This window comes from Lissotriton vulgaris, chromosome 1_1 (assembly GCF_964263255.1).
Source record: "Lissotriton vulgaris chromosome 1_1, aLisVul1.2, whole genome shotgun sequence".
Taxonomy (NCBI): domain Eukaryota; kingdom Metazoa; phylum Chordata; class Amphibia; order Caudata; family Salamandridae; genus Lissotriton; species Lissotriton vulgaris.
This window is the reverse complement of record NC_141685.1, coordinates 65,784,930-65,857,018: the sequence shown is the minus strand read 5'-3', so window position 1 is coordinate 65,857,018 and position 72,089 is coordinate 65,784,930. Positions and strand designations below refer to the sequence as shown.

At 46.4% G+C, this 72,089-nt stretch overlaps 2 protein-coding genes across 2 annotated transcripts; both read left to right on the top strand.

The window, feature by feature from the left end:
- Nucleotides 1-12,254: 12,254 nt before the first annotated feature.
- Nucleotides 12,255-13,766, top strand: LOC147737312 (uncharacterized). The gene has a single exon (XM_086925038.1). It carries the CDS (start codon nt 12,415-12,417, stop codon nt 13,633-13,635), a length of 1,221 nt encoding a protein of 406 aa, XP_086781164.1. The 5' UTR covers nt 12,255-12,414; the 3' UTR covers nt 13,636-13,766.
- A 15,151-nt stretch (nt 13,767-28,917) lies between these two features.
- On the top strand, nt 28,918-30,705 carry LOC147737311 (uncharacterized). The gene has a single exon (XM_086925060.1). It carries the CDS (start codon nt 29,166-29,168, stop codon nt 30,072-30,074), a length of 909 nt encoding a protein of 302 aa, XP_086781186.1. The 5' UTR covers nt 28,918-29,165; the 3' UTR covers nt 30,075-30,705.
- Nucleotides 30,706-72,089: the final 41,384 nt, after the last annotated feature.

Genomic DNA, 72,089 nt, shown 5'->3' with positions numbered 1-72,089 from the left:
GAGGGGAGGCCTGTCAGGGGGTGCAGAGGAGGTGAGGCCTGTCCAGGGTGCGGAGGAGACGAGGCCTGTCCAGGGGTCAGAGGAGGTGAGGCTTGTCCATGGGTGCAGAAGAGGTGTGGCCTGTCCAGGGGGTGCAGAGGAGGTGCGGCCTGTCATGGGGTGCAGAGGAGGTGAGGCCTGTCCAGAGGGTGCAGAGGAGGTGCGGCCTGTCATGGGGTGCAGAGGAGGTGAGACCTGTCCAGGGGTGCAGAGGAGGTGAGACCTGTCCAGGGGTGCAGAGGAGGTGAGGCCTGTCCAGGGGTGCAGAGGAGGAGAGGCCTGTCAAGGGGTGCAGAGGAGGTAAGGCCTGTCCAGGCATGCAGAGAAGGAGAGGCCTGTCCAGAGGTGCAGAGGAGGTGAGGCCTGTCCAGGGGTGCAAGGAGGTGAGGCCTGTCCAGGGGCGCAGAAGAGGTGAGGACTGTCCAGAGGTACAGAAGAGGTGAGGCCTGTACAGAGGTAGGGAGGAGGTGAGGCCTGTCCAGGGGTGCAGAGGAGGAGAGGCCAGTCCAGGGGTGCAAGGAGGTGAGGCCTGTCCAGGGGTGCAGAAGAAGTGAGGCCTGTCCAGAGGTGCAAAAGAGGTGAGGCCTGTCCAGAGGTAGAGAGGAGGTGAGGCCTGTCCAGGGGTGCAGAGGAGGCAAGGCCTGTCCAGGGGTGCAGAGGAGGAGAGGCCTGTCCAGGGGTGAAGAGGACGTGAGCCTGTCCAGGAATGCAGAGGAGGAGTGGCCTGTCCAGGGGTGCAGAGGAGGAGAGGCCTGTCCAGGGGTGCAGAGGCAGAGAGGCCTGTCCAGGGGAGCAGAGGGGGTGAGGCCTGGGGTGCAGAGGAGGTGAGGCCTGTCAAGGGGTGCAGAGGAGGTGTGGCCTGTCCAGGGGTGTAGAGGAGGTGAGGTCTGCCCAGGGGTCAGAGGAGGTGAGGCCTGTCTAGGGGTGCACAGGAGATGAGGCCTGTTTCAAGGGGTACAGAGGGGTTGAGGCCTGTCCAGGAGTGCAATTGAGGTGAGGCCAAACCCCCTCCCCCAAGCGCCTTGAGACCCTCTGGGTGAGTAGTGCGCTATATAAATCCCTGAACTTGAATTTGAACTTGTCCAGGAGTGCAGAGGGCGTGAGGCCTGTCCATGGGTGCAGAGGAGGTGAGGCCTGTCCAGGTGGGCAGAGGAGGTGAGGCATGTCCAGGGGTGCAGAGGAGGTGTGGCCTGTCTAGGGGTGCAGAGCAGGAGAGGCCTGTCCAGGGATGCAGAGGCGGTGAGGCCTGTCCAGAGGTGCAGAGGAGGTGAGGCCTGTCCAGGTGGGCAGAGAAGGTGAGGCATGTCCAGGGGTGCAGAGGAGGTGTGGCCTGTCTAGCGGTGCAGAGGAGGTGAGGCCTTTCAAGGGGTGCAGAGGAGGTGAGGCCTGTCCAGGGGTGCAGAGGAGGTGAGGCCTGTCCAGGGGTGCAGAAGAGGTGAGGCCCGTCCAGGGGGTGCATAGGAGGTGAGGCCTGTCCAGGGGTACAGAGGAGGTGAGGCCTGTCCAGGGGTGCAGACGAGGAGAGGCCTGTCCAGGGGTGCAGAGGAGATGAGGCCTGTCCAGGGGTGCAGAGGAGGTGAGGCCTGTCCATGGGTGCAGAAGAGGTGTGGCCTGTCCAGGGGGTGCAGAGGAGGTGCGGCCTGTCATGGGGTGCAGAGGAGGTGAGGCCTGTCCAGAGGGTGCAGAGGAGCAGAGGCCTGTCCAGGGGTGCAGAGGAGGTGAGACCTGTCCAGGGGTGCAGAGGAGGTGAGGCCTGTCCAGGGGTGCAGAGGAGGAGAGGCCTGTCAAGGGGTGCAGAGGAGGTAAGGCCTGTCCAGGCATGCAGAGAAAGAGAGGCCTGTCCAGAGGTGCAGAGGAGGTGAGGCCTGTCCAGGGGTGCAAGGAGGTGAGGCCTGTCCAGGGGCGCAGAAGAGGTGAGGACTGTCCAGAGGTGCAGAAGAGGTGAGGCCTGTACAGAGGTAGGGAGGAGGTGAGGCCTGTCCAGGGGTGCAGAGGAGGAGAGGCCAGTCCAGGGGTGCAGGGAGGTGAGGCCTGTCCAGGGGTGCAGAAGAAGTGAGGCCTGTCCAGAGGTGCAGAAGAGGTGAGGCCTGTCCAGAGGTAGAGAGGAGGTGAGGCCTGTCCAGGGGTGCAGAGGAGGCAAGGCCTGTCCAGGGGTGCAGAGGAGGAGAGGCCTGTCCAGGGGTGAAGAGGACGTGAGCCTGTCCAGGAATGCAGAGGAGGAGTGGCCTGTCCAGGGGTGCAGAGGAGGAGAGGCCTGTCCAGGGGTGCAGAGGCAGAGAGGCCTGTCCAGGGGAGCAGAGGGGGTGAGGCCTGGGGTGCAGAGGAGGTGAGGCCTGTCAAGGGGTGCAGAGGAGGTGAGGCCTGTCCAGGGGTGCAGAGGAGGCAAGGCCTGTCCAGGGGTGCAGAGGAGGAGAGGCCTGTCCAGGGGTGAAGAGGACGTGAGCCTGTCCAGGAATGCAGAGGAGGAGTGGCCTGTCCAGGGGTGCAGAGGAGGAGAGGCCTGTCCAGGGGTGCAGAGGCAGAGAGGCCTGTCCAGGGGAGCAGAGGGGGTGAGGCCTGGGGTGCAGAGGAGGTGAGGCCTGTCAAGGGGTGCAGAGGAGGTGTGGCCTGTCCAGGGGTGTAGAGGAGGTGAGGTCTGCCCAGGGGTCAGAGGAGGTGAGGCCTGTCTAGGGGTGCACAGGAGATGAGGCCTGTTTCAAGGGGTACAGAGGGGTTGAGGCCTGTCCAGGAGTGCAATTGAGGTGAGGCCAAACCCCCTCCCCCAAGCGCCTTGAGACCCTCTGGGTGAGTAGTGCGCTATATAAATCCCTGAACTTGAATTTGAACTTGTCCAGGAGTGCAGAGGAGGTGAGGCCTGTCCATGGGTGCAGAGGAGGTGAGGCCTGTCCAGGTGGGCAGAGGAGGTGAGGCATGTCCAGGGGTGCAGAGGAGGTGTGGCCTGTCTAGGGGTGCAGAGCAGGAGAGGCCTGTCCAGGGATGCAGAGGCGGTGAGGCCTGTCCAGAGGTGCAGAGGAGGTGAGGCCTGTCCAGGTGGGCAGAGAAGGTGAGGCATGTCCAGGGGTGCAGAGGAGGTGTGGCCTGTCTAGCGGTGCAGAGGAGGTGAGGCCTTTCAAGGGGTGCAGAGGAGGTGAGGCCTGTCCAGGGGTGCAGAGGAGGTGAGGCCTGTCCAGGGGTGCAGAAGAGGTGAGGCCCGTCCAGGGGGTGCATAGGAGGTGAGGCCTGTCCAGGGGTACAGAGGAGGTGAGGCCTGTCCAGGGGTGCAGACGAGGAGAGGCCTGTCCAGGGGTGCAGAGGAGATGAGGCCTGTCCAGGGGTGCAGAGGAGGTGAGGCCTGTCCATGGGTGCAGAAGAGGTGTGGCCTGTCCAGGGGGTGCAGAGGAGGTGCGGCCTGTCATGGGGTGCAGAGGAGGTGAGGCCTGTCCAGAGGGTGCAGAGCAGCAGAGGCCTGTCCAGGGGTGCAGAGGAGGTGAGACCTGTCCAGGGGTGCAGAGGAGGTGAGGCCTGTCCAGGGGTGCAGAGGAGGAGAGGCCTGTCAAGGGGTGCAGAGGAGGTAAGGCCTGTCCAGGCATGCAGAGAAGGAGAGGCCTGTCCAGAGGTGCAGAGGAGGTGAGGCCTGTCCAGGGGTGCAAGGAGGTGAGGCCTGTCCAGGGGCGCAGAAGAGGTGAGGACTGTCCAGAGGTGCAGAAGAGGTGAGGCCTGTACAGAGGTAGGGAGGAGGTGAGGCCTGTCCAGGGGTGCAGAGGAGGAGAGGCCAGTCCAGGGGTGCAAGGAGGTGAGGCCTGTCCAGGGGTGCAGAAGAAGTGAGGCCTGTCCAGAGGTGCAGAAGAGGTGAGGCCTGTCCAGAGGTAGAGAGGAGGTGAGGCCTGTCCAGGGGTGCAGAGGAGGCAAGGCCTGTCCAGGGGTGCAGAAGAGGAGAGGCCTGTCCAGGGGTGAAGAGGACGTGAGCCTGTCCAGGAATGCAGAGGAGGAGTGGCCTGTCCAGGGGTGCAGAGGAGGAGAGGCCTGTCCAGGGGTGCAGAGGCAGAGAGGCCTGTCCAGGGGAGCAGAGGGGGTGAGGCCTGGGGTGCAGAGGAGGTGAGGCCTGTCAAGGGGTGCAGAGGAGGTGTGGCCTGTCCAGGGGTGTAGAGGAGGTGAGGTCTGCCCAGGGGTCAGAGGAGGTGAGGCCTGTCTAGGGGTGCACAGGAGATGAGGCCTGTTTCAAGGGGTACAGAGGGGTTGAGGCCTGTCCAGGAGTGCAATTGAGGTGAGGCCAAACCCCCTCCCCCAAGCGCCTTGAGACCCTCTGGGTGAGTAGTGCGCTATATAAATCCCTGAACTTGAATTTGAACTTGTCCAGGAGTGCAGAGGAGGTGAGGCCTGTCCATGGGTGCAGAGGAGGTGAGGCCTGTCCAGGTGGGCAGAGGAGGTGAGGCATGTCCAGGGGTGCAGAGGAGGTGTGGCCTGTCTAGGGGTGCAGAGCAGGAGAGGCCTGTCCAGGGATGCAGAGGCGGTGAGGCCTGTCCAGAGGTGCAGAGGAGGTGAGGCCTGTCCAGGTGGGCAGAGAAGGTGAGGCATGTCCAGGGGTGCAGAGGAGGTGTGGCCTGTCTAGCGGTGCAGAGGAGGTGAGGCCTTTCAAGGGGTGCAGAGGAAGTGAGGCCTGTCCAGGGGTGCAGAGGAGGTGAGGCCTGTCCAGGGGTGCAGAGGAGGTGAGGCCTGTCCAGGGGTGCAGAAGAGGTGAGGCCCGTCCAGGGGGTGCATAGGAGGTGAGGCCTGTCCAGGGGTACAGAGGAGGTGAGGCCTGTCCAGGGGTGCAGACGAGGAGAGGCCTGTCCAGGGGTGCAGAGGAGATGAGGCCTGTCCAGGGGTGCAGAGGAGGTGAGGCACGTCCAGGGGTGCAGAGGAGAGGAGGTGAGGCCTGTCCAGGGGTGCAGAGGAGGTGAGGCACGTCCAGGGGTGCAGAGGAGAGGAGGTGAGGCCTGTCCAGGGGTGCAGATGAGGAGAGGCCTGTCAAGGGGTGCAGAGGAGGTGAGGCCTGTCCAGGGGTGCAGAGGAGGAGAAGCCTGTCCAGAGATGCAGAGGAGGTAAGGCCTGTCCAGGGGTGCAAGGAGGTGAGGCCTGTCCAGGGGTGCAGAAGAGCTGAGGCCTGTCCAGAGGTGCAGAGGAGGTGAGGCCTGTCCAGGGGTACAGAGGAGGTGAGGCCAAACCCCCTCCCCCAAGCGCCTTGAGACCCTCTGGGTGAGTAGTGCGCTATATAAATCCCTGAACTTGAACTTGTCCAGGAGTGCAGAGGAGGTGAGGCCTGTCCATGGGTGCAGAGGAGGTGAGGCCTGTCCAGGTGGGCAGAGGAGGTGAGGCATGTCCAGGGGTGCAGAGGAGGTGTGGCCTGTCTAGGGGTGCAGAGCAGGAGAGGCCTGTCCAGGGATGCAGAGGCGGTGAGGCCTGTACAGAGGTGCAGAGGAGGTGAGGCCTGTCCAGGTGGACAGAGAAGGTGAGGCATGTCCAGGGGTGCAGAGGAGGTGTGGCCTGTCTAGCGGTGCAGAGGAGGTGAGGCCTTTCAAGGGGTGCAGAGGAGGTGAGGCCTGTCCAGGGGTGCAGAGGAGGTGAGGCCTGTCCAGGGGTGCAGAAGAGGTGAGGCCCGTCCAGGGGGTGCATAGGAGGTGAGGCCTGTCCAGGGGTACAGAGGAGGTGAGGCCTGTCCAGGGGTGCAGACGAGGAGAGGCCTGTCCAGGGGTGTAGAGGAGATGAGGCCTGTCCAGGGGTGCAGAGGAGGTGAGGCACGTCCAGGGGTGCAGAGGAGAGGAGGTGAGGCCTGTCCAGGGGTGCAGAGGAGGTGAGGCACGTCCAGGGGTGCAGAGGAGAGAAGGTGAGGCCTGTCCAGGGGTGCAGATGAGGAGAGGCCTGTCAAGGGGTGCAGAGGAGGTGAGGCCTGTCCAGGGGTGCAGAGGAGGATAAGCCTGTCCAGAGATGCAGAGGAGGTAAGGCCTGTCCAGGGGTGCAAGGAGGTGAGGCCTGTCCAGGGGTGCAGAAGAGCTGAGGCCTGTCCAGAGGTGTAGAAGAGGTAAGGCCTGTCCAGAGGTGGTGAGGCCTGTCCAGGGTTGCAGAGGAGGTGAGGCCTGTCCAGGGGTGCAGAGGAGGTGAGGCCTGTCCAGGAATGCAGAGTAAGAGTGGCCTGTCCAGGGTGCATAGGTGAGGCCCGTCCAGGGGTGCTGAGGAGGAGAGGTCTAACCAGGGGTGCAGAGGAGGTGAGGCCTGTCCAGGAGGGCAGAGGAGGAGAGGCCTGTCTAGGGGTGCAGAGGAGGAGAGGCCTGTCCAGGGGTGCAGATGAGTTGATGCCTTTCTAGCCATGCAGAGGAGGAGAGGCCTGTCCAGGGGTGCAGAGGCGGAAAGGCCTGTCCAGGGGAGCAGAGGAGGTGAGGCCTGGGGTGCAGGGGAGGTGAGGCCTGTCAAGGGGTGCAGAGGAGGTGAGGCCTGTCCAGGGGTGCAGAGGAGGTGAGGCCTACCCAGGTGTCAGAGGATGTGAGGCCTGTCCAGGGGTACACCGGAGGTGTGGCCTGTCTAGCAGTGCAGAGGAGGAGAGGCCTGGTCAGGGGTGCAGAGGAGGTGAGGCCTGTCAAGGGGTGCAGAGGAGGTGAGGCCTGTCCAGGAATGCTTAGGAGTTGAGGCCTGTCCATGGGTACAGAGGAGGTGAGGCCTGTCCAGGTGGGCAGAGGAGGTGAGGCATGTCTAGTAGTGCAGAGGAGGAGAGGCCTGTCCAGGGGTGCAGAGGAGGTGGGGCCTGTCAAGGCGTGCAGAGGAGGTGAGGCCTGTCCAGGGCTGCAGAGGATGTGAGGCCTGTCCAGGGCTGCAGAGGATGTGAGGCCTGTCTAGGGGTGCAGAGGGGGAGAGGCCTGTCCAGGGTTGCAGATGGGGTGAGGCCTGTCCTGTGTTTGGGTGGTTCATAGAAGGTGGGGCCTGTCCAGGAGGGATGCAGTGGAGATGAGACCTGTTCGTCCAGGCAGGGTGGTAGAGAGCTGAGTTTTAGTTTGTTCATTGTTGTCCCAAGAGATTTGTGGAATGAGTGTAAGTTGCTTGTAAACTGGCCAATTGAAGAGCCACAGAGTGAAGCGCCTCAAAATATTTTATTATGTATTACAAGAGAATAATGCAGATTTACAGACAATATTGCAAAGTCGAAGACCGGGTGAAAGAGTACGCATCATTTAGTGTTGCATCCAGAGGTTAGTGCACATGTCCAGCAAAATGTGAGGCGCTGCAGACCAACATTCTGGATGAGACTTTGTTGTAACCAAAGTACTGTAGTGGCAATTGTATTACTAAGCAGAAGAAGATCAAAATAATAATAATGAGCGCTCAGACAAAATTTTGCGAGACTGGTGACGAAAGTGGTTCTCACGGATTGTATTCTTGTTTTGATTCTGGGTTTGTTGCTGATGAATTTGGATATGCACGGCGTTGGTGTACAGAATAATGATGTTCAGTATGTGGAAGGAGGAAATGTTGTTCCTCTGGGTCAGGGCGGTACTGGGAACCCAAACCAGGCCTGACAATTTTGACGGACCAGCTCCCTGCCTCTTTTGTTGCTGGGGGGGGCGATATAGCAGCACCACAGCAAAACCAGCCCCTAGTGACCAATATGTTTCCCGGCACTGAACAATCGGTCCCCACTCTTATAGCTTCCTGGGGAAAAACCGGAAGCCCATTAAGGCCAGTCCAGCCCTGCTTAGGGTATAGGGTTTACTAACAGTGGCAATTTAAATACCTAAAACACTAATAATGTGCAGAATAAGACATGATCTGTGCGATGTTTGCAGGAACCTGGGAAACTGGAACATGAATCAGATGGCACCGAAAGGGATGTCTCAGTCAATTGTCCCAGCCCAAATGGCCTTTGTTACGAGCATGCAGAAACAAAGGCAGATATATTGGAACATACCTTCAGTCCAGATAGTCCCACAGCCCAATGCAGAATAGAACGCCAAATTCTCAACAAATTCAGGATTTCAACAAAATCCTTTAGTGATTAATAAGGATTTTCCACGACTTGCATCTACACAAGAGTTTCTACTGGACTGAATCAGACACAATGACGGTGCCTGAGACGGGAGAAGGATTGCATGCTTGGTGCAGTCCTTGAGGTCACCCAGAGGGCCCTTTTGTGGAAGAAGTAAATGGGAATCCAGCATCACTTTTAATCAATAAATGTGCCTCCCGTTCCAACCCACCCCTCTTAGGAAAGGAGTCCAGGTTGTAGGCATTTCTAATGAACAACTAATAAGCTGACAGCAAATGTTCCCGTACAAATTGGGTCATACATGAATGGCCAGAAACTTAAACTGTGATTAAGATACAGTTATTATGTTAGGGAATCACCTTGTAAAATGACTTGTGGCTTTTTGGGGAAGAGTCACAATTAATTATTCATTTTGTAGGTGTGGTTTATTAAATTACATTTTGTTGTGCCATGCTTTCATGAACATTCATTGATTGCTGTAATTTTTACCACATCATGAACCATGTCAATAATGTGTTCTCTCTGTCTAAAAACTTAAGAACTTTTCCTTGATTTCCAAATAAGCAGGTTATATGTCAGTTTGCTATTTGATATTATAAAAAAATGTTTTCTTATTTCGTAGCACACATTTGTTGTGGTGGTCTGTCTATTGACTTTACAGATAGAGTTAGTTCTGATTCTGGCTTTTGATATACTTTGGAGGTTACCAAAATGTGATCCTCCTGCAAATATTATGATAATTATTTCTCTGACTGAGTAACCATGTTCAGTAATTATTTGAAACCTTTAATATAGCTTTGATGCTTGTTGTAGCTCCAAAGGCAAGGGCCTTTACCAAGGGAGCGGTGCTTTAATGGACAGTATTTCCTGCTATTGCTGACTATAAGGTCATTACACTGTATTCCCCATGAGGGCAGAATATGTCAATTAATAATGCAACAGTGTCCCAGGGACCGAGGGGTTGAAACACCTCCGGTACTCCGGAACGTTTGTTTCACAGATTTTGCTGTCAATGTTCAACAGTCAACAGCCGCATGCGGGACCACAGTGGTTAATTGTTGAACATTCACAGCAATAGCTGTGAAAGGAGGCTGAAGTCAGTCCCTGGCTCTCCCTGGGCTCGTCTAAACTTATTTTCATCATTCAGATGAGCCAAAACAGATGCAGGAGATGAGCAGGCCCCCCCCCGCTTCCCTTTGAGACGCCATTGACACTGCGACCTACGGGAGGAGGAATGGGGGAGGCTCCTGTGTGCCCTGCTGCAGGCTCTTTACTTTGCTTTCTCCTGCCCACTCCATGTATTTCAGAGAGGCAGAGGCTGTGTATAAGGACATTGTAATGTTGAGAGCAGCGGGCCTAAATCAGGTTGTATAGGCTGCTGCTGCTCCATTGTCTCCAATGGAGGTCTCAACATTTCAGTGTTCCAAGCTTTGTCTGGTGAAGGATTTATTCCAATGTTCTAGTACTTTGGTCGCTGTCCTATAAGGCTCAAAAGACACTGACCCTCCACGTCATCCCTTCAGATAATTTATCAATAAAAAGCGCCAACACATTGATGTCTTGTTGCTTACATTGCTCAGCATTCGAACTCTGCATCAACTTGAACTTGAACTGAGAGAGCATGGTTTCTATAAATCTAAGAGTGTGGTAAATTTATGAAGTGTGGGCAGAATTATGTACAAGGACATTAACATACCTTTGCTAACCAGATTTTTTTGATTTGCAAGTTTCATGATCTGTAAATGTAAAGATGGGGGTTATGAAGACGTGGACTGGGTTGTTAGGGTTTGTTCTTTGAGACTGTGGGTGCACTCTATATTCCTAGAGACCTCTTCCAGCAAGGGATCATGGTTCTTGGTGAACCAAAAAAGTACTTATTCATTAACCATAGTTGCTTCACAATGGCCTCCAGAGAACAAGAAATTCTTTTGTTTTGTAAGTTCAGGACGGTTATTTGGAAGATGGGATGAAGTGTATTTGCTGTCTGACACAAAACTATTTCTTTCCTTCCTTTCAAGGTATTCTGGAATGACCAGGCAGTGCATTGTGCTGCCACCCTTGGAGGAACACAAAATAAAATAACTGCCAGATAAGGATTCCGATAACTCTAAGTTTCCTTTTCCCCTGTTTCTTCTTTCTCTATTCCCTTTCTTGATCTCTGTTTTGTTTTTGTCTCTTCACTTCAATATTTGACTCCCTGTGTGCACTATTCTTGTTGTTATCAAACTTATGGTAATTACCATGTTGGGTTGTAGTGCAAAGTCAGTTCCGTTTAAGTCAGTTTTGCCCAGCAGTTCCTTAACTATTGGCACATTTGTCTCCTCCTCAACACCACGTTATACTATCCTCTCTTTGTCCGTTCTTTCGGCATATTTTCTCTCTGGATCTGTCTTCCATCTCTTTACGCACTCCCATCCTGCCCTTTTCTGTCTTGTCTATTACAAGCAAAAGACACAGTACAAATGTGTGGACACATGCACACAGTGCTTGCTTTAGGGTGGTGCAACCGGTGGAGCCGCCCCTGGTGCGGACCTTGGGGGCACAGTGTTTAGATGTAACTTATGGGTTCACAAGCATCTGCTGCACAGTTTCCTGTGCTGGAACATGTGGTCAAAGTGGAATATAGCTTTTTTTCTCTTTCCTCTATTTTGTGTTTCTCTTTTCTTGACCCTTTTTAGTTTCCTTTACTGTTGTGCTGTTTTTTTCTCTTTTTCAGGTGTTGCATTGCCCGGGTCCTGTCGGAGGAGTGTAATGAGTTCTGAGCCACCAAGTAAGTCCATATCATCCGCACAATTTGAAATAGTGAATTCCACTGAGCTAAAGGGACACAGCGTCAGCCTACAGTGCCATTTAAAGAACTGAGTGCAACAAGGCCAATTTCTTTGGTCAATAAAATGCCCCTTCCTAGATCATTGGAAAAGGAATAGATAAATAATTTAAGTGAGTAGGGGAGTAAGTAACATCTAATAATTCATTAAAAGAATTACAAATATCTCACTATCATACCAGCCTGTTTCACAGAGAGTGTAAATTGAAAGTGTTGGCTGCTTCTGAGAATCTGTGGCGCAATATATGTGCAACTTGAGTTTCTTTCTTAAATATGCACTATGCTTGCTCCCCCATCCTTGATTTCCAGTGATCCCAAGCTCCCGATCTGCATTGTTACACCACTATCAGAAATGCCGCTCAAACTGATTTCCTATCTTGTTTTTGTCAATACTTTCTTTGTGCAAAGTATAAGATCATAAATATTTTTCTTTGTGTTCATTTACAATCTCTGACTCCGTTTCTACAGGTGACTGAAGCATGAACAGAAAAAAGTTTTTTAAATTTAGTGAAACACAACGAAAAGGATTATTTCAAGTAAAGTTAAAACATTCTGGAGCTCTAGAGAAGAAACACTTTCTATGTACCAGGAATGGTGAGGAACTTGGAGCGGAAGAAACTGGTGAATGTGAAAGTTGTCAAAATCCCTAAAGGAAACTGACCATAAATGTTTACTGAGTGTCAGTAACTGAGATTGAGGAGAACATTGGGCACAATTGATGCCCACGCAGTGCGCATGGGAATACTCAGTGGTGTAAATTCTGTTTGATGGTTTATGAGAAAAGCTTTATAGGCCCAAACCCTCCACAACAGATCAGTATCCGTAGATGTGATGTGACAGAACTGTCAAGAAGACTAATATCCTTGGTTTACAAGCGCAAGCTTTTGTTTCCATCTTCTGTGATTCAGAGGAGAGAAAACATTGTTTAAAAGAAAGTCATTGTAAATGCCCTTTCTCAGATGTTGTTACAGCAAAGACGCTGGATTATCATTTCCAATATAGGAAGATTTTTCCCCACCAAATCTGTCTCTTGGGTTGATCCGAGTGGTTTCCAAGTTTCCCAGACCTTCAAAGTCAATCATGTACATGCCTTAGCCTTAGCCGGTAGGTGTAAAAAGCATGTACTGGCACAGAAAGCTTAAAAGGGGCCAATTTTGCGTGATTGATAATACATAAAACCACCCTGGCATGCCCTAATCATCAGTCATTACTTGTGTGAACAAATACACTTAACAGGCAAACACTACACCTCAAAGACCTCGTCAGTGCTTTTAAAACTCCTAAATCAAATGTGATAAACTGGAGTCACAAAATCACCAGGCATAACTTGGAGAAAATGAATCCACGAGGAACATCTTAATAAACACAAGGGGCTCCTCAGTGAAAGTGTATAAGAGAAGTTAGATAGGTGTCTTTAAAGGTAGGAACATGATCTCCAGGTAAAAACTATAATTAGTTAAATACAAATGTTATGAAGATCATCTGCAGTGCATTTTATAAGTTAATGTTGAGTGTAACATAAACAAGTACAGACTCTGGAATCAGATTTAGTCTTAAGATGGCATGTATCCAGGAACAGACCCAAATTGGAGAAACAAACAACTTGAGTATGAGCAAAGAATGTGAAAGCAGCTTTAGTTTTCAATCCCCCCTCACTAAACACAAGAGAAATCACACTGGACAAAATCCCTACCAGTGCCCTGAATGCCAGAAAAGCTTCAGTCACAAATCTTCTCTCATGCAACATGTGAAAACCCACACTGGTCAAAAACCATTTCAGTGCTCCACGTGCCAAAAAAGCTTCAGTTATTGGCGTAGTCTGATTCGACATCAGGGAACTCATACTGGACAAAAAACTTATCAGTGCTCTGAATGCTGGAAAAGCTTCAGTCGGAAATCCAACCTTACTGTGCATGAAAGAACCCACACTGGGCATAAACCCTATCAGTGTTCTGAATGCCCAAAAAGGTTCCATCAGAAATTCAGTTTAACTGTACATGAGAGAGTCCATACTGGGCTCAAACTGTATCGGTGCTCTGAATGCCAGAAAAGCTTCAGTCGGAAAATAACTCTCACGAACCATGAGAGCACTCACTCTGGGCAAAAACCTTATCAATGCATAGAATGCCATAAACAATTCGGTCTGAAATCCAGTTTAATGTATCATGAGAAAACCCACACTAGGCAAAAACCTTATCAGTGCTCTGAATGCTGGAAAAGTTTTATTCAGAAATCTGAGCTCTCTCGACATGAGAATACTCACACTGGACTAAAACCTTATCAGTGCTCTGAATGCTGGAAAAGCTTTATTCAGAAATCTGAGCTCTCTCGACATGAGAGAACTCACACTGGGCAGAAACCGTATCAGTGCTCTGAATGCCAGAAAAGCTTCAGTCAGAAATCCAACCTCACTGTACATGAAAGAACCCACACTGGGCAAAAACCTTATCAATGCAAAGAATGCCATAAACAATTTAGTCTGAAATCCATTTTAATTCATCACGAGAGAACCCACACTGGGGAAAAACCTTATCAGTGCTCTGAATGCTGGAAAAGTTTTATTCATAAATCTGAGCTCTCTCGACATGAGAATACTCACACTGGACTAAAACCGTATCAGTGCTCTGAATGCTGGAAAAGCTTTATTCAGAAATCTGAGCTCACTCGACATGAGAAAACTCACACTGGGTATAAACTGTATCAGTGTTCAGAATGCCAGAAAAGCTTCAGTCAGAAAATAAATCTCACTAGACATGAGAGAACTCACACTGGGCACTAACCTTCTTAGCTCTCTGAATACTGGAAAAGTTTCAGCCAGAAATCTGGTCTCACTCAACCTGCAAGAACTTACCGAGAAAAACCTTGTAATTTTTCTAAATGCCAGGGAAGTGTCTGCTGGAGATTCAATTTGATTCAACATGAAAATCAACAGCATGAAAGAAAATTGTCAGTGCCCTCAATGTGACAAAAACTTTAGTTGTAAATGTAACCTTTCTACATAAGAGATACAATGTGGGAGAATAAAATTTGCTCACTGTAAACCCTGGGGGGAAGTTTCAGAACCGCAAAACCTTCAGATGAAGCAGCCACAAAGAAATCAATCCATTGATTATCCTACAAACTCTACTGAGAAAAGCACACAGCGAGGCATGGAAATGCTTGTAATAACTTAATTCCTTAATAACTATTTGTGGCCTCATTCCGTTCAGTGTGTTTTGCTCCCTGAGTGTTTATAAGCTGTGGCTCGGACCCACAAAGTCCATTCGATCCTGAACTTTGAGGCCACGCTCCTAGGATCAAGAATCTAAGTAACCTCAAACTGTTTCCAGCCTTAATGAGCTTCAGCAGGAAGCTGCAGCAGGAGTCCCTTTGTCGTAGGTCTCTATGGGACCAACATCTGCTCATGTCTGTGCCACTTAGGGCCAATCATTGAGAAAAACTAAAGGTGATGGATGGACTGGTAGTTGATCTCAGTAACATCCCACCACATCATTCTCTAGTCTTTGTACCACTACAGACAGGGCCAACTCCATACAAACCATTCTTGGCCCCACCATAAATAGTCCTAATGACTTCTGTTCTGAGGGGACACGGCCTCGTATTACAAAGATCCACTTTATTGACCTCTTTCCATGTCCTTTTTGCTAGAAATGGAACCTGCTTCCTATCTGCTGAGGACAGTTTCACCAGCTTTACAATCACATCAGATACACCCAAGAGCCTAATCATAAACTACGATATGACTAAAATACAACAAAATGCTATTCACAAACTACGTGCGGTCATTCTACCTCTCCTATCTTTTTCTTTGTAGAGTTGTCTGCCTCGACTGCTTAGTTTCTGCACATGTATACTTTTGTGGAGCAAATGTGAGAGGGACAGAGGGGAGTGGATGTAAAATGTGTAATATTTATGAATAAAGGGGAGGGCTAAGGAAGGAGTAAGGAGGGATTTAGGGAATCAAAAGCACTCACCCACAAATGAGTAAACCCATTGCTATTCATAAACCACAGCTCTAAAGTCACTATAGGCCTAATGTACCTTAAACAGTTCTAAATGTACTCCAGCTCAGAGCCGGAGTAAGGGCAACAACACATACGGCCATCCACTGGAATTGCAATACACTCCCATAAATAATAATGGAGCTACGGACATGAATTAAAACCCCGTAGGAAATCATGGTAAATTAAATATTTTAAATTAGTTAAAAATCTAAATAAATAAATTCAATGGCAAAAAATATCTAAAAAGAAAACAAAACTCATTATTTTATAATGTTTTAATAACATCTGTTTGATTGAAACACTAATATAACATTCATTTTTAGAAAAGTATAATTACATTTGTTATAATTAATGCTCCTCATCACATTTTTCACAAAATTATTAATACATAATATAAATGTTAATTTAGGTGGTACACCTTTAATTGAACTTTAAAAAGAATATAATCTTCTACATTTTCAACTTGGGTGGAGTTTTCCCTGTGTAAAAAATATAAAGAATGTTTCAATTGTTCATTACACTTGAAACAAATGTAATATTTTTAGGTTAAATACAAATGGAACTTGTATATACTTTAAATATAGAACAAAGTAAGAAATGCTACAGTAATATTTTGTATTTTAATTAGATATTTCATTCATTTTAAATGTAAAAAAAATTATTTAAAGATCTGTTTAAAAATCCAAACTAGGTAAGATCATCTTATTTTCCTATTATGTACTCAGAATTACTGAATTACCGTACTCCCCTCTGTTCAGAGGGGACACATCCTTAAAAATGTATGTTTAGAATTAATTCTTTTTTTATAGTTGCAATATTTTTAAAATTAAAAGATTAAAATATGTTATCACAAACTAATGAATTTTAAAGTATATGTCATTTTACAGCATTCTTTTGAAGGTATATGTAGTTTTATAAGGCAAAACACATTATTTTATCTTTATTTTCTAACGGGTTCGATTTTTAGGTCTCGCCCTCCATTATTTTTTAAGGGACGGTGTTGCATTACCAGTGGTTGGCCATGTGTGGTGCTGCACTTTCTATTGCTCCACTTTGTATGTAGTAAGTTTCATTTGTAAATTTTACTCCACCTCTATTTAAGTGTGTGCAGACGTAGAAGTCCACACTTTTCAGTAACTTTATACTTGTAATGGTGAATAGCTAAAAGTAGCAAAGTTACTCTAAGAGCATCCTTGCATGTATAGATTACACACTGGTGTAAGATACATTTGTGAATAGCCTCGAGGCGTCCAACTCAACCTGAGAGTTTCATTTTTGTGGTAATGCTAAAGTGGACGCAGCACTTGGGCAGTTATTAGAGTGAATAGGATGATCCTGCGAAAACAACAGAGCACTCGTCTGATGTGTTTGTTTGGCTGAGGAGCAGCAACGAATATCTTGAAGTAAATTTCCTGGACTTGCTACTTCCCTCGGCCTTCTGAGGGACTCTAGTAGCAGCTATTTGATACTGTAGTAGTAGGATAAGGTACTTTCTCCATTTTGTTAACCATGTTATCATGATTTGATTTGATATGTACCCTTCTCCTCCTCCTATTACCTGATGTTGTATTTACCGGCACATTGGTGCTGAAATCTCATCTGCTGTTAACTGGTTCTGAGGGGCTTGTATTCTTATACGAAGAACAGTTATTACTCTTGCTGTACGGCTACAATGTAAGCAGCGAGAGCCCAAAATCTGAGATCCCTGCACCTTGAGCTGCCTTCATTGGTATTCTACCTTTACACGTGGATAACTGAAATATGGGTTTGAAGCGTTGATTGACCTTTGAACCTGTTGTTATGTAACTTGACGGTTACAAGTTTCATGTTTGAACCATCAGCGTGAGCTCCAGTACGCTGCTTGTTCGCACACCACAATCCGTACTTTCACTGGGATCATCAACCTTGAACCATCTCCATAACACGGAGCTCTGAAGACTTTCCAGCTGTTGTAACTGCCTGAAGTTTCACGCATTTTGATGGCCGTAAATTGTGGTTCAACTTGATGAACCAACTCTACTTTGTGTTCATTTTTAACTTCAAGCCACTTCTGTGCATCTCGTCAGCTTCGGGGACCGATTGAGTCCAAAACCTTGAATCAAATTCCAGTGATAATCATCACCAGAAACTGGACTTACTGGTGCCACCTTGAGCATGGCTAATGAGGACAAATACTATTGTGTATGTGGCTTCATCATTGAGTCAGTGGATCTGCTTTTTGTTCTTAATTGTCTTTTTTTGTGGTTTCGAAGACAGAACTTACTGTGCCCTTTATTTTCTTTGGGACAGCTGTTTTGCTAATCAATAATCCTTAAAACACTGACCTGGTTTTGATTTTACTCCAGAGTAATTATTAAATATTACTGTTTATCAAAACTTGTTTTGAATGTTGAATTTCTTTGTCTCTTTAGTTTTTACTACATTGTATTGAAATTTGTGACTTCCACTGTTTTGCTTTACTTTCGAGCATGGCCTTATTGCTCAACCCACATTACCAAAAGCGAGCTAAGGACACTTTAGTGAAAGACACATTTACCTTTTATGACCAAAGTATGGGAACAGGAAAGCCGGCTGATTCCAGGAAGCAGACCATTGAGCTGGAAAGGTTACTGTCTTAGGTGAAATCTGCACCGACTAGATGAAAAATGTAAAAACCATAAGGGGAGCTGTTTGCAGCTGTGTCCCCAGAATGTGAGAATGTCACCCTCTCTCAAACAGCTGATAGAACTAAAGATGCACCCTGCAGACATTCAGGTCTCAACAACTGAGACTGCCCACTCATATCATACAACAGTCACACTGTTACCTGAGTCACTTTACAGTGTACTGTGTACAAGCATTTTACAGAAACAAGTTGTGTTGTGCGTTGTGAACAGGGTGTCATCCCCCTCTGTATGTAAATGAGCTTCTGTGACCAGACACCAGAGGCTCCCATCTCTTCTAGTGCAGATGATAATGTGAGCACTGTAACGTAATCACAAACGAGGACTGTATCAAGAAATAATAGGCTTCCAAGTCACACAGCGGTGGTTATCTAGTTCGTTTTTGGTTTTCAATTTACGTTAAATTGCATCAATTTTCCAGTTACTTTTTTCTCAGTCCATCATTTTATATCACTCTTTGCGCTCCATCAATTAAACATACTACTAACATCATTCTCACACTCCTAATACTACTAACAGCATGCTACTCTTCTGATACTACTATCAGCACTCTCACACTACTGTAATACTACTGAAAGCACACCACTGTAGTATTAAGAGTGTGAGAGTGGTGTTAGTAGTATTAGAAGAGTGCTGTCTGTAGTATCAGAAGAGTGCTTTGCTGTCAGTAGTATTAAGAGTGTGAGAGTGATGTTAGAAGTATTAGAATGAGGAGTTCTGTCAGTAGTATTAGAAGAGTGGTGTGCTTTCAGTAGTATTACAGTAGTGTGAGAGTGCTGATAGTAGTATCAGAAGAGTAGCATTTAGTTAGTAGTATTACGAGTGTGAGGGTGATGTTAGTAGTATTAGAAGAGTGCTGTCAGAAGTGTTAGAAGAGTGGTGTGATTTCAGTAGTATTAAGAGGTGTGAGAGTCTTGTTAGTAGTATTGGAAGAGTGCTGTCTGTAGTAGCAAAATTGTGGTTTGCTGTCAGTAGTATTAAGAGTGTGAGAATGATGTTAGTAGTATTAGAAGAGTGCTGTCTATAGTATCAGAAGAGTGGTGTGCTGTCAGTAGTATTAAGAGTGTGAGAATGATGTTAGTAGTATTAGAAGAGTGCTGTCAGTAGTGTTAGAAGAGTGGTGTGCTTTCAGTAGTATTACAGGAGTGTGAGCGTGCTAGTAGTAGTTTCAGAAGAGTGGCATGCTGTCGGTAGTATTAAGAGTGTAATAGTATGTTAGTAGTATTAGAAGAGTGCTGCCTGTAGTATCAGAAGAGTGGTTTGCTGTCAGTAGTATTAAGAGTGTGAGAGTGGTATTAGTAGTATTAGAAGAGTGCTGTCTGTAGTATCAGAAGAGTGCTTTGCTGTCAGTAGTATTAAGAGTGTGAGGGTGATGTTAGTGGTATTAGAAGAGTGCTGTCAGTAGTGTTAGAAGAGTGTTGTGCTTTCAGTAGTATTACAGGAGTGTGAGAGTGCTGGTAGTGGGTATCAGAAGAGTAGCATGCTGTTAGTATTAGGAGTGTGAGAGTGATGTTATTAGTATTAGAAGAGTGCTGCCTGTAGTATCAGAAGAGTGGTGTGCTGTCAGTAGTATTAAGAGTGTGAGAATGATGTTAGTAGTATTAGAAGAGTGCTGTCAGTAGTGTTAAAAGAGTGGTGTGCTTTCAGTAATATTACAGGAGTGTGAGAGTGCTGGTAGTAGTTTCAGAAGAGTGGCATGCTGTTAGTAGTATTAAGAGTGTGAGAGTGATGTTAGTAGTATTAGAATGAGGAGTTCTGTCAGTAGTATTAGAAGAGTGGTGTGCTTTCAGTAGTATTACAGTAGTGTGAGAGTGCTGATAGTAGTATCAGAAGAGTAGCATTTAGTTAGTATTAAGAGTGTGAGAATGATGTTAGTAGTATTAGAAGACTGCTGTCTGTAGTATCAGAAGAGTGGTTTGCTGTCAGTAGTATTAAGAAGAGTGTGAGAGTGATGTTAGTAGTATTAGAATGAGGAGTTCTGTCAGTAGTATTAAGAAGAGTGTGAGAGTGGTGTTAGTAGTATTAGAAGAGTTCCCTCTGTAGTATCAAAAGAGTGGGTTGCTGTCAGTAGTAATAAGAGTGTGAGAGTGGTGTTAGTAGTATTAGAATGAGGAGTTGTGTCAGTAGTATTAGAAGAGTGGTGTGCTTTCAGTAGTATTACAGTAGTGTGAGAGTGCTGGTAGTAGTATCAGAAGAGTGGCATGCTGTTAGTAGTATTAGGAGTGTGAGAATGATGTTAGTAGTATTAGAAGAGTGCTGTCTGTAGTATCAGAAGAGTGGCATGCTGTCAGTAGTATTAAGAGTGTGAGGGTGATGTTAGTGGTATTAGAAGAGTGCTGTCAGTAGTGTTAGAAGAGTGTTGTGCTTTCAGTAGTATTACAGGAGTGTGAGAGTGCTGGTAGTGGGTATCAGAAGAGTAGCATGCTGTTAGTATTAGGAGTGTGAGAGTGATGTTAGTAGTATTAGAAGAGTGCTGTCTGTAGTATCAGAAGAGTGCTTTGCTGTCACTAGTATTAAGAGTGTGAGGTGATGTTAGTAGTATAAGAAGAGTGCTGTCAGTAGTGTTAGAACAGTGCTGTGCTTTCAGTACTATTACAGGAGTGTGAGAGTGCCGGTAGTAGTTTCAGAAGAGTGGCATGCTGTCAGTAGTATTAAGAGTGTGAGAGTGATGTTAGTAGTATTAGAAGAGTGCTGCCTGTAGTATCAGAAGAGTGGTTTGCTTTCAGTAGTATTAAGAGTGTGAGAGTGATGTTAGTAGTATAAGAAGAGTGCTGTCAGTAGTGTTAGAACAGTGCTGTGCTTTCAGTACTATTACAGGAGTGTGAGAGTGCCGGTAGTAGTTTCAGAAGAGTGGCATGCTGTCAGTAGTATTAAGAGTGTGAGAGTGATGTTAGTAGTATTAGAAGAGTGCTGCCTGTAGTATCAGAAGAGTGGTTTGCTTTCAGTAGTATTAAGAGTGTGAGAGTGATGTTAGTAGTGTAGAAGAGTGTTCTCAGTAGTGTTAGAAGAATGGTGTGCTTTCAGTAGTATTACAGGATTGTGAGAATGCTGGTAGTAGTATTAGAAGAGTGGTGCGCTTTTAGTAGTATTGCAGTATTGTGAGAATGCTGGTAGTAGTATTAAGAGTGTGAGAGTGCTGTCTGTAGTATCAGAAGAGTGGTTTGCTGTCAGTAGTATTAAGAGTGTGAGAGGGATGTTAGTAGTGTTAGAAGAGTGTTGTCAGTAGTGTTAGAAGAATGGTGTGCTTTCAGTAGTATTAAGAGTGTGGGAGTGATGTTAGTAGTGTAGAAGAGTGTTGTCAGTAGTGTTAAAAGAATGGTGTGCTTTCAGTAGTATTACGGGATTGTGAGAATGCTGGGAGTAGTATTAGAAGAGTGCTGTTTGTAGTATCAGAAGAGTGGTTTGCTGTCAGTAGTATTAAAAGTGTGAGAGTGATGTTAGTAGTGTAGAAGAGTGTTGTCAGTAGTGTTAGAAGAATGGTGTGCTTTCAGTAGTATTAAGAGTGTGGGAGTGATGTTAGTAGTGTAGAAGAGTGTTGTCAGTAGTGTTAAAAGAATGGTGTGCTTTCAGTAGTATTACAGGATTGTGAGAATGCTGGTAGTAGTATTAGAAGAGTGCTGTTTGTAGTATCAGAAGAGTGGTTTGCTGTCAGCAATATTAAGAGTGTAAGAGTGATGTTATTAGTATTAGAATGAGGAGTGCTGTCAGTAGTATTAGAAGAGTGTGAGAGTGATGTTAGTAGTATTTGAAGAGTGCTGTCAGTAGTGTTAGAAGAGTGGTGTGCTTTCAGTAGTATTACAGGAGTGTGAGCGTGCTAGTAGTAGTTTCAGAAGAGTGGCATGCTGTCGGTAGTATTAAGAGTGTAATAGTATGTTAGTAGTATTAGAAGAGTGCTGCCTGTAGTATCAGAAGAGTGGTTTGCTGTCAGTAGTATTAAGAGTGTGAGAGTGGTGTTAGTAGTATTAGAAGAGTGCTGTCAGTAGTGTTAGAAGAGTGGTGTGCTTTCAGTAGTATTACAGGAGTGTGAGCGTGCTAGTAGTAGTTTCAGAAGAGTGGCATGCTGTCGGTAGTATTAAGAGTGTAATAGTATGTTAGTAGTATTAGAAGAGTGCTGCCTGTAGTATCAGAAGAGTGCTTTGCTGTCAGTAGTATTAAGAGTGTGAGGGTGATGTTAGTGGTATTAGAAGAGTGCTGTCAGTAGTGTTAGAAGAGTGTTGTGCTTTCAGTAGTATTACAGGAGTGTGAGAGTGCTGGTAGTGGGTATCAGAAGAGTGGCATGCTGTTAGTATTAGGAGTGTGAGAGTGATGTTAGTAGTATTAGAAGAGTGCTGTCTGTAGTATCAGAAGAGTGCTTTGCTGTCAGTAGTATTAAGAGTGTGAGGTGATGTTAGTAGTATAAGAAGAGTGCTGTCAGTAGTGTTAGAACAGTGCTGTGCTTTCAGTACTATTACAGGAGTGTGAGAGTGCCGGTAGTAGTTTCAGAAGAGTGGCATGCTGTCAGTAGTATTAAGAGTGTGAGAGTGATGTTAGTAGTATTAGAAGAGTGCTGCCTGTAGTATCAGAAGAGTGGTTTGCCTTCAGTAGTATTAAGAGTGTGAGAGTGATCTTAGTAGTGTAGAAGAGTGTTGTTAGTAGTGTTAGAAGAGTGGTGTGCTTTCAGTAGTATTACAGGATTGTGAGAATGCTGGTAGTAGTATTAGAAGAGTGCTGTTTGTAGTATCAGAATAGTGGTTTGCTGTCAGCAGTATTAAGAGTGCAAGAGTGATGTTATTAGTATTAGAATGAGGAGTGCTGTCAGTAGTATTAGAAGAGTGGTGTGCTTTCAGTAGAATTACACGAGTGTAAGAGTGCTGGTAGTAGTATCAGAAGAGTCGCATGCTGTTAGTAGTATTACAGGAGTAGAAGAAGTAAATGGGAATCCGGGATATTTTTTGATCAATAAATGTGCTACCCGTTCCACAGTCAGACTGATGGGAGCGCCCAACCAACCCCTCCTGGGAAAGGATTCCAAGTTGTAGGCATTTCTAATAAACAACTAATAAGCTGCCAGCAAATGTTCCCGTACAAATTAGGTCAATGATGAATGGCCAGAAACTTAAACTTAAGATCCAGTTATTATGTTAGGGAATAACCTTGCAAAATTACTTGTGGCTTTTAGAGGAAGAGTCACAATTCATTATTCATTTTGTAGGTGTGGTTTATGAAATTACATTTTGTTGCGCCATGTTTTCATGAATATTCATTGTTTGCTGTCATTTTTACCTCATCATGAAACATGTAAATAATGTGTTCTCTCTGTCTAAAAAAAAGTATAAAATTACTGTTTTGGGATACTTGCTGCAATTGTCTTATTTTACCCTTTTCCTAAAGGCAGACTACATGTCAGTCCTCTTACTGATTTTGTACTTAAGAACTTTTCCTTGATTTTTAACTAAGCAGATTCTATGTCAGTTTGCTATTTGATATTATAGAAAAACGTTTTCTTATTTCTAAGCACACATTTGTTGTGGTGCTCTGTCATTGACTTTACATCAAGAGTTATTTCTGATTCTGGCTTTTGATATACTTTAGAGGTTACCATTATGTGATTCTCCTGCAAATATTATGACAATTATTTCTGTGACTGAGTAACCATGTTTATACCTTCAGTAATTATTTGAAACCTTTAATATAGCTTTGAAGCTTGTTTTAGCTCCAAAGGCAAGGGCCTTTACCAAGGGAGCGATCCTTCAATGGGCAGTATTACCTGCTACGGCTGACTATAAGGTCTTGACACTGTTTGCCCCATGAGGGCAGAATGTGTTAATTAATAAAACAACGGTGTCCCAGAGACCGAGGGGGTTGAAACACCTCCGGTGCTCTGAAGCCTTTGTTTCAAAGCTGTTGCTGTGAATGTTAACAGTTAACAGCCGCATGCAGGACCATGGCGGTAAATTGTTGAACATTCACAGCAATAGCTGTTAAAGGAGGCTGAAGTCAGACTCTGGTTCTCCCTGTGCTCGGTTGTTTTGTAAATCCAGGACGGTTATTTGTAAAATGTGATGAAGTGTGATTGTCGTCTGATGCAAAATAATTTCTTTACTTCCTTTCAAGGTATTCTGGGATGACAGGAAGTGCAGCGTGGCTGCCACCCTTTCGGAAACAAAGAAAATAATTGTCAGGTAAGGATTCCTATAACTCTATTACTCTCTCCGTGCACTATTCTTGTTGTTATCAAACTTCTGATAATCACCTGATGGAGCCACATTCCTCCTGGAACATGTTGGGTGGTGCAGTGCAGGCCCAGTTCCCTTTAGGTCAGTTTTGCCTAGCAGTTCCTTAACTATTATCACATTTGTCTCCTCCTCTACACCACGTGATGATGGTTCACCCTGATTAGAGGTGCCACGCTGTTGCGCAGCTACTGAGTTTAGCAAGTGACTGTGATTTAAAAATGTTATTGAATCATTGTGTGCGTTCTAATGGGGCAATATTTTAAAACTATTTTAGGCACTCTTCTGCTTTTTTTCTTCATCTCAGGGGGGTGGGGGGCTTGTGAGGGTCTTTTGCTCCTTTGCCGGTCCACCACGGCTCGCTAATTGTGTGGAAGGAAGTGAGTGTTTCACTGTTGCTTCTCTACTCCACTTCCTGTCCCAGATCGATGGGCAGTGCTCTAGTTGTTTCTGACTGGCCCAGCTATTTAATCTGAATGCCAGGCCGGACGCGCTGCAAACGCACGCAGCAGGCGCGCCAAAGACACGCCTGTCTGTGCCCGTCCGTGCCAAGTTTACGCCTTGTGCCAGGGACGCTGGCCTTTTTATTGTAGATCCTGATAAACCCCTTGTTTACGCAAGAAGACAGCTCTTGGAGCTTCAATGACAGAAGGATGTGCACTGCAGGTCGATGAACTGTGAGCATTGGGCTATATGAGTGTAAGACAGTCATTCCATTTGCGGTAGCTAAAAAACCCAAGGTGACGTGTCAGCCCTACCCTTACCCATGAAACAGCCCTTTTCAGGGAATCACCTGAGCGCCTGATCTCTGATTAAACATAGGGCAGAATTTAATGATTTTGTCTCCTTCCGTAGGCCTGATTGGGTATTTATTACTGAAACCTGGGCTAGAGATTGCTCAGGGCCTGACCTGGTGGAGGCCATCCCCTCAGGGTATGCTCTGTCAGGAAGGATAGGGGGGTTTGGGAGTACTTTATAAAGACACCTTCTCGTGCTTCACAAAGGCCTTCACCACTCCCTCAGATCCCTATCAGGCCCTATATTTCTCCTTTAAGATCCTACCCACTGACAGTTTTGTGGGAGTGGTCACCTTCCGGCCTCCCGGGCCCAGAGGAATGTTTAATCAGGACTTCAGCAATCGGATTGTGCCTTATTTGGCTAGATGCAATGTCACTCTTTGGGTGATTTTAACTTCCATTTGGAGAAAACTCTGCTCTGAAATAGCGGTTTTCCTGGAAGCTATGGACTCCTGCGGCCTTCCTCAGCTGGGGAGGAGCCCCTCTCATACGGCGGGACACATTCTGGACGGGATCTTCTCTAACAATCCGAGGATAGAGGTGAATGATCCTATCCCACTCCCTTGGTCTCATCATTATGCCATTCCATGTTTTCGGCGAATTGCAGAATCCCACCCAGATCCTAATTTTAAAAACAGGGTGGAGATGAGGAGAAACCGTAGCCGCATAAATAAGGAGGTTCTTCTAATTAAGCTTAGCAATTATTGCTGTCTCACCCACCTGGATGTTAACTCAATCTTTGATGATTTTTCCAACTGGCTCTTGGCGGCTCTGGACTCTTTTGCCTCTCTTAAGGAGCTTTATGTGGCCAGAAAAACGCCCTTCGGCACCCTGGTTCACCGAAAGATTGAGAAACCTTAGGCAGGTATGCCGACAGCAGGAAAAAAATATGGGGCTGTGAGCTTCTCCCAGCCAAAAGGGACCTGCATAAACTCAAATTGAAGGAATACAGGCTAGCTATTAATGAGGAAAAAGTAGCTATTCCAAGATGCCGGAATCCATCAAATCCCAGGGGGAACTCTTCACTGTGATTAATTCCCTCCTAGCCCCCTCGGCTTCTGCCAACACCGAGGTCTCCCAGGAACTATGTGATAAAAAGGCATGCTTTTGTATGACAAAATCAAGGACATATATTCCTCCCTGGAGATATCGAATGTCGGAGGGTCAAAGGCCGATAGTCCTTCAGATTCTCTGGTAGCTCCTCCAAAGGATTGATGATTGAGCGCCTATCACCCCATACTTCAAGAAGACATGGAGCGGATGTTAAGGGGAATTAGATCTGGCACCCCCACAGAGGCCTGTCCCCTGAAGATCCTGAAACTACGAATGGAGGCTATTGTTCCTACTTTGACCGTAGTTCTTAATGCCGTTATTACTTCTGGTACAAAAGGGGGTGGTGCTGGACGGAGCATCTGAACCAATCAAACACTCACACTCAGTCAACAGATCTGGGTTTGATCCATCACCGTTCTTTAGCCCACTCTGCCACCCCAGTTCAGACATGGCCATATGCAAATCTGTCTGACCCTGTGCCTCATGGGAACAGTCCAGCCCGAAGTTATTACTTCTGGCCAGTATCCCACTGCCTGCAAAACAGCCATGGTTAAACCTCTCTTAATAAAGCCCTCTCTAGATCCGGCGGAACTAAAGAGCTACCGGCCTATTTCTCTGTTGCCTGTCCCCGCTAAAATCTTGGAGAAACACCTGAACCTCCATCTTAGCACCTGTCTGGAGGATCATCAGTTGCTCGATGGCTCGCAACATGGGTTCAGAAGTGAGCACAGTACAGAGACGGCGTTAACCGTTGTTTTTAATAACATTCGACAACAGGTCGACACAAGTCACACCACCTTACTGACCCTTCTGGACCTAACGGCAGCCTTCTATACTATCTCTCCCCTTAGATTGGCTGGGAGACTCCGGGAAATAGGGATTGAGTGTTCCGCCCTTATTTTGCTAACAACTTTCCTCACGGAACAGGCTCAAAGAGTTACAATGGGTGAATTCCTTTCTGCTCCGAAACGGCTGTTCTGCCGAGTTCCCCAGGGATCCTCATTGAGTCCAACCCTTTTAACCTTTATGTAGCCCCGCTTGCCAGGGTTGTAAGATCTTTTGGCCTAGAAGTGTTATCCTATGCTGATGACACTCAAATCATGATTAGCATCACTGAGAGTGTTGAAGCTTCAGCAGCAAATTTTAAAAGCTGCATGCAGGCGGTAGCTGCATGGATGGTAGAGAACTATCTAAGACTCAATGGGGATAAAACTGAGATTTTACTTTTCGGAGACAATCAGGAGATTTGGTCCAGGGCCTGGTGGCCAGATGCGCTTGGATCTTGCCCTGGCCCTGGCCTCAGTGCCAAAAATCAAGACATCAGAGTTGATACCTCCCTCTCCTTGGGCCCCCAAATAAATAGAACAGTCTCCTACACCGACTCCAACTTGTGCAGAATGCTGCTGGCAGGCTGGTGATGGGCCTTCCTAAATTCTACTCTGTTGCAGCTACCATCAAAAGCCTTCATTGGCTTCCTTTGTGTCGGAGAATTGAGTTTAAAGTCCTGTGTTTGGTGCACAAGGTCTTTTACAATATGTGATCAGAAGGCATTAAAAAACTGTTTTGGTGATATGTCCCTGGTAAGCAGTTAAGATCTTCCAGCAAGAATTTGGTGACTGTGCCTAGATTCAGGAAATCTAGATGGGGGGAGGTCCTTTTCGCTGGCTGTTGAACTCTCTTCCTCTTTCAATTTCGATTCTGCAAACTTATTCCTCATTCCGTAACGCCTTGAATACCTGGCTCTTTACCAATAAGAATCTGTAATCCCTGTATCTATGGACACCTCTGATCATGATCCCTATCCGGAGCGCCTTGATGCCCCTGGGCTAAGTTCGCTCCCTCTGTTTGTTCTTTCGGCATCTTTCATCTCTGGATCTGACTTTCATCTCTTTGCGTCCTCCCATCCTACCCTTTTCTGACTTGTCTACTACAAGCAAAAGACACAGTACTTGTGGGCTTGCTTTAGGGTGGTGCGACCAGTGGAGCTGCTCCTGGTGCTGACCCTGGGGGCACTTTGTTTAGAAGTAACTTATGTGTGTACAAGCATCTGCCGCAGAGTTTCCTGTGCCGGACCCTTGTGGTGAAAGTGGAAGATAGCCTTTTTTCTCTTTCCTCTTTCCTCTGTTTTGTGTTTTTCTTTTCTTGACCCTTTTTGGTTTCCTTTACTGTTGTGCTGTTCAATAAAATGTCCCTTCCTAGATCACTGGAAAAAGGATTTGATTAACAATCTAGGTTGGCAGGGGAGTAAATAACATCTAATAATTCATTAAAAGTATTACAAATATCTCACTATGACGCCAGCCGTTGCCACAGAAGTTGCAATTTGATAGTGTTGTCTGCTTCTGAGAATCTGTGTTTCTTTCTTAAATATTCACTTCTTTTGCTCTCACATCCTTGATTTCCAGTGATCCCAAGGTCTCTGTTTCACCACTATCAGAAATGCAACTCAAACTGATTTCCTATCTTGTTTTTGTTAATACTTTCTTTGTGCAAAGTATAAGGTCACAAATATTTTTTCTTTGTGTTCATTTACAATTTTTGACCCCATTTCTACAGGTGACAGAAGCATGAAGACAAAAAAGAAGGTTTAAATTTAGTGAAATACAACGAAAAGGAATACTTCAAGGAAAGTAAAGACATTCTCGAGCTCTAGAGAAGAAACACATTCTATGTGCCAGGAATGGTGAGAACGTTGGAGCAGAAGAAACTGGTGAATGTGAAAGTTGTGAAATCCCTAAAGTAAAATGATCATAAATGTTTACCAAGTGTCAGTAACTGAGATTGAGGAGAACATTGGCCACAATTGATCCCCACCCAGTGCACTTGAGAAAACTCAGTGCTGTGAATTCTGTTTGATGGCTTATGAGAAATGCTTTGGAGACCTAAACCCTCCCCAACAGATCAGTATCCGTAGATGTGATGTGATGTGACAGAACCGTCAAAAAGACTAATATCCTCGGTTTACAAGCGCAAGCTTTTGTCTCTGTCTCCTGGAGACGAGAGGAGAAAAAAGATTGTTTAAAAGGAAGTCAATGTAAATACGCTTTCTCAGATGTTGTTACAGCAAAGATGCTGGATTATCATTTCCAATATACAAAGCTTTCCCCCACCAACTCTTGGGTTGATCCGAGTGGTTTCAGAGTGTCCTGTACCTCCAAAGTGGATCATTACCTGTCTTAGCCACTTAGCAAAAAAGCATATACTGACAGAAAGTATAAAAGGGGCCAGTGTTACGCTGTTGATAATTCATAAACCACCCTGGCATGCCCTAATCATTACTTGTATGAACAAACATACCTAACTGGCAAACACTAAACCCCAAGGACCTTATTAGTGCTTTTAAAACTCCTAAATCAAATGTGATAAACTAGAATCACTAAATGAGACTAATTAAACTAGAGAGAATTTACCCGGACATAACTTGGAGAAAATGAATCCATGAGAGGCCTCTTAATCAATACAAGGGGCTCCTCAGTGAAAGTTAATAAGACAAGTTAGATTGGTGCCTTTAGAGGTAGGAAGTTAATGTTGAGTTGTAACATAAACAAGTACACGATCCGAAATCAGATTCAGTCTTAAGATGGCATGTATCCAGGAACAAACCCAACTTGGAGAAACAAACAACTCGAATAAGAGCAATGAATGTGAGAACAGCTTTAGTTATCAATCCAGCCTCACTAAACATGAGAAAACTAGCTCTGGACGAAAACCCTATCAGTGTCCTGAATGGCAGAAAGGCTTCACTCGCAAATATAACCTTACGGTACATGAAAGAACCCACACTGAGCATAACCCCTATCAGTGTCCAGAATGCCAGAAAAGCTTCAGTCCTAAATCTAGTGTTGTTATGCACGTAAGAACCCACACTGGACAAAAACGATATCAGTGCTCCTCATGCCAAAAAAGCTTCAGTTTTAGTGGAAGTCTGATTAAACATCAGAGAACCCACACTGGACAAAAACCTTATCAGTGCTCTGAATGCTGTAAAAGCTTCAGTAGCAAACACAATCTCACTTTACATGAAAGAACCCACACTGGACAAAAACCTTATCAGTGTTCTGAATGCTGTAAAAGCTTCAGTAGCAAATCCATTCTAACTGTACATGAAAGAACCCACACTGGGCAAAAACCGTATCAGTGCTCTGAATGCTGTAAAAGCTTCAGTCAGAAAAGCAGCCTTACTGTACATGAAAGAACCCACACTGGGCATAAACCGTATCAGTGCTCTGAATGCTGTAAAAGCTTCAATCAAAAAAGCCACCTTACTAAACATGAAAGGACCCACACTGGGCATAAACCGTATCAGTGTTCTGAATGCCAAAAAGGTTTCTATTACAAATTCGGTTTAACTCAACATCAGAGAATCCATACTGGGCTCAAACCGTATCAGTGCTCTGAATGCCAAAAACGTTTCTATCAGAAATCGGGTTTAAATGTACATCAGAGAATCCATACTAGGTTAAAACCGTATCAGGGTTCTGAATGTTAGAAAAGCTTCAGTCATAAAATAACTCTCACTCACCCTGAGAGAACTCATACTTGGGAAAAACCTTATCAGTGCTCTCAATGCCGGAAAGGATTCAGTCAGAAATCCAACCTTACTAAGCATGAAAGAACCCACACTGGGCTCAAACCGTGTCAGTGCTCTAAATGCCAAAAAAACTTCAGATTGAAAGAAAGTCTCACTAGACATGAGAGAACCCACACTGGACAAAAACTATATCGGTGCTCTGAATGCCGGAAAGGATTCAGTTGGAAATCCAACCTTACTGTGCATGAAGAAACCCACACGGGGCTCAAACCGTATCAGTGCTCTGAATGCCAAAAAAGCTTCAGATTGAAAGAAAGTCTCACTAGACATGAAAGAACTCACACTGGACAACAACCTTATCAGTGCTCTGAATGCTCGAAAAGCTTCAGTCGGAAATCCAGCCTTACTGTACATGAAATAACCCACACTGGGCATAAACCGTATCAGTGTTCTGAATGCCAGAAAAGCTTCAGTCATAAAGCAACTCTCACTACACATGAGAGAACTCACAGTGGGGAAAAACTTTCTTAGCTCTCTGAATGCTGGAAAAGTTTCAGCCGGAAATCTGGTCTCACTCAACCTGCGAGAACTTACCTGGAAAACCTTGTCATTGTTCTAAATGCCTGGGAAGTATCTGCTGGAGATTCAGGTTGATTCAACAATAGAGAACCCACAATGTGAAAGAAAATGATCTGTGCTCTCAATGTGACAAAAACTTCAGTTGTAAATGTAACCTTACCACATAGGAGAGACAATGTGGTAGAATAAAAGGTGCTCACTGTAAACCCTGAGGAGGAGCTTTCAGCATTGCAAAACATTTACATGAAGCAGCCACAAAGACTCCACTCCATTGATTGTCCAAAAAACTGTCTACTCAGAAAAGAACACAGTGTGGGATGGAAATGCTTGAATTGACCTCATTCCTTTGTTACTATTTGTGGCCTCATTCCGTTCAGTGTGTTTTGTTCCCTGAGTGTTTATAAGCAATGACTGACCCACAAAGTCCATTGGACCCTGAACTTTGAGGCCACGCCCCCAAGGGTCTGGAATGCATGTAACCTCAAACTGTTTCCAGCCTTAATGAGCCTCACCAGGGGGCTGCAGCAGGAGTCCCTTTGTCGTAGGTCTCTAAGGCACCAACGTCTGCTCATGCCTGTGCCACGTAGGGGTGATCATTGAGAAAAACTAAAGGTGATGGATGGACTGGTAGTTAATCTCGGCACCATCCCACCACATCATTCTCTAGTCTTTGTGTAACTACAGACAAGGTCAGCCATATGCAAACCATTCTTGGCCCCATCCTAAATAGACTTCTGTTCCAAAAGGACACAGCCTCGTATTACAAAGATCCACACGAGTTGGCTCTTTCCATCTTCTTTTTTTTTCAAATGGAACCTGCTATCCCCTTAACCATGCCTCAGGCCTGCCACGTTCCATGCGTTGGCTCTTATAATCAACCTTGAACCATCTCCATAACTTGGAAGCGCCGAAGAATTTGCAGCTGTTGTAACTGCTTGAAGTTTCCCCCATTTTGATGGCCGTGGTATCAGGTTCAACTTGCTAGCCCAACTCTACTCTGTGGAAATTTTGCACTTCGAGCCACTTCTGTGCAGCTCGTCACCGTCTGAGACTGATTCAGCCAAAAACCTTGCTTCAAATTCCAGTGTTAATTATCACCAGAGACTAAACGTATCTTTGTCCTCTCGAGCATAGCTACCAAAGTCAGCTACAATTTTGTAGGTGACTTCCTGATTGATTCAGTGGATCTGCTTTTTTAAATTCATTTACCTTATTTGGTTTTGACAGTGGTTTTGCTAATTAGTAATCCTTAAATCACAGCCCATTTCTGAATAATTATTAAATATTCTTTTTGATCTAAACTTGGTTTGAATCTTAAAAATCCTTGTCTATTTTTAATAAACTATTGAAATTTGTGACTTCCACTGTTTTTCTTTACCTTTGAGCGTGCCATGGGCCATACTGCTCAAGCCACGTTACCAAAAGCGTGCTAAGAACACTTGGTAGAAGACACATTTACCTTTGCTGACCAAAGTTTGGTAAAATCAAAGCAGGCTGACTCCAGAAAGCACACTAAGGTTACTCTCTTAGGTGGCATCTGGACCAACTGTAGATGCAAAAAGTAAAGATTATGAGTTAAGCTGTTGGTATCTGTGCCCCAAGAATTTGAGACTGCCACCCTCTCAGACTCAAACAGTTGAAAGAGCTAAAGATGCACCCGTCACAGATTCATAGCTTAGCAACTAAGACTGCTCGCTGCTGCCATACAACACTCACACTGTTACCTATATCACAATCCCTGTGCAATGTACAAACCTTTACATAAACAAGTTGTGTTGTGCGTTGTGAACAGGCTTTCACCCCCCTTTGTATGTAAATGGGTTTCTGTGATCAGACACTCCAGGCTCCCATTTCTTCTAGTGCAGGTGAAAATGTGAGAACTGTAACGAGATCACAAACAAGGGCTGTATTGAGAAATAATCATCTTCCAAGTCACACAGTAGTTTGTAGTTCTTCAGTCTTTTAAATGTACATCCACCCAGCATGTTCCAAGGTAGAGTAAAGTTTGCGAAGCCCGACTCTCTTGTTGTCCGCTCCCCAGATTAAGTCCATAAGAACCGAAACAGAGTCCAATTTCCTGAAAAAGTCCTGGGGCAGGTAAACTAGATGGGCCGAGAAACAGTATAAATGTAATAACAGCATTTTTGCACCTTCGACTCTACCCATGGGTTGATAGTGGCAGGGAGCCCCAAAACGACAGGGAGATGCAAACATTGAACATCATCTAAATTGCCCTGTATAAGGTCTTCATCAGTGTGGTAAGTTCACCGCTTAATACCTGAAGATGTCAAGGTGCCAACCCAGTGCTAATTGGGGCAGCACTTCCTGTTCTAAGTTGTGAGTTTGCACATGGGATATAAGCTAGATTTGGTCCAATTTAGCCTCAGTCCAGAATCCCTACCAAAATCATCTAGAACCTCCATCACCTGCAGTAGATACGCATACACGTACCTGAGGTACACAAATGCATCATCTGCATACAGTGAAATGACCTCCCAATTTGGCCCACTTGGTGTACCGACTGCTGGGTGCTGTGAAAGAAACAAGCCACCGAACAGGTCCATGACTAGGGCGAAAGTAATCGACAGCAGGCATCTTTGCCACATGCTTCAAAAGAAACTGGGATCTCTGCCTGTCCGGATGCGGGCCAGCGTTTCATCCAGTGCAGTATTTCTGCACCTAGTTTCATGCACATCAGCACTTTCGTTAAATAAAACTACCCCAGGTGTCGAAGGCCTTCTCTATATCTAGTGAGAGTGCTGTTTATGGAGGCAAATTCTTGAAGATTATTTTCCATCAGCTGCAGAGGCGTCATAGGTTTAGACACATTTTTCTCCCGGGTACGAAACCATTCTGGTCTTAGTGCCAATGTAGAGAGGCAGGGGAGCAACCTGTTTGCAAGGACATTCCTGCGAATCTAGTGGTCGGTGTACAGTGGCCAGTAGGAGCGTAGCTCCAGGGGGTCCCTGTTGAGCTTAGGCAGGACCAATATCATAGCCTCCCGTAGGGATCCCGGCAATGTGCCCTCCTGCCGGGCCTGTTGGTACGTTTGGAGTAGGTTTGGAGTGAGGTTTGCGCTGTAGGTGAAGTAAAAGTCTACCGGGAACCCGTGCATCCCAGGAGTTTTGTTGCACGCGATCTAGTCAATCATGAAGCCAATTTCCTCAGTGGTCAGGGTTTCATCTGGTGTATGTCCCTGAAGGGGGTTAAGTCTGAGGATCGACAGTCTATTCAAATACTCATCTAATTGGGGCACTTGCACTCCCAACACAGCCTGGTATACAGACGTCTGGTACTACAGGAAAGCCTGGTTTATATCTGCTTGTACATTTCAAAAACTCAGTTATACATAAGGATAAACGGACAAAACAGACCAAAAAATATATGTTCACCAAGTAATTTAATGTACTAGTTTTTCTGGTGAATACTCAAGTAATATTCAAGAGACAGGTAATATTCAAGAATTACCGGTTCAGTAAAGGCTGCTCCAAAAGGGGGAAGGTGCTCATAGGATGAGGAGTGCTCAGTGTTAAGAAGGAAAGAAATCAGTGACATAGGAGAAAATAAGAGATGCGTATTATTTTCAAAAACACTATGATCGGTTGTCATTCATCGTCAGAAGCAGCCTAGCTCCACATGTATCTGTACACAATTTAAGTCATATGTAAAATTGCAGAATAAAATTCAAAAATTGCATGATAGAGGACACAAAAGGGTAAGTCTAGACCTATCCAAGAGCGTTGACATTTCGTTCCGACTTAGGGCACAAGGGAATTTCCCAAGCTCGGCCGTGTGGATCTTCGTCAGGACTGGGGTGGTGTGGGGCAACCTGGATGAAGGTGGATAAGTCACCTAATCGGAATAAAAGCTTGGGTCAGGTCCGTTGCTGTATGTAAAGGTGCGCATCAAGAAGCAGTGCGCGTGGTTGAAAAAGGTAAGGCTTACCCTCCGCATGTGGTGAGAAGCCAAGGGATGAGTTCATCGAGCCATGTCGTATTCACTAGTAAATTCCATTTGAAGTAACCATCAAGAAGATTAATTAACTAAGGAGGAAAAATGGGGAGAAAATGCCTTGACCGGCATCGAGGATAGCGTATACGTCGGTTACAGTGCTGATCAGACATACCTCAGTGTTATTCAGGAATGAAGCCTGGGCATAGTTGCAAAGGTAGGGGCACCGCCGTGGTCCATGTATTAATCACGGTTCAAGGCGATTAGCGGTCTGTGAAGTAAATTTGCGAAAGCTTAGTCATGCTGGCACGGAAAGGCAGCGGGCTGTAAAGCATTACAATTAGCCGCGAGTTGCGTGGTTAATTACCTGAAGACAGGGGTCCTCACACTTCGGTGTCTCAGCAACAAACGAATTGCAAGTGCGGCCCCGCTCGGAGAATAATTAAATACCGGAGGCCGCAGGAAAAGGTTACTGAGGACATGCGCTGTGGGCCAGAGTTGAAAGACTCACAAGGCAATGTGCCGATTACCGGTGAAAGAGAGGAAAGCTCCCGTCACATGTGACAGATGCCTGAGTTATGATAGTGCATTAACGCTGGCATAATAAACCTAAGACATCATTATTTCTGAGAAGTATATACATTGTGGTGAAACACATAAAAAACATTGAAAGCTTATTAGTCCCGAAATACATGTGCTATATACAATGCGAAAGCGGGAAGAATTCAACATGTTTGAACATTCAGTATATGAGGGAAAAACATGTTTGGAGAGTACAAGAAAATACTTATAAAATGCGAGCATGAGTACTCAAATGGATGCACTATTAAAAGCACGATGTAAAGTTAACAGTTTCACATTGTATATAGCACATGCATTTTGTGACTAATTATGGATATGATTTTTCAGGAGAAAAGTAATTGACACACAGATACAAGTACATGGAAGGTACATAGATGCACAATGGAAGAAAGTACATGTAGACCAAAGATGATTTTTTACAATTTTTTATTAACAACATAATTATTCTACATGTTTATACAATGCAATACACAAAGATAGGTACAAATCTATAGAGAAATAAATGCTTATATACAGAGGGATATGCTGTAAATTTCTATTTGCGTATAGTGCTTCGGTGGGGAAGAGCAAATTCTTGAGTAGTTTTCTCAAGATAAGGTGGTTGTCAGTGGATCTTATGTTGGGGGGTAAAGAGTTCCATAGTTTGGCTGCTTGAACAGAGAAGGATGTGCCACCCATGTTTTTTTCTGATATCTTGGGATTTTGAGGCACGATGCCCCTTTAGAGCAGATGTTCCTTTGTTGAATGTGTTTGGTGATTTTATTCCAGATGAAGAGCGGTCCCATTCCATATAGTGCTTTGTGGGTGATACAAAGTAGCTTGAGCGTGGATCTTCTGGCAACCGGTAACCAATGCAGGGCTTTCAAGACAGGAGAGATGTGGTCTCCCGCTTTGATATGCAAGAGTAGTCTGGCAGACGAGTTCTGTATCTGTTGTAGTCTTTTGATGGTTGTTAAAGGTGATCCGTGGTAGAGTCTATTGGCGTAATCGAGTTTGGACAAAACAAGGGAGATGGTAGTTTGGACCTTGTGTGGAAATCCCAAATGAGGGAAAATTCGTTGCAGTGTTTTTATAGTGACAAAGCTTCATTTTGCTAGTTTGCCCACTTGGGTATTCATTGATAGCTTGAAGTCCATGGTCATTCCGAGGTTTCTACCTTCCTTCGATACTTTAGGCTGCGATGCCAGTTCATCTGGCCAGGAGGAAAGAGTGTCATAATGTTTCAAATCGTCACATGTGAGTATTTCCATTTTTGGAAGCATTTATTTTGAGATGCTCCAACCCATCCACTGATCCACAGCTTGTCCTTCCAAGTAGTATCAAAGTGCATTTAATAGCTAAAGCTGTCCTTCCAAGTATTATCGAAGTCCATTTAATAGCAAAGGCTGTCCTTCCAATTAGTATCGAAGTGCATTTAATAGCTAAGGCTTCTTTCTCCACTGTAGCATCGTTCTTTTCTTGGGGAAATAGCATGCAGCCATATATAGGACAGGGTTTTTCCTCTCCTCATTCATCTTTTTGGGACAGTGCCGTACCTAAGGAATCTAGCCCCTCTGTTTCTCCCACTCTGTCTGTTTCTACTGTGGCACTCATTCTCTCTCTGTCGGTTCTCTACAAGTTTAGCCGGACACCTCACTGCTTTGCACCAGTCTCTGTTCTTTTTCACATGAGCCTCTTTCCTAATTCCACTGCTCATTTTTCTTATGTGCAACTCTTCCGAGCAGTGCTTTAAATGAGCCAGTGCTCACAGATACTGAGTACCTGCACTTCTTTAGTTTGAGCGGGAGAGAGTACTTGCTCTTCTCAGTGGGGGCTTTTAATGAGAGAGTACAGGCTTCCCAAGATCACACGTAAACTCCTGGGCAAAGAATACCGCTACGTCTACAATACCATTTCAACACTGCTTCTGAGTGCTTTTTTGATGGCATTACAGAACCTTCTTTTATTTCCATTGCAAAGAAGCTGCAAGGCTGCAGCAGAACCACTACAAGCAAAGTTCATCCCTCACGCCTCTTTTCTCCCACATCCCTTCCTCTGTCACTTTCAATGGCAAACTGTTTCCCTAGTTTTCCACACCAACTCTTGAAATCTCTGATTTTTTCCATCTCTTTATGTCCCTCTTTTCTTCTTCTATATTTCTCTTCTTCTGTGCCCTGTGCTGCCACTTTTGTATGGTGAAACAAAACTATAATACTGGACCCTCGACTAAATCCTAACGTCATTCTGCGTAAATCACTTTATGCTCCTGGGCCTCTGTTAGCAATGAAATGCTAAAATGTATGTAAAATAAAATACAACACCCTCTCTAGGGAAGAAGAACATAAAAGTAACTCATTTGACAATATGACGCTATCCATGTCGTCTCTGTCACTCTTTCATGTTGGCTGTTGTTTCAATTCCGCTCCTTATGTCCAGCTTGTTTCTATCTCCGAGCACACCTACCTGTCCTCTAGCAGTCTCACAACTATCGAAGAGATAAAGCAAATAGCAGTCATGCTGTGTGCTCTTGTGCAGTCGTTGCATGCATCCACGGTGGCAGCCAGAAGTCAGTATTTAGCAGCAGCACTAAGGGACCACTCAATTTTACAATTTATAATCTTTATTCGGTTCTTAAAAAGACACCATAAAAGCACAGATACAAAATACACACATAAAAAGCTTTTAGTGTAACACATAAATAAATCACTAAATACGGGAGTCCTTGATTAAAATGTTCGTGCAATTTAACTCATCATGGGAACAGGCAAATGTCAATGGTCAATTTTCTCTAGTATTTCTTAGTCTTATCGCTACACGAATAAAATTTATGGTGCAAAAGAGGGTATATGCGTCCTCTGCTTCCTGTAGGAATCTCAGAGCCGTTCTTGCATGTTTAGGTTTTATGTCTTTCAGAATCCCCACCAGGAACTTGCGTCTAGGCATAGTATAAAATGGACACAATAGGACAAAATGAAGGGTATCCTGCGGAGACCTGTGGTCGCAGCCGCAGGTACCCTTCTCCGCCAGTGTGTGAGTAAACCCTGCCGGGACCGCAAGAATATGATGTAGCATGTTTAGTCTGAACCGTGTCATGACAAAGCGGTCCTGGGCATTAAACATGACTCTTAAATAAGGTTCCATTCCATGCTTTGCTGTGAGTTCGTTATAGGTGGAATTTGTGGGTTTACAATTTTCTTTTTCTGCTCTTAATAGCTTGAGCTGTGCCAAGAAGAGGTTCTTTACCAATGATTTACTCTCAGGTGTTATGGAGTCTGGGGATGTGAAAAAGTTTGTGCAATCGATTTCGGCTAGGGATTTCTTTACATAGTTCAGCCAAGGGATGATGTCACCTTTATCTTTTTTGAGGCAGTCCTCGATGATTTGTCTTGTGAGGGCGGCCTCTGGGTTAGTCCATATTTTGACCCATGCCAGGAGGGGTTTAATTTTGATTTTATCTTCTATGAAGAGTTCTCCTAGTTCTTCATGGATTATGTGGGCCGATACACTCTGAGGGACCTTCAAAATTCTCCTCATGAATTTGTTTTCTTCAGTCTGTATCTGCTGGGCTTTACTATCCAAGAAGCCCCACACTTCTGCACCATAGGAGACTTTCGCGCAACAAATTGCCCTGTAAAGGTTCAAGATTTGTTCCGGGGACCATTTTCCCAGTCTTTGCCCGTATCCCATGATAGCTCCTACTGAAGCTGCAAGTTTCGTAGAATGTTTTTCGACCAAGGGTTTAAAAGTGAGGTGATGATCAAATAGTACCCCCAAATACGAAAAGGTCTGGACTTTGTCGATTTTGTGTGACCCAATGTGAAAGGAAAAAGATCCTTTTGTAGGTTTTCCGACGGACATGATATAGGATTTTTCCAGATTAGTTGCCAGGTCTAGTTTGTCCATAAATCTGACAAACCCATCAATCAGTTTTTGCAGCCCTAGGGGGGTTCTAGCAAGCAAAACCGCGTCATCGGCGTATAATAACACAGGTACCGCACGATGACCGATTTGGGGTGAGTCCACCTTGAGATTAAGCAGGTCTTTTTCCAGCGAATTAATGTAAATGGAGAACAAAAAGGGCGCAGGGATACATCCTTGCCTTACTCCACTTGTGCAAGTGAAGGGGTCGGTCTTCTTACCCTCTTGGCTGTACCTTACACTTGCAGTGGTGTTTCGGTGGAGATTTTGCAAGGTGTCCACTAGCGGTTGGTCCACTCCTAGTTCTACTAACATGCTCCAGAGGTTTCTCCTATTTACACGGTCGAAAGCCGCTGAAAGGTCCATAAACCCCATGTGAATGGACCCCTTTCCAGCGATGGTATATTTGGCTATCAGAAGGTAAAGATTTAAACATTGGTCAGTAGTGGATCTGCCTTTCCTGAAGCCGTATTGCATTTCTGAGAGGATTTGATGTTCCTCGGCCCAATCTTGCAATCGCTGTAGGATGACTCGCCCTAGAACTTTTGCGGTCACGTCTATAAGCGATATGGGTCGGTAGCATTGGGGGTCATCGCGGTTCCCTTTCTTATAAATTGGGACTATGGTCGCCGTTGACCAGGACTGGGGTAGACCTGCCACCACCGCCTCATTTAAAACCCTGGTGAGTAACGGTGCCCACAAGTCAGGTTGACTCAGGTACAGGTCTGGTGGGATTCCGTCCGGGCCCGGGGACTTGTTTTTACTTAGTCCAGTTATTCCCCTTTTGACTTCTTTCAAAGAGAAGTCTAGCTTTGCCGGCTGATGTTTCCTCGATGTATCCTCCAGGGCTAGGTGATTTGAGTGGTTATATAGGCTCTGGAAGTGGGTCTGCCATTGCTCCGGTAAGATGATGTTTGTGATTTTTGGAGCTCCTTGGTCCTGGAAGCAAGGGGAATTAATCACTTTCCAGAAGCTAACAATGTCTTTTCTTTCGGCGGCGTCCCTTAAGTCCTCCCAGGCCTGGTTTTGTAGGTTTTGCTTGCGGATTTTCAAGGCCTTTTTATACTCCGCTCTGCTCTTTGTCACCCTGATCTTATCCCTTGGTTTACAGTGGAGGCTATCCTTCAGTTCTTTAAGCGCCTTGGTGCAGTTCGCATCGAACCAGCGGGGATTTGAGTTCATTTTATTAGATCCCGTGGTCGTTAGTGAATTATTTACGTGTTGTGCGATTTCTTCGAAAGCCTTGACCACCCGGTCCCCACATACACTTGGGTCTAAGCATTTGTCAATTGCATCTGAAGCATCTATTAGTAATTTTTTATAAAAACTGACCCCATCTATTTTTGCCCATTTAATTCTTCTTCCCTGATCCACAGCTTTTTCCACGGTGTCAGGTTTCTTTGGGCATGTGTTAAAATCAAAACCTTCGGTTGCAATAAAGACCGGGTTATGATCACTAAAACTGCTGGCCTCTATTTTAGTGTTGGTAATGTTTCTTTTTAGGATCGGCGAGACTAGAATAAAATCAATGTAGGAGTGGCACCCTCTTCCTTTGTACGTTGGTGTCAGTTCTCCTAGTTCGCCCAATGCCACAAGGTCTAGCGTTTGGGTTAAGTTGTTCCTTTTCGTTAATCTCTCCAAATCCCATCCCTCTTTTGTATGTGCAAAATGCGGGCCTTTCATTAAAGTGCATCTTGACCAGTCTTTATTAAAAGGTTTTAGTTTGTCGCATACATGACAGTTAAAATCTCCCGTTAGTATTACGCTCAGTTCATTTGGTGTCTTGTGTAAAAGGTTGAAGTTTCTTAAGCATTTCTCTAATTCAGAAATGGCTTTTCCCCTCTCCATCAGTGCTGGGGAGTTGTACCAATTAACTAGGAAAAGGGTTATTCTTGCTGAGGTGAGCCTTAGAACTTGTAGGTTGTGTGAGGCCCATTTGATGTTACTCCAGGTGCCCTTAATGTCTAGATTGACATATATGGCCAGACCCCCACTTGCTCTCCCAGAGGTTACTTTTTTGGCTGGGACACAAAAGCTTTTGTATCCTTCCAGGCTGTAGTCATTTAATTCGAGAGCCCAAGTTTCCTGCAGGCAAATGATTTGGAATTTTTTGATGTAGCTCAGCCATTCCTGTGATTCGAACTTGGCCGCTAGTCCTGCAATGTTCCAGGATGCTATTAGTAGATTTGCTGGCGTCATTTCTTTAGTGGTTCTTTTTGGTTCATCTGGTAGGGGCATAACCTGTTTGCTTGTTTCTGTTAGGGTGGCATTGTTGGAATGAGTGTCGCTAAGAATATTTGGTGGGTTTGTCCCTTTTTCTCTTCCAAGGCTGGTATTCGGAATTTTGGTGTATCCTCCTCTGTCGGGCACGTCAACTATTTCATTGTCCATCCCTTTTTCCCTTCCTTTTAGTGGTGGATTTTCCACCTTCAACCTCTCAGCCTTGGGGGACTGATTGTCCCATCCCTGTCAATCGACCTCTTCCAGCGCACCAAATCTGTTCCAGTGTGCATATTGCATTAGGGAGGAGTCGTAGTTTGGCATGGCAAAGTTTGGTCTTTGCCATTGTGGTGGACCATAGTGGGTACCAGGATATGGTAAGTTATTAGGGAAGGTTCTGTTGTTCTGCCTGATTCTTTGGGGTGCAAAGGGATAGAAATAAGACAAGTGTACCGGGTGGATCTGTGATCGGGTATAGCTAGGGGGGGCATTACAGATAAAATTAACTGCATCCATATCTCTAAAGTTTATCGTAATTATATCCCCTGCTATGGTCTTGGTGCCTTTGCCGATCTACTCCCCTCTTCTTACAGACAAGATTTCCCCAAAAAGATTGGGGGGCAAGGGTCTGTGTATTTGTAGCCACTGTGCGCATTTATTTTTCAATTCTATTTGTGTTTCCCGTTGGCCTTCCCTTAGAGGTGGAACTCCTGTTAACACCACTACATAGGGCAGTGCTTCAGGCGGGAGGTTAATTGACCTAAAGCGAGTAGATGTTTTGTTTTCTTTAGTTGTTGCAGTGGGCGGAGGCTTTGGGTTCACGTTGGGAGTTTGGACGTTGTTTGCTTCCAACGTTTGGGGAGGTCCTGGGTTTGATTTGTTGTTTTCAGTAGTTGTTTTTTTACTGCTTTTCCCTCTGTCTGGTGTGGAGGAAACCTTTTGCTTATCTTTAATACTTTTTTGACTGGCTCCGTTTGGGGTTTTTGTGGGCGCATCAGGGATCGTAGGGACCTTGTCCTTAGTTTGGCTATGGGATGTAACGTCGGTCTGTTTTCTTAAACCGCCTTCTTGCCCTGGTTGGGTTTTTGTGCCATTCCCTCTGTTGTTTACAATTGAGGTTAGTCTATCTATTTTAGCTATGAGGGGTTTTAGCAGCACAGTAATGGAATGTTCGAGGTCCGTTTTAAGGTCAGCCACCATATTGGTGATCCAACACGGTATTCCCGAGGCAGGTGGGTTTATTGGTGTAACCAGGTTGTGATTTCTAGTTTTAGAGGATCCTTTTGAGGATCCTTTTTTCCCCCCACGTTTAGGGCCTTCCTTGTGCAGATTTTTCTCAATGCTGCAGGGAGCGTTAATATGGTTGTGTGTTTGTACAACAGATCTCTCGCTGCGAATATCTGCAGAGACCTGCGCACAAGGTAGGTCAGCAAAAGAAGAGGGAGAAAGGGGCAAGCTGGTGTCGAATTCCTCTACCAAATCTCGAGAGGCCTCGGTCAGGTTGATGAGGGATTCCTGGGTTTCCTGAATAATTGTCACGGGTGGTAGTGACATTCTTCTTTCAGTATCTGCGATGGCATTTGACACTGCCCCTATTGTTTGTTTGAGCATTTTGTCAATCGCAGTCAGTGTTGGTAATGGCGGTGGAGGATCCGTTTTATTTTTTGCGCTCGATCTTAAAGTGGGCATCTTGGGCTTCTTGGTGGTCTTCCTCATAATCTGTAGTGCTAAATACAGATGGTAGATTTTGCTAGAGCAGGTATAACCGACTAGAAGCCTGGTTCAAGGGTTGTAAAGTACGATTTTTCAGGGGGGTGGCCCAGCCCCCCCTCTTCTGGCCTCTGAGGGCCACAGAGGGCCCGCCCTTTGCCCGGGCTTCGCTCGGCGTCCCGCTCGCGTCCCGCTAAGCGGTAAACTGCTAAATATAAGGAGGTTTTGCAAGCAGGGGGCGTGTCTTCCTGGGGGCGTGCCCGTGCACACCTGTGCAGCGCAGGGACTCCTGGTCTTTTGAGTCCCTGCGGCGCGCTCCCTCGATGTTATCTCGGTGCTCCTCCTCCTGGGACAGACCCAACAGCGCGAGTGTTCTCCCAGCCTCGACCCCACGCCACTCACCGCGCAGCAGCGCCCGCGAAGCGGGTGCTGCAAGTTGTAGCGTTGCGGGAGGGCGGTCAATCCCTCCTGGGACACAGGGAGGCCGGGTGTCAGCAAAAGGCGAGGGTAGAAAGTCTGGAAAGCCTAACGGCGACAACAGCAACAGTCTGGTAAGTACAGAGAATCCTGCTGGAGGCTACACAGTTTCCCGCTTAAGTAGGCTGGACAAGCAGGGGGCGTGTCTTCCTGGGGGCGCGCCCGTGCACACCTGTGCAGCGCAGGGACTCCTGGTCTTTTGAGTCCCTGCGGCGCGCTCCCTCGATGTTATCTCGGTGCTCCTCCTCCTGGGACAGACCCAACAGCGCGAGTGCTCTCCCAGCCTCGACCCCACGCCACTCACCGCGCAGCAGCGCCCGCGAAGAGGGTGCTGCAAGTTGTAGCGTTGCGGGAGGGCGGTCAATCCCTCCTGGGACACAGGGAGGCCGGGTGTCAGCAAAAGGCGAGGGTAGAAAGTCTGGAAAGCCTAACGGCGACAACAGCAACAGTCTGGTAAGTACAGAGAATCCTGCTGGAGGCTACACAGTTTCCCGCTTAAGTAGGCTGGACAAGCAGGGGGCGTGTCTTCCTGGGGGCGCGCCCGTGCACACCTGTGCAGCGCAGGGACTCCTGGTCTTTTGAGTCCCTGCGGCGCGCTCCCTCGATGTTATCTCGGTGCTCCTCCTCCTGGGACAGACCCAACAGCGCGAGTGCTCTCCCAGCCTCGACCCCACGCCACTCACCGCGCAGCAGCGCCCGCGAAGCGGGTGCTGCAAGTTGTAGCGTTGCGGGAGGGCGGTCAATCCCTCCTGGGACACAGGGAGGCCGGGTGTCAGCAAAAGGCGAGGGTAGAAAGTCTGGAAAGCCTAACGGCGACAACAGCAACAGTCCGGAGCCGCAACACAGGATTCTGAGTTGTGTAGTTCACCTCCATTCCCGTGATACTACACAGGTGAGCAGGCAATCATCAGGGGGCGGAGCGGTTGAGTCATTTCAACGAGCAGGAGGCAGACCACTCTCTGGCTTTGGCCCGCAGCACCTTTCCAGAGGTAAATGCCGTTTTATGATCTCGCCGAGGCAGCGCTTGCGCTGTATCTGCAGGACATGCTGTATTCAGGATATGGGCTTTAAAAACGCGGCCCATTTTCAAAGACTGCCCCCTGTTACATGTATTGTCACTAAGAGCTTGTGAGCACTATTTCTTTCTTTAAGTTGGAGCATGAGAGACCAGTGCTCCTGGTTTATAGAGCTCTGTTGTAAACAGAGCTGTAAATTTTGCTCTTATCTTGCCGCATTTGCTGTGCATTCAAAGTCCGAGGTCTGTTTTGGCTGCAGCTGCCTCCTCCCCCTTCCTGCTTTTGAAATGCACGGCCTGACGTCACGGTCCCTGCCTTCCTATGGCTGCTGCCGCCTCTGTCTCAGAGCTCAACAAGCATTTGCAATGGAATAAATCTCACATGTGCATGAGTTTGAGCTATTGGCCTTGTAAATGACAATGCCTTTTATTTATGTTTTGAAAACCTGCCAGTGGTGCGTACTTATAGTTGTTGCTTACAAGAAACAAGGCTGGCACTAACTGTGCCTCTTTTACTGCCAACTGTGCTTCTCCTAAGCAATGACTATAAGTATAAAGTGCAAGTTTACACACCACTCACAGAATTTCAAAACACACAAATAAAAGGCATTGTCATTTACAATGCCAATAGCTCAAACTCTCACGAATGCGAGACCTATTGCATTGCAAATGCTTGTTTAGGAAAGTAAGCTATCTAGTTTGGCGGAGAAGACCATGGCATAACATGAAACAGGGGACCCCTCTAAAAATACTTAAGGCCAGGGAAAAGAGGAGAAAAAATGAGCAAAACACTAGAAAGTTCCCTCATAGCCTATTTACTTTATATATTTGAACATTGTTCATATCCTTTTCTTAAACCTTCAAAACACAACAATGACACATATATTTTCCTGATGATACTTTTTCTTATTTATTTATTTTATCATCACTTTTTATCTCTTTCTTTCAACTTATTATATTCTTTTTTTCATTTTTTATAAATATAACATGTAAAAATTTAGTACATGGTTTATCTCAATTCCACATGATACATCAATTTGTCAATATTTCATTGCTACTATTTTAATACATTTGTTTTTCATTACAAAAACAGAATTGATTTCAAAAAGAGAAACATATATACCCCTGGTTATAGAATACCATAAATACTATCACACTACAATCACTCAGATTCATACACTTTCAATTTCACACCAGTCATATACTGCCATAACGAGAACCACAGAATGTTCAACAGGGTTCCACGCAGGGTCGACGCGCGTTTCGGTGGATTTGGTATATTACAACCACCTTCCTCAGGACCTGTGCAGATACTCACTCTTCACTTTCAAACACCAGGGGATCTGAAAACACATAGAAGAAAACACTGTTGTGTTTGTACAAAAAACAGCATGAATATAGGGCATTTTATATCTATCAAACTGATGTGGTTGGAACCAGTATGGACACACATCTATACACCAATCTCATACTAATTTATCGTTATATACACCAAGACGTCAAAAAACAAAATACTTTTTTTTCAAAAGACTATCCCCGTGTCTAGAAACATATTAACAATCATGCAAGTAAGAATAGCCATCACCAAGAATTTTAAAGAGAAAAACCATGTGAAAGAAAAACTCTTTATAAAGAATCAAAGAATGAAAAAGATAAGAAAAGAGAAATAAATGTTTTTATACTGTATGTGTACCAGTTTACTTACAAAGCACTATAGTTTATATAAAATCCGTATTAAAACTCCCAATTTTAGATCAAATACTGTCGTCCGGCCATATCATCCAAAAGTAGTCACTCTGTTATCCTATAAATAGAGGAGCATTCTATATAAGGACTATACTGAGAACACCTCGAAGGAAACTATTACCTAATATCTAGTTCCTTTAATTATATTGGTAGGTATCTTCTTGGGCCATTCAGGGCAGATAGGTGAACAAACACAAAATTCTGTGAGAAAGACACCGTCCAATAATTAGATATGATCTATTGGACCAGCAGTTATAATGTAATCCGAGTAGTAATGACACATACTAACTTTCATATAATCTCTCATATGTTTTCAAAAACGATTTTTCTTCCGCCATTAAGTGCAGTCTTCAGAGTATCTGGCACCGATATATAGGTTGCCTGTTATGCCTAAAAAAAACACATAGACTCACATTGTGATGCGTGTGAATTACACTGTCTTCAGTGTTCTTGATAAGCGTCCCAGCCTATGCCAAACTTCTTACTCGCAAAAGTATATTAACCCTGTCAGTTCGTATAAATTAGGCCAACATACATCATAAGTGGCCACTGAGCATACTAAAGATTCTTTACTATTGCCAAACGAGTTACGAGTTATGACAATGACTATTGTTTTTTACCTAGGTACACAAGAGAATCCGATATTCCGTGCTGGGACAGTTACCCTCCCATGTTTTTTTTTTAAAACACCCATGCAGGTCCAGTATTAAAGTAGCGACCAATATGCCACTAGGCATCATTCGGTTCTCACCTTGGTTCCCGGAAAGCATAGTTCCTGCATCCACACTGCTCGATGAGTCCCACGAAACGAAAAAATTGTGGGCTCCAAACTTTTTAAATCCTGGCGTGGCGCGAAAAAGTCTTGTATCCTGACAAATCAGGTGATCCCCAGTAACAGTGGTAGATAGGAAACATTAACAAAGGGTTACCTTAACCATTGTTATAGCAGGCGCCATCTTGAAACTCCCAAGAGACCGTATATCAGGAGAGGAAGTGTATATACCTCACAACAATAAATGAAGTTTTAATTACAAAAAAGAAAAGAATATCAATTGGTTTTAACTTAGACAATGTTGAGTACCTGTATAGATCAAAACCGTAATATCCAGTCATTGGATTCGTACATGTACATCAATCTCGCGATACCACATGGCGAAAATTCTAATTCAATCATGGACCTAAATGAAGGATTGCATACTTGTTTGGTCATGAGGACGCCATCTCAAAACACCTCATTGATAGTATTTCAAATCCAATTGTGCCCTTTACCATCAGGGAAAGGGGATTGCAATAATACAAAAATGATTTGATTTAACACTAAAACCAATTAACATATATTCAAGTCAACGCCACCAAACGATGTAAGTACGGTGGCCCATATATGTAAGATCACATGATCAAGAAATGATGACGGTTCTTAATGTCTAATAGCCATAGACAAAGGCTACCAAGTCTCCTCATTATAAGGAACGCAATCCTAGAACTCAACAATAATCATATGTTGAATCAAAATACTGCACCCAATTGAGAACAAAGAAAGATAATTTCACAAAGAGGGTTGATACATATTGAGGTAATAAAAATACAATCAAAAAAGGTTGCATGTATACAAAAAGGGAATTGTGTTTCTAGAGTGTGTGATCCTAACATCACACTAGAACATACAGATATCTAATATAAGAACCGCATTTCAATGTGGATTAGAGGCGCTCTAATTTACTTGACCAATAATCGTCAAAGACGCTAAAAAAATGGCTAACATCCAATAATGAATAGGTTAGAAAAGTGCTTTACACAATTAAAATACTGCGTGTGTGCGAAGGATCAAAATTTGGTACATCATCATGGTGTTATCAGGTTTTGGTCACATACCAGGCTATATCCTCATTCAGCCCTTTGCGTTTTATGGAATTGTAACAATGCTGACCATATTATTTCCGATTGTATGTCTGCTTATGTTAGCAAAAATACTGCATCTTAGAGCACGTCGTTAAAAGAAATAAATATTTTAACTTTGCCCCTGTCTCTTTTTACTCCTGTTGTGGACTGGTATGAGAGTATAACGAAAGAGTGATCTTGCTTCCCACCATTCCTGAGTATAACCTAAGTCGCATGTTCTGGGTTGTCTAATCATTGGTTCCTTTGCTATAGGATGAAGAGCTAATGTGACACTGATGCTAGCTGGTTAGGGTTTCTAGGCACTGAGGTGAGTTTTTGGTACACCACAATTCACTGAGGTCCTGGGTCTCTGTGCACAGTTCTGTGTAGGAGCAGAATCCCTGCAACACCTTTACTAGTGACTAAGTGGATTTTTACCAGATTGACCTTGAGACCCACGGAGCCTAATGAGTCCAAAACATTACATACGTTTGTATGACAGAGGCAGTCATGGCTGAACCACGCATGCCTCTACAACGCGATTCCAACCTCAAATGCGACGTAACCATGCATTTGTTTACTATGTATGCCTTTACAACGATTTTTGTTGCAAAGGTATGACTGCTAAAGGAATATGTGTGGTAAATTCAAAACTAGACTATCCCAGCTACTAGCCCATCCAACTAGCTCCACTCAGAACCACAAGATGTGCAATCCCATAGGCCCCAATGCAGGCGATTTGCTATTTCCAAACTAGGTCCAAAACCACCCTTACTGTGGATTGATTTTCCCCAAAATGTTCATACACACAGCAGGCATCCCCAACCATCAGAAGCCACATTCGCCTGGAGCAACTGAAACCACCCCAAAAATATTTCTGAAGAACTTCCAAAATGGGCCCATTAGATAAAATTGGACACCAGCATCTCAGAAACAATTGCTTTTCTACTAGTTCCACTTGTCCGATCCTTTGCAAACTTGGAGGAACACAAGACCCACTTGTCCCCAAATACCTACCAAGCTGTATCCCGATCGATTCACGGGAATGGGTATGACTTTTGACCTAAAAACCCCACCTGCAGCCATTCAAAAACAAGGAAATTCAGCCAAAACAAGTCAAAAACCAAATTTCAGCCCAACCTTGCTAACTCCTATATGTTCTAAACTGAAATGGCCCCTGAGTCCTAACTCGAGGATCCCTAGCCCAATCCAACCCCAAGCCCTAAGAACTACCCTGACAACCCTGCTCTGTGCCTTAAACCCACCCACCAAAAACAAACAACTACTCCACCCCAAACCCGACCTCAGCCCCTCTACCTGTCCGCGTTGACCTTTCTTTCTTAACGCTTCCTGTTCATCTCCCTGCCTATCCGACATTCAGACCGCGCACCGCCTGAACCTTGCATATGCGTGGTTAAGGCAAGCATGGTTCCGCTTGCAGGTAAACAACATGCCTACCTCAGACCGCTTTGTTAAGACAGTTACCATTGCATACGTGTGGTAGATGTGTTTACCATGAGGTACTGCATATAACAATGTCATCAATATAGGCGGCAGTTTCCACTTAAGGGGCGCCTACAGCGATGACACTCTGATGACAGTCGGTGTCCAAGAGAGCCGCAATGGGATCCCTGTTCACTTTCATTGTATTGTATTGTAATTGCAATTATATAGCGCTTACTACCCCGACGAGGCGTCAAATCGCTTTTTGCGGCAAGTAGCACGCTACTCCAGGACCTATAGAGGATTAATGTTGAATTAGTATAGTGAAACATGCAAGTAATAATCCAGATTTTAATCCACATTTTGTAAATTGACAATCACCCGTAAGGGTCTCTAGGCGCTGGGGGCCGTCGGGAAGATTAAGCAAGCTATCGCCCAGAGTCACATGGTGCTGGGCTAACCTGCCGCTGGTGCCAGGGATCGAACCGTGATCCCCAGATTCCGGAGTCAGTCACCCTAGCCGCGGCGCCACACCTCTTCCCAAGTACATTTTAAGTAGTGGATAGGGTAGTCAGTTATTTGGATTCAGAAGGATAGCAGAAGGATAGAGGGGGGAAATAAAGGTTTATATTTATATAGAGCTTGTCACACCTGATGGGGTGTTGAAGCACGCTACTCCGGAAACCCATAAAAGATTAGTGGTGAATTAGTATGGTGAAATATGAAAGTAATTTGAGTGGTGGATATTAGTCAGTTATTTGGAGTGAGAAGGATAGTGGAGGGATAGAAGGGGAAGAAAGGTTTGCATTCATATAGCGCCTGTTACCCCTGATGGGTGTTGAAGTGCTTTTCTGGCGAGTAGCACGCTACTCCGGAACCCATAAAGCATCAGTGTTCAAAATTAGTATAGTGAAATATGAAGTCATTTGAGTGGTGCATATGTTATTCAGTTATTTGGATAGAGGAGGGTAGGGGGCGGGATAGCAGAGGGAAAGAGGTTTGTTATTTATATAGGGCTTGCTACCCGTAATGGGTTTTAAAAGCGCTTTTTTGGCGAGTAGCACGCTACTCTGGAACCCATAAGGATTAGCATTGAATTAGTATGGTGAAACATGAAATTACTTTGAGTGGTGGATATGAAATTCATTTATTTGGATAGAGAAGGGTAGGCAGCGGGATAGAAGAGGGAAAGAGGTTTGTATTTATATAGTGCTTCTAACCCTGATGTGGTGTTGAAACGCTTTATTGGCAAGTAGCATGCTACTCTGGAACCCATAAAGGATTAGTGTTGAATTAGTATGGTGAAACATGAAATTATTTTGAGTGGTAGATATGAAAGTCATTTATTTGGATAGAGAAGGGTAGGCAGCGGGATAGAAGAGGGAAAGAGGTTTGTATTTATATAGCGCTTCTTACCCTGATGGGGTGTTAAAACGCTTAATTAGCAAGTAGCACGCTACTCTGGAACCCATAAAGGATTAGTGTTGAATTAGTATAGTGGAATATGGAATTTGAGAAGTGAACATGTTAGTCTGTTATTTTGATAGTGGTGGGATAGTCAAGGTTTTTAGGTCTCGCCTTTACCATTCCGCAGGAATGGGAAATGGGGAGAATTCAGGTCGGCTATTTTCTCTTCAAACCAAAGGGCTTTCAGCCCCGCGGTTTTCATGCTGTTCACGTGAACCACGTGATAACATGCACGAGCATTCAGGGCCAGCCAGCCCAGCACATCAAAGGGCTTCTCCTCCCCTAATTATTCATGGCCGGCCACAGGCCGGCCGTACTTTCAGTTTCCCCGGAACGGCTTCTCCTCACCTAATTAGGGGAGGAGAAGCCCTTTGATGTGCTTCACACCAATGCGCCTCAGTCATTCCTCTTGTTTGCATTTGCTTCCAGACTCCGATCTGCTCATGTGCACAAGACGCTTTACACATTACACTCATCTGCCTGAAGTGGGAGTTTTAAACAAGCAAAGCTGGTCCTTCTGTACTTGCAGTTTCACTTCTAATGTGTGTTATTTATCATGATTTTTAGCCGAGGTGTATCACGCTCGTACATGAGTTTGATCTCTTCATACTGTGAAATGTTTTCTAAGTTGTTTTTGATTGTCTTACCGCTGGAGGTCTCCCTGTGCTACATTTAGCCTCTGACACATGCAACCACGCAACGCCACTCAACCATGCAACGCCACTCAACCATGCAACGCCACTCAACCATGCAACGCCACTCACACATGCAACGCCACTCAAACATGCAACGCCACTCACACATGCAACGCCACTCACACATGCAACGCCACTCACACACACATGCAACGCCACTCAACATGCAACGCCACTCAACCACGCAACGCCACTCAACTACGCCACGCAACTACGCAACACTACGCAACGCCACGGATGCAACGCCACTCACACATGCAACGCCACTCACACAAACATGCAACGCCACTCAACCACGCAACGCCACTCAACCACGCAACGCCACTCAACCACGCAACGCCACTCAACTACGCCACGCAACTACGCAACGCCACGCAACTACGCAACGCCACGCAACTACGCACCGCAACTACGCAACGCCACTCAACTACGCAACGCCACTCAACTACGCAACGCCACTCACCTACGCAACGCCACTCACCTACGCAACGCCACTCACCTACGCAACGCCACTCAACTACGCAACGCCACTCAACTACGCAACGCCACTCAACTACGCAACGCTCTCACATGCAACGCCACTCACACATGCAACGCCACTCACACATGCAACGCCACTCAACCACGCAACGCCACTCAACTACGCACACATGCAACGCCACTCACACATGCAACGCCACGCAACTACGCAACGCCACGCAACTACGCAACGCTACGCAACGCCACGCAACTACGCAACGCCACGCAACTACGCAACGCCACTCAACTACGCAACGCCACTCAACTACGCAACGCCACGCAACTACGCAACGCCACGCAACTACGCAACGCCACGCAACTACGCAACGCCACGCAACTACGCAATGCCACGCAACGACGCAACGCCACGCAACTACGCAACGCCACTCAACTACGCAACGCCACTCAACTACGCAACGCCACTCAACTACGCAACGCCACTCAACTACGCAACGCCACTCAACTACGCAACGCCACTCAACTACGCAACGCTCACACATGCAACGCCACTCACACATGCAACGCCACTCAACTACGCAACGCTCACACATGCAACGCCACTCAACTACGCAACGCTCACACATGCAACGCCACTCACACATGCAACGCCACTCACACATGCAACGCCACTCACACATGCAACGCCACTCAACCACGCAACGCCACTCAATTTCGCACACATGCAACGCCACTCACACATGCAACGCCACTCAACCACGCAACGCCACTCAACTACGCAACGCCACGCAACTACGCAACGCCACGCAACTACGCAACGCCACGCAACTACGTAACGCCACTCAACTACGCAACGCCACTCAACTACGCAACGCCACTCAACTACGCAACGCCATGCAACGCCACTCAACTACGCAAAGCCACGCAACTACGCAACGCCACTCAACTACGCAACACCACTCAACTACGCAACGCTCACACATGCAACGCCACTCACACATGCAACGCCACTCACACATGCAACGCCACTCACACATGCAACGCCACTCACACATGCAACGCCACTCACACATGCAACGCCACTCACACATGCAACGCCACTCACACACACATGCAACGCCACTCAACATGCAACGCCACTCAACCACGCAACGCCACTCAACTACGCCACGCAACTACGCAACACTACGCAACGCCACGGATGCAACGCCACTCACACATGCAACGCCACTCACACAACCACGCAACGCCACTCAACCACGCAACGCCACTCAACCACGCAACGCCACTCAACCACGCAACGCCACTCAACTACGCCACGCAACTACGCAACGCCACGCAACTACGCAACGCCACGCAACTACGCACCGCAACTACGCAACGCCACTCAACTACGCAACGCCACTCAACTACGCAACGCCACTCACCTACGCAACGCCACTCACCTACGCAACGCCACTCACCTACGCAACGCCACTCAACTACGCAACGCCACTCAACTACGCAACGCCACTCAACTACGCAACGCCACTCAACTACGCAACGCTCTCACATGCAATGCCACTCACACATGCAACGCCACTCAACCACGCAACGCCACTCAACTACGCACACATGCAACGCCACTCACACATGCAACGCCACGCAACTACGCAACGCCACGCAACTACGCAACGCCACGCAACGCCACGCAACTACGCAATGCCACGCAACTACGCAACGCCACTCAACTACGCAACGCCACTCAACTACGCAACGCCACGCAACTACGCAACGCCACGCAACTACGCAACGCCACGCAACTACGCAATGCCACGCAACGACGCAACGCCACGCAACTACGCAACGCCACTCAACTACGCAACGCCACTCAACTACGCAACGCCACTCAACTACGCAACGCCACTCAACTACGCAACGCCACTCAACTACGCAACGCCACTCAACTATGCAACGCTCACACATGCAACGCCACTCACACATGCAACGCCACTCAACTACGCAACGCTCACACATGCAACGCCACTCAACTACGCAACGCTCACACATGCAACGCCACTCACACATGCAACGCCACTCACACATGCAACGCCACTCACACATGCAACGCCACTCACACATGCAACGCCACTCAACCACGCAACGCCACTCAATTTCGCACACATGCAACGCCACTCACACATGCAACGCCACTCAACTACGCAACGCCACTCAACTACGCAACGCCACGCAACTACGCAACGCCACGCAACTACGCAACGCCACTCAACTACGCAACGCCACTCAACTACGCAACGCCACTCAACTACGCAACGCCACGCAACGCCACTCAACTACGCAAAGCCACGCAACTACGCAACGCCACTCAACTATGCAACGCCACTCAACTACGCAACGCTCACACATGCAACGCCACTCACACATGCAACGCCACTCACACATGCAACGCCACTCACACATGCAACGCCACTCACACATGCAATGCCACTCACACATGCAACGCCACTCACACATGCAACGCCACTCACACATGCAACGCCACTCAACCACGCAACGCCACGCAACTACGCAATGCCACGCAACTACGCAACGCGACGCAACTACGCAACGCCACGCAACTACGCAACGCAACGCAACTACGCAACGCCACTCAACTACGCAACGCCACACAACTACGCAACGCCACGCAACTACGCAACGCCACTCAACTACGCAACGCCACGCAACTACGCAACGCCACGCAACTACGCAACGCCACGCAACTACGCAACGCCACTCAACTACGCAACGCCACTCAACTACGCAACGCCACTCAACTACGCAACGCCACTCAACTATGCAACGCCACTCAACTACGCAACGCCACTCAACTACGCAACGCTCACACATGCAACGCCACTCACATGCAACGCCACTCACACATGCAACACCACTTACACATGCAACGCCACTCACACATGCAACGCCACTCACACATGCAACGCCACTCACACATGCAACGCCACTCACACATGCAAGGCAACTCAACTACGCAACGCTCACACATGCTACGCCACTCAACTACGCAACGCTCACACATGCAACGCCACTCACACATGCAACGCCACTCACACATGCAACGCCACTCAAACATGCAACGCCACTCAAACATGCAACGCCACTCACACATGCAACGCCACTCACACATGCAACGCCACTCACACATGCAACGCCACTCACACATGCAACGCCACTCACACATGCAACGCCACTCACACATGCAACGCCACTCACACATGCAACGCCACTCACACATGCAACGCCACTCAACTACGCAACGCTCACACATGCAACGCCACTCAACTACGCAACGCCACTCAACTACGCAACGCCACTCAACTACGCAACGCTCACACATGCAACGCCACTCACACATGCAACGCCACTCACACATGCAACGCCACTCACACATGCAACGCCACTCACACATGCAACGCCACTCACACATGCAACGCCACTCACACATGCAACGCCACTCACACATGCAACGCCACTCAACTACGCAACGCTCACACATGCAACGCCACTCAACTACGCAACGCCACTCAACTACGCAACGCCACTCAACTACGCAACGCCACTCAACTACGCAACGCTCACACATGCAACGCCACTCACACATGCAACGCCACTCACACATGCAACGCCACTCACACATGCAACGCCACTCACACATGCAACGCCACTCAACTACGCAACGCTCACACATGCAACGCCACTCAACTACGCAACGCTCACACATGCAACGCCACTCACACATGCAACGCCACTCACACATGCAACGCCACTCACACATGCAACGCCACTCACACATGCAACGCCACTCACACATGCAACGCCACTCAACTACCCAACGCCACTCAACTACGCAACGCCACTCAACTACGCAACGCCACGCAACTACGCAACGCTACGCAACGCCATGCAACTACGCAACGCCACTCAACTACGCAACGCCACGCAACTACGCAACGCCACGCAACTACGCAACGCCACTCAACCACGCAACGCCACTCAACCACGCAACGCCACGCAACTACGCAACGCCACGCAACTACGCAACGCTACGCAACGCCACGCAACTACGCAACGCCACTCAACTACGCAACGCCACTCAACTACGCAACGCCACGCAACTACGCAACGCCACGCAACTACGCAACGCCACGCAACGACGCAACGCCACGCAACTACGCAACGCCACTCAACTACGCAACGCCACTCAACTACGCAACGCCACTCAACTACGCAACGCCACTCAACTACGCAACGCCACTCAACTACGCAACGCCACTCAACTACGCAACGCCACTCAACTACGCAACGCTCACACATGCAACGCCACTCACACATGCAACGTCACTCAACTACGCAACGCTCACACATGCAACGCCACTCAACTACGCAACGCTCACACATGCAACGCCACTCACACATGCAACGCCACTCACACATGCAACACCACTCACACATGCAACGCCACTCACACATGCAACGCCACTCACACATGCAACGCCACTCAACCACGCAACGCCACTCAATTTCGCACACATGCAACGCCACTCACACATGCAACGCCACTCAACCACGCAACGCCACTCAACTACGCAACGCCACGCAACTACGCAACGCCACGCAACTACGCAACGCCACGCAACTACGCAACGCCACTCAACTACGCAACGCCACTCAACTACGCAACGCCACGCAACGCCACTCAACTACGCAAAGCCACGCAACTACGCAACGCCACTCAACTACGCAACGCCACTCAACTACGCAACGCTCACACATGCAACGCCACTCACACATGCAACGCCACTCACACATGCAACGCCACTCACACATGCAACGCCACTCACACATGCAACGCCACTCACACATGCAACGCCACTCACACATGCAACGCCACTCACTCACACATGCAACGCCACTCACACACACATGCAACGCCACTCAACATGCAACGCCACTCAACCACGCAACGCCACTCAACTACGCCACGCAACTACGCAACACTACGCAACGCCACGGATGCAACGCCACTCACACATGCAACGCCACTCACACAAACATGCAACGCCACTCAACCACGCAACGCCACTCAACTACGCCACGCAACTACGCAACGCCACGCAACTACGCAACGCCATGCAACTACGCACCGCAACTACGCAACGCCACTCAACTACGCAACGCCACTCAACTACGCAACGCCACTCACCTACGCAACGCCACTCACCTACGCAACGCCACTCACCTACGCAACGCCACTCAACTACGCAACGCCACTCAACTACGCAACGCCACTCAACTACGCAACGCTCTCACATGCAACGCCACTCACACATGCAACGCCACTCACACATGCAACGCCACTCAACCACGCAACGCCACTCAACTACGCACACATGCAACGCCACTCACACATGCAACGCCACGCAACTACGCAACGCCACGCAACTACGCAACGCCACGCAACGCCACGCAACTACGCAACGCCATGCAACTACGCAACGCCACTCAACTACGCAACGCCACTCAACTACGCAACGCCACGCAACTACGCAACGCCACGCAACTACGCAACGCCACGCAACTACGCAATGCCACGCAACGACGCAACGCCACGCAACTACGCAACGCCACCCAACTACGCAACGCCACTCAACTACGCAACGCCACTCAACTATGCAACGCCACTCAACTACGCAACGCCACTCAACTACGCAACGCCACTCAACTACGCAACGCCACTCAACTACGCAACGCCACTCAACTACGCAACGCTCACACATGCAACGCCACTCACACATGCAACGCCACTCAACTACGCAACGCTCACACATGCAACGCCACTCAACTACGCAACGCTCACACATGCAACGCCACTCACACATGCAACGCCACTCACACATGCAACGCCACTCACACATGCAACGCCACTCACACATGCAACGCCACTCAACCACGCAACGCCACTCAATTTCGCACACATGCAACGCCACTCACACATGCAACACCACTCAACCACGCAACGCCACTCAACTACGCAACGCCACGCAACTATGCAACGCCGCGCAACTACGCAACGCCACTCAACTACTCAACGCCACTCAACTACGCAACGCCACTCAACTACGCAACGCCACGCAATGCCACTCAACTACGCAAAGCCACGCAACTACGCAACGCCACTCAAGTACGCAACGCCACTCAACTACGCAACGCTCACACATGCAACGCCACTCACACATGCAACGCCACTCACACATGCAACGCCACTCACACATGCAACGCCACTCACACATGCAGCGCCACTCACACATGCAATGCCACTCACACATGCAACGCCACTCACACATGCAACGCCACTCACACATGCAACGCCACTCACACATGCAACGCCACTCACACATGCAACGCCACTCAACCACGCAACGCCACGCAACTACGCAATGCTACGCAACGCCACGCAACTACGCAACGCCACGCAACTACGCAACGCCACTCAACTACGCAACGCCACGCAACTACGCAACGCCACGCAACTACGCAACGCCACTCAACTACGCAACGCCACGCAACTACGCAACGCCACGCAACTACGCAACGCCACTCAACTACGCAACGCCACTCAACTACGCAACGCCACTCAACTACGCAACGCCACTCAACTACGCAACGCCACTCAACTACACAACGCCACTCAACTACGCAACGCCACTCAACTACGCAACGCTCACACACATGCAACGCCACTCACATGCAACGCCACTCACACATGCAACACCACTCACACATGCAACGCCACTCACACATGCAACGCCACTCACACATGCAACGCCACTCACACATGCAAGGCAACTCAACTACGCAACGCTCACACATGCTACGCCACTCAACTACGCAACGCTCACACATGCAACGCCACTCACACATGCAACGCCACTCACACATGCAACGCCACTCACACATGCAACGCCACTCACACATGCAACGCCACTCACACATGCAACGCCACTCACACATGCAACGCCACTCACACATGCAACGCCACTCACACATGCAACGCCACTCACACATGCAACGCCACTCAACTACGCAACGCTCACACATGCAACGCCACTCAACTACGCAACGCCACTCAACTACGCAACGCCACTCAACTACGCAACGCTCACACATGCAACGCCACTCACACATGCAACGCCACTCACACATGCAACGCCACTCACACATGCAACGCCACTCACACATGCAACGCCACTCAACTACGCAACGCTCACACATGCAACGCCACTCAACTACGCAACGCTCACACATGCAACGCCACTCACACATGCAACGCCACTCACACATGTAACGCCACTCACACATGCAACGCCACTCACACATGCAACGCCACTCACACATGCAACGCCACTCACACATGCAACGCCACTCAACTACCCAACGCCACTCAACTACGCAACCCCACTCAACTACGCAACGCCACGCAACTACGCAACGCTACGCAACGCCATGCAACTACACAATGCCACTCAACTAAGCAACGCCACGCAACTATGCAACGCCACTCAACTACGCAACGCCACTCAACCACGCAACGCCACGCAACTACGCAACGCCACGCAACTACGCAACGCTACGCAACGCCATGCAACTACGCAACGCCACTCAACTACGCAACGCCACGCAACTACGCAACGCCACTCAACTACGCAACGCCACGCAACTACGCAACGCCACGCAACTACGCAACGCCACTCAACTACGCAACGCCACGCAACTACGCAACGCCACTCAACTACGCAACGCCACGCAACTACACAACACCACGGAACTACGCAACGCCACTCAACTACGCAACGCCACGCAACTACGCAACGCCACGCAACTACGCAACGCCACTCAACTATGCAACGCCACTCAACTACGCAACGCCACGCAACTACGCAACGCCACTCACACATGCAACGCCACTCACACATGCAACGCCACTCACACATGCAACGCCACTCACACATGCAACGCCACTCACACAGGCAACGCCACTCACACAGGCAACGCCACTCACACAGGCAACGCCACTCACACAGGCAACGCCACTCACACAGGCAACGCCACTCACACGGGCAACGCCACTCACACAGGCAACGCCACTCACACAGGCAACGCCTCTCACACAGGCAATGCCTCTCACACAGGCAACGCCTCTCACACAGGCAACGCCACTCACACACGCAACGCCACTCACACACACAACGCCACTCACACACGAAAAACCACTCACGTTGCCAATAGGTCTCGCAGTACGACAGTTGGAGCCATTACAATTGCAAATAACAATGCCTTTCACTTTGGTTATCATTTTAAATACATAAAGGGCTTTGTCATTTACAAAACCAATAGCTCCAACTTTCCTACTGCGAGACCTATTGGCAACGCCAGTGCTTGTTTTGTGAGGTAATAGCAGTAGGAGGAGGCTTTTGGATGAGTAAAAGGGGTTTTGGAGGGGAAGAGTCAGAGAGAAGAGTTTAGAAAGGTTTGCTTTGGGGATCGGTATAGTAAAAGATGTCAGATGATGCAAGGAGGGGTAGAGTAGGAGAGAGTCTAGAAAGGGTTATTTTGGGGATCATAGTAGTGGTATGGGGTTTGGGATAAATGAGAGAGTGGATATAGAGCATATATTGATAGCTGTATAGGGTGAGAGATAGGGTAGTGCATTGGAAAGAGTAGTAGAGATGAGACAGATAGTTGGGCTAGAAGATATATTGAGAGAGGTATATGCTGAGAAATATGGTAGTACATTGGAAATGCTAAATTAGAAGAAAGTGATAAATGTATAGATCCATAAGTACATTGAAAGTATATAGATACATAAAGGAGGTAAGTATATGTAGATTAAAGATATTGATAGAGGTACAGGATGAGAAATAGGGTAGTGCATTGGATATGCTTTTTCAGGAGAAAACTAACTGACACACAGATCCAAGTACATGGAAGGTACATAGATGCACAATGGAAGCAAGTACATGTAGGCCAACAATGATTTTTAAAACTTTTTATTAACAAGATAATTATTGTACATGTTTATACAAAGCAATACACAAAGATAGGTACATATCTATGGTGAAATAAATGCTTACATACAGTATGCTGCTTTTGTGGGAAAGAGCCAATCCTTGAGTAGTTTTCTGAAGAAAAGGTGGTTGTCAGTGGATCTTTTGTTGGGGGGTAAAGAGTTCCATAGTTTGGCTGCTTGAATAGAGAAGGATGTGCCACCCATGTTTTTAGGTCTCGCCTAAGCCATTGCGGTAGCAATGCTTTGGCGAGATATAAAGTAGGGACTTTAAAAAATGCTCCCAAAGGCTTTTTCAGGCGGATTGCCTACAGTGCATGTGTTTGGGCGCATGCACATCGCACACCATTTGGCAGGCTGTGAGCTTCAGACTTCATAGACTTTAAAGGAATCCGCCCCCCCCACTCTCCGCGCAATGCCAGAGCTTGTTTAGGACTTGGGCTGTTTTCCGGCCCTATTGCAATTACATTTTCCTTAGCCAACTCGCGCTAGTGCTGCTTTCTCTGCTTTCCAAATAATGTCTCGAGATTACTTGCCCTGCTGGGTTTTACATTTCTCATTCTCCTTACTCTTCCACCTCTCTCCGATATCCCCTCTACCGCTCCACGTATGAGTAGACGGGTGTCCTGTTGCATTACCTCATTTAGACATTGACACGTTTTCAGTGAAACTGGCATTTTGTCACTTAGCTTCTTTTTGAACTTGAATAAAACTGAAACCTCCCTTTCTGCCTACAAGCCGTACTTTTAAAAGTGCATCTCATTTGTTTCATGACGGGGATATCTATACAGTGCATATGTTTGGGCGCATGCACATTGCACACCATTTGGCAGCCTGTGAGCTTCAGCCTTCAAAGACTTCAAAGGAATCCACTCCCCCGCCCCCCTCCGCGCAATGCCAGAGCTTGCATAGGACTTGGGCTGTTTTCCAGCCTTTTTGCAATTATATTTTCCTTAGTCGACTCGCGCTAGTGCTGCTTTCTCTGCTTTCTAAATAATGTCTCGAGATTACTTGCCCTGCTGGGTTTTACGTTTCTCATTCTCCTTACTCTTCCACCTCTCTCCGATTTCCCCTCTACCGCTCTACGTACGAGGAGACGAGTGTCCTGTTGCATTTCCTCATTCAGACATTTACACGTTTTCAATGAAACTGGCATTTTGTCACTTAGCTTCTTTTTGAACTTGAATAAAACAGAAACCTCCTTTCTACCTACAAGCCGTACTTTTAAAAGTGCATCTCATTTGTTTCACGACAGGGATATCTAAAATCATCTGGGTTTTTTGAGAGGACGTGTCTTTGTCAGGACTTCTGCTGAAAACGTCTTCTGTGCATCTGCAAACTGCCTGCGCTGCGGTGGGTGAGCCCGAGGGGACCGGATTGTGGGTCTGTTGCTGCAGCAGATGCTCACAAGCTGAGCACTCCTGAGGCATTTAAATCCTGGCACTCTGCCCACTTTCCACGCAACCCCATTATTTTACAGCCAAGACTAGCGCTACAGGGAGGATTTTTGGGTGAGTGCCCTTACTGCTCGTGTTTACTTTGACAGTGCTTGTTACCTCTTCCATCCCCTCAGTATGCTACTCTGCAGCCACATGGAGGCCTGCCCCCTGTCCGTCAATCTTGCAGCCGCCCTTCCTTTTGCCCCTCTCTTCTCTGTAGTGGGATTAGGTGCTCCAGTGATATTTTTATGAGGTGGACACACACGGGTGTAGGGAGTTACCAAACCTCTTTAGTAACCACAGCGTAATTTACAATAAGTGGTTATTGTAAAGCCATTGCAGCCGTTGATTGACATGTTGGATTCACACAGTTCGCTTCCAGCACACCCCAAGACTTTATGGAAAGTGTAGGAGAGTGGGGTCTGCAATCCTATGGTCACCCCCGATTTTTGCTTTTTGCTTCACTGGTTTACGACTTTCCCTGGCTGTGGGCCTGCTAATCAGACCCACAGCCTAGCTGTTCTCTCTCTAAATTGACAAGCATGTACCTTAGGTGCATTTACCAATTGGTACTGGACCACCTTATCAGTCCCTGTACAGTATACCTTAGGTATCCAGGGCATAGGTGTTCCCAGGGCCTACCAGGGGCTGCAGCATGTATTATGCCACCCCTGGCTGGCCATCCAAATCTGACACAACTAGCTGCATGACAGCTGGGGCAAGGTGGTGTAATCACCCTTTGCTTTAGATATAGTATTCCTATAAATAACCCTAAAAATGGACACATATATTCCTATCAGTCACTCCTATGGCAGGCCTTATCAATCCTGAAGGCAGAGTGCTTGGAATTATGTGAGATGGTGCTCTGGCATGAGCTGAGCCCGTTTGCAGCTTGCGGAACCAAGTCCTAATAGCTGTTCCATGATAACGCTATACCATATACTCTTAAGTGCATTATGAACCTCGCGGTCAAATGCTAACTTTGGCATAGCATTATCAAAACATGTCGAGTAAGGTGTCCTACGAATTGGAATACTAACCCCTCGCCAATTCTGGCGACGGGGTTAGCATTCCACCCTTCTAGAGGGACACGACATGTATGTAACTGTGAACCCCGGTTAAAGTTAACTCGAGCCTCAGCATCACAAAATGGATGCTGCCACCACAGACACAAGTCTGACCTCCTGCTGCTGGGAGTCCTTCCAGAGAGGGCGGCTTGGACAAATGGTTTCCTGCCTTGGGAGGTGCTAGCACCACCCCAGACAGGATTTTGTGTATTAGGTAGGACAGGGCTCAATGGAATGAGACATGCCTGGGGCACACAAGGTGCCCTGTGCATACACCGGTCAGAACCAGTTCCTGGGGCACTCCAGCCCCAGAGCCGGCGCAAGACCGGACAAAGGAAAGGGGGTGTAACCACCCCCCTTCCTGGTCCCACCCAGAGGAGGGACCTAGTCGTAGTGCAGCCCCCTTTAGCCGGATAAAGGTAGGAGCTGGTCCCATTCCAAATCAGATTACTCTTGACAACTTCCACGAAGAACTCTTGACCTTCGACGTTCTGCTCCCCAGAAGACTGAAGAAATCTCCCTTGTGGGCAAGGAGTGTCCACCCTGCACAAGCAGGCACCATCAGCGTCCAGCGGCTTCCCTTTGTCGTCTTCCTGCAAGGATCCAGACTTCAGAGCCCGACGAGACCCGGACTCCCAGACCTCTCCGACCTCTACCCACATCTCCAGCAGAGCTGAGACCCGTGGGTGCGACGAGACACGTGGGACCGGCCATCTTGGAAGAAGCAGCACCTCACTCCAGCACGACTTCAGAGGCATCCTCGTCCAAGTGCTTTGGGGACTGAAAAGCCCCGACCCCGAGCAGCTCCTGCATTGAAGATCAGCCCTCCAGCATCCACGAGATCTGCGTGGGGCCCTTCTGCCTGTTTGCTGCTCGACGCGTTGTCTGGTCACTTGCCGGCTGGCTTGTGACCTCCTAGACGATGAACTCCGACAACTTTGCTGCTGGTCTGGTTGCTCCAGACTGGCCCTTGCTCCCTTCCAAAAGAGGAGCACCCCGGACCCTCCTGGTCCACTCCAGACGCCGTTTCCACTCACTGCGTGGGTTGCCTTTGCCAAGGCCTGTTGAACCCGAATCCGGAGAGGACACGGCCGACAGCGAGAGCCTGCGTGGGACAGCTCGTGCCTCCATCCTGGTCGTCGAAGACACCACCTGGTCCACGTGGCTGCAGAGACAAGCGTCCACCATCACCTGATCGCGACGACGACATCTGGTTCCACTCCTGGTTCCACTCCAGTCACTGGCTAGTGACTTTGAACATTGTCCCCTCTGCTTTCAGGTTCCTCTCTTCACCAATCCACCCTTGGATTGCACCGGACATCTTCCTCCTGACCGCCTGCAGCATCTTTTCCTCCAGGCGCCATAGACTTCAACGCCGGAACCCGACACAACTTGGCACCTATGCACCCGCAGCCTGTTGGTGAGGTAACACAAGCATTTCGGTGCTCAGGGGTAGCTTCACTATCCTAGTGTCCAGTTCCATTTTCGTTTCAGTCCTACCTAGTCAGGGACGTCCATACTCACCTTTTCTTTAAACTGTACTGTCCATAGACGATTGTACGCATCTCGCGTGTGAGTTCACACTCTGCACACGCGTTCTGTGGGCCTCCTATTACTTACCTCCAGTTAGTATAGTGTGGTCCCAACGATCCTATAGCCTCTGGACAGCTCCATTCCTTTGATTGACTTTCGCATTCCATTCAATTAGTATATGGTTTGTTGCGCCCCTCAGGCGTTCTTGGAAATACTGTGCGAACTCGTATTTCCTTTCAAGTATTGTCATGTGCTTAGCCCTCTGACTTCATAAAGAGTTCAGAGGTGTATGTTAGTTAATAAATATCTGTTTATTTTCATAACAACCTGTGTGGTGTCCTTTCACTTGGTATTCAAGGGGTTATATGTGGTAAAACAGCTGGCTTCACATGCCATTCAGAGTTTAGCCTAAAGACTGCTTTTGTCCACGCTACTAGGATAGCTGGTCTATAAGGTTGACTTACAACCAATCACCATAAGGGATTTTTGGACTGATACAAGGTGATCACTAGAGCTAGTGAGCATCATATATCAGGCCAACTTCTCACAGAAGGGACACAGGAGATCGCACTCAGTGATGCATGAAATAGTTTAAGCTTATCTTACATTATAGTTCAGTTCCCCAAAGGGGTGTCTGCAAGGCTTCTGGTGACAAAGAGACGGCTCTATTCTAAAAGAAGAGTAATTTACAAGATGAAGTTTGGCCACCTACAACCACATTAATCATATGTTTTTTGAAGGAGTACCACATGCTTTGCAATTAGTATTTGCCACGCTGAAAGGCTCTTCAATGTTTTTACATGCTTACGTTATATTTGGAACCCAGTAAAACGCCACAGCAGGGCACTCACCTTCTAGTAAGGGGTAATCTTAGTTGAATGAACTGCATTTTAATTTAAGTGCTACAGCCAGAAATATGACATTCAAGCTCCTGTTTGGTCACCAGAAGTCTTGCTTTTTTACTATCTGATCTCTCCTCACTCTATCTATCTATCTATCTATCTATCTATCTATCTATCTATCTATCTATCTATCTATCTATCTATCTATCTATCTATCTATCTATCTATCTATCTATGTTATGTTATGTTATGTGATCTTGTATAGCGCATGGCTACACCAGCAACGGGGCGTCACAGCGCTTGCGGACATACCAGAAGCAAGTACGGCAGAGGAAGTGCTAGATGGATGCAAACAGCCAAGTTTTTATACGTTTTCGGAATTGCAGGTGATTTGAAGTGGCCCGAGCTTTAGAGGGGATAGAATTCCAGAGCTTACGGGCCAAATACCTGAAGGAGCGGCCGCCGGCTCTGCTCCTCCAAATCCTGACAGTATAAGCTAGAGAGAGGTCCGCTGAGCGGAGTGCGCGCGTGGGAGTATAAAAAGAGCACAGTCCCTGCAGAGTTTGGGGGCCAGCATTATACAGGATTTTGTGGGTGAGGCAAAGAGTCTTGAATTGAATGTGTTGTTGTATTGGAAGCCAATGTAGTCGTCGGAGAAAGGGGGACGTGTGGCAAGTTTTAGGTAGGGCAAATAGAATGCGGGCGGCGGCGTTCTGTGCTCTTTGCAACCTGTTTTTTGCAGTCATATTGGAGCCTAGCATGAGGGCATTGCAATAGTCCAGGTGAGATAGAACTAATGCCTGGACTATAATCTGGCGGGCAGAGGGCTAAAAAAAAACAAGATGGGTTTAAGAGAGCGAAGACGCCCGTAACAAGTACCTGCCACTTTTTTGGCATGGGAATCCAGGTTGAGTGAATTGTCAAGCAACACCCCTAGATTTTTTACTGACTCCTTGGGTATAGGAGCTGGTCCCAGCGCAGGAGGCCACCAATGCTCGTCCCAAGTCTGCGTGCCATTGCCTATCAGGAGTACCTCTGTTTTAGAGGCGTTTAACTGAAGACAGTTGTTAGATAGCCACCTTGAAATCGCCAGAATGTCTTCTTGGAATTTAATTTGGTCCTCCACATTGTTATTGGAGAAGTTGAAAATGAGTTGTGTGTCGTCCGCATATGATGTTAACTGGATCTTACGTTCCAGGGCCATCAAGGCCAGGGGGCGGACGTACACATTGAACAATGTGGGACTGAGCGCAGACCCCTGAGGCACCCCACATTCAAGAGGGAGCTTGCTGGATGAGTACGGCGGGGCATGCACCTGGAAGGAGCGGTCATATAGAAATGACGCAAACCAGTCCAGGGCTGTTTCCCTGACTCCGATCTCTCACAGTCTCTCAAGTAGTATCTTGTGGGAGACCGCGTCAAAGGCCGCACTCAAATCCAACAGAACCAGGATAGAGGTTGTGCCCATGTCCAGGGAGGCCCTTAGGTGTTCTGTGACTGTTAACAGGGCAGACTCCGTACTGTGGTTAGCACGGAAGCCATTCTGGGACTCATCAAGAATCCCATTGGACTCCAAGTAGGCAGTCAAGATGGAATTGACATGTGCTTCCGCCACTTTCGCAAGATAAGGGAGCAGCGAAATAGGTCGGAAGCTGTCTGGCCTTGAAGGATCCAGTGTTGGTTTTTTCAAGAGAGGTAATACTTTGGCATGTTTCCAGGATTTGGGAACGGTGGCTTGTTGTAAAGAACAATTAATCAGCTCTCGCCCTTCGTGCAGGACAGAGTCATGAAGTGATCTGAAAAGTTCCGGTTTGATGGGATCATCCGGGGATCCTGACTTTACTCTTAGGGCTAGGTGTTCCATCCCTGGCTGTTCTATAGGTGGGAGGGTCAGGAGGGAGTAGGGAGGATCAAGATTGTCTCTAGCAGGATTAGGGGGCCCCGATGGACTATCCAGTTGTAGTAGGTCGTATATCTCTTTGACTTTATTAATAAAGAAACGAGACAGTTCTTCACACTGTGCATCTGACACTACCAGGTTGCCTGTGCCTACCGGGGCATTGGTCATATCTTTCACCAGGGAAAAGATCGTTTTAGAGCGATTTGTGCTTGAGGTAATCAGGTCTGTATAGTAGATGGCTTTAGTTTTCTTTATAAGCTTATGATAAGCTTTAGTGGCCATTCTAAACTTAGTTTTGGCCAGGGGGTCATAAGATCGTCTCCAGATACGCTCTAGCAACTTGCAATGTTTTTTAGTTTCAGCGAGAGTCTCCGAGTACCAGGGGTGGGACTGATCTCGCCTAGGTCTCGAGCGTTTCAAAGGGATAAAATGGTCTAAATAATTCTATCTATCTATCTATCTATCTATCTATCTATCTATCTATCTATCTATCTATCTATCTATCTATCTATCTATCTATCTATCTATCTATCTATCTATCTATCTATCTATCTATCTATCTATCTATCTATCTATCTATCTCACTCTATCTATCCATCTATCGCCCTCACTCTATCTATCTATCTATCTATCTATCTATCTATCTATCTATCTATCTATCTATCTATCTATCTATCTATCTATCTATCTATCTATCTATCTATCTATCTATCTATCGCCATCACTCTATCTATCGCCCTCACTGTATCTATCTGTCTATCTATCTATCTATCTATCTATCTATCTATCTATCTATCTATCTATCTATCTATCTATCTATCTATCTATCTATCTATCTATCTATCTATCTATCTATCTATCGCCCTCACTCTATCTATCGCCATCACTCTATCTATCTATCCCCCTCACTCAATCTATCTATCTATCTATCTATCTATCTATCTATCTATCTATCTATCTATCTATCTATCTATCTATCTATCACCCTCACTCTATCTATTGCCCTCACTCTATCTATCGCCCTCTATCTATCTATCTATCTATCGCCCTCTATCTATCTATCTATCTATCTATCTATCTATCTATCTATCTATCTATCTATCTATCTATCTATCTATCTATCTATCTATCTCCCTCACACTATCTGTCTATCTATCTATCGCCCTCACTCTATCTACTATCGCCCTCACTCTATCTACCGCCCTCACTCTATCTATCACTCTTGCTCTATCTATCTATCTATCTATCTATCGCCCTCACTCTATCTATCTATCTATCTATCTATCTATCTATCTATCTATCTATCTATCTATCTATCTATCTATCTATCTGTTTGGCGGATTGCCTCTCATTTTGGGACTCGCTGCAGGAATACTATTTTTGCTTCTATTGCTGCGATATGGCAAGTCATTTCACAAACGACACCTAGTTCTCCATGGAGACAACTCTACTGGCGATGAAGTGTCATGAGCGCATCGTCCAAATTTTGGGACTACCTCGTCTAAGAGAATTAAATACCACATGGTTTCTGTCATTCAGACCAATTTGGCAAGATTGCATCCTACCTGTTCTACGCTGCCTGCTATGCGGAGAAGAATACGTGTTAGACACATGTCTCACACTCCCATCCGTCATGCCAACGGATGTTGATACTTTGCTTGAACCAGTAACAGCCCATGCACTGTGTTGTCCCCAGCGGCTACCGATTCTGATGACGGCATTCATTGAGATCTCACAGACGCAAAAAGCTACTGCTGTAATTCATGAATTTTTATCTTGTGTTCTGATTAACTTGGACATATTATATTTGTCAATCTGTAACTTGGAAGATGTTTTTCTTTTGTAAAACCGAATAAAATTTGTTGATAATAATCACTAGGGGATTCATTTACAGGGTAGCATGGTATCCCTCACACTAACTCCAGGAGTCACAGTCCACACAATGGACATGCTTTGTTCCCCCTACTTCCAACCTTACATGTACCCCTAATCACCTGCCCAAACCTCTCTCTGCTGATGCCAATGTGGTCCTCAACCCACAGACCATATTTTTGGTCTCTTTGAAACTGCCCATACAATAAAAATGCTGCAGTTGTAAATACATATCAACTACCATTTGTTGTGTTTGCAACTTTTTATTTGAATAATAAAACCTAATAAACATAAGCTGATTATTAAAGCAAAACCAAACATCAGTTGCCATAAACATAAGAGACAAAAGTAGTACATAAAAATCAACATACTGTAACACAGCAAAGTTATGTAGAGCACAATTCCTAATTTCGGGCAAACTTTAAAGTTCAACCATAGAAACGTTCATAAAGAACAGGAAAGGAAACAAAGAAGGTGGGGATACAGTGATTTCATTAATGTAATGCTTCCTACATGTAGAAAAACAAATACTAATTATTTTGCTTAAGCAAATAGTCCTCACATTAAAATACTAAGAGAAATATATTGAACAATGAACATTTCATATGTAATTAGAATTCAATTTGAATATTTTAACCTCCTCAGCATTATTTGACTCATGATTACAACCTGAATGCTTTCTGGAAAGGAACCGCCTCATGGAGTTCAAAATCACATCTTTTCCAACAATAGGATTCATTTTTTTTTTTTTTAAATATTTTTTATTTGCATCAAATGTACAAGTCATAATATACAAAAATCACATTTAAACTTTACATTAATCACAAGCAAAAATACGGTCATATAAAAAGAAAAGAGAAAAAAGAGAAAAAAAAAAAAAGATGCCAGTAATTAAGATATAAATGTCCCCCAGATTTTGTCAGTTTTTTGTTTAGCCCGGAGGCCCTTTGAGGTAGCAAGAGTGGTCTCCATAGCATAAATTTCTTTAACAAAGCTCCACCATTCCATAACAGTTGGCGTGTTTTTCTGCCAACAATAGGATTCAAATGATAAACTTGAATTTCAATTCAATTTATTTATTTAGGCCACTTTGGAGATCAACAATTTGAAATATATACAAAATCCATACACTTTTGTAAAAAATGTCTCCTAAACTTGAATTCCATCCACTTTTTGATTAAACACTTCCCATTCTAGCAAGCATCACAAGACCACTTGTTGTTATCTTCCCAATTAGTGATTATTTTTCGGCTGGCAATAACAATAAATATGTTTCGAATTTTACCTCTGAAAGCAAAAACATGCCATTTCTGAATCATGGTGCACAATAAAATGTACGAACAGAAGGGCATATTTTGGTGTAGCATTCATTAAGGTTTGACCAGGCTTGAAACTAGAATTCCTGATGTTTGGGACATTTAAATGTCATACTTTTGAAAGAGTTCTAACAAACCCAGCATGAGCTCCACAAAAAATAGAAGATGACTGAATTGTACTTAAAGAAAATGTTCTGATAAGTAATCTATTGATGTTAAATACAGTGGTCAGGCAATGCTTGAGGACCTAATCTATTCAGATTTTAACGCCATAGTTTGTTCAATAAATTGACCGAGCATAATACTTGAAGGTCCATCTCTCAGATCAGTTCTCTTACAGTTTTAGTTGCGATAACACTAATACAGATCATTGATAAATAGATTTTAAAAGCCATGGGTGGAATTGATCCTTGGTCTAAATCTAGATTATTGTCTGCAATGGAAACCAGTACAAACAGATCAAATCTAAAATCATTGAATATGTTTATTATAGTGGTTTAGAGTAAACCCAGAAGACACATATTGTTCCTGAAACTCAGAAAATGTATCTAAAGGTTATGATTACATCCTATTTTATGTCCAGAGACTGCTTTAGCTGCGTTCCTGTTTAAGTGACAACATTTGCAAATATATTTAACAAAACATTAACGCTGGATGTCAGGAATTCTGTCTTTAAGTATTGTGTAAGAGTTATGTGTGATGGTTTTATTTGATCTGAAGCAACACTAACACTAAATAGATAC

Bases quoted from the DNA above. Each gene is read 5' to 3' on its own strand.
- LOC147737312 (XM_086925038.1), top strand. From the start codon at position 12,415: ATGGCATGTATCCAGGAACAGACCCAAATTGGAGAAACAAACAACTTG.
- LOC147737311 (XM_086925060.1), top strand. From the start codon at position 29,166: ATGGCATGTATCCAGGAACAAACCCAACTTGGAGAAACAAACAACTCG.